Source organism: Gorilla gorilla, chromosome 3 (assembly GCF_029281585.2).
Source record: "Gorilla gorilla gorilla isolate KB3781 chromosome 3, NHGRI_mGorGor1-v2.1_pri, whole genome shotgun sequence".
NCBI classification, from domain to species: Eukaryota; Metazoa; Chordata; class Mammalia; order Primates; family Hominidae; genus Gorilla; species Gorilla gorilla.
The window spans coordinates 200,797,531-200,869,619 of NC_073227.2; the positions used below are offsets into that span (position 1 = coordinate 200,797,531).

General features: G+C 35.4%; 1 long non-coding RNA gene across 1 annotated transcript; it reads right to left on the reverse strand.

Annotated features, from left to right (window-relative positions):
* Positions 1 to 18,616: 18,616 nt before the first annotated feature.
* LOC129532952 (uncharacterized) lies at positions 18,617 to 26,890 on the reverse strand. The gene is made up of 4 exons (XR_008678929.2): positions 26,820 to 26,890; positions 26,328 to 26,447; positions 19,145 to 19,304; positions 18,617 to 18,695 (listed from the first exon to the last, which is right to left on the reverse strand). It is a non-coding gene; the product is annotated as an uncharacterized lncRNA (long non-coding RNA).
* Between the last annotated feature and the right edge of the window lie 45,199 nt (positions 26,891 to 72,089).

Sequence of the window (72,089 nt, forward strand, 5' to 3'; positions counted from 1 at the left end):
TATTAAGCTTGCTTTAAGATCATAAACTGCTTCTTTGACTTTTGAAAATTGTTCAATTTACCTACCTTGAAGTTATTAGTTTCTAGAAAAGGCCTGTTGACATGTAGAATTAGCCATGCCCCCTATCTATGAAAAGAAGTTTATAAAGAAAAGAAATTTTATATTATAAAGTCTGTTGTATGGTAAATTCTTGTCCTAAAGTAAAATGACTGTTTCTTTGTAAAAAAGGGATGTTTAGGACAAGTCAAAAAGTCCAAACATATCACACATGGTCTATGTAAGTCATGAAATAATTTATAAAAAGGAAATTTATGCAACAAATGTTGTACAATTTAAAGGTGATTAGGCCTCCTAAATCCTTCTTAAAATGCCACTGTGACTTTCACTGTACCACTTGACTGCTTTACAGCTAGGGAGGCCTGGAACATGTGAAGTTAGATGCTAGAAAGAGCCAGACCTTATCTGTACTTCTGTCTGGGTCCTAGGCTCCACACCTACTATGTAATTAAAATTGTGACTTACCAAGGTTTTCACCAAAAGTAAGTCACTAAGAGTTAACATTGTAACATGTAATTAAGACTACTGAATAAACAATTTTACATGCAAGGTGTGTAAGGAAAATGTGTTTTTGGCAAAAGATTATAGGAAGGCCTGGGAATCTGGATTTCTTGCCTAAGTTTAGAGGGTTAAAGGATTGTTTTAAGTTCGAATAAAGCTGAAGGTTTAAGCAAGTTGTGGAAGGTTTGTGAAAAATTACTTGTAAAAGATATTCTGTTTGTGAACATATTGGCTAAAGTTAAAGTGGTATTATTCAGTTTTTCTGTAAATTAAGCATTGGAATAAAAGCACAAGTTTTTCTTAGAGCACTGATCTGCTCTTTAACAAAATTTGTAAAGGGTTATAAAAGTTTTATGAAAATCTTAACTTATGGCCAAATTGATTAAAATTAAGTACATTCATCTATAAGGTTTTATTAAGAATTGGGTTTGACATCAATAATGCACTAATGCCACAGTGACATTTGGCTTATTTGTTATAAAAAATCGTAAAAGAAGCATTGTCAAATGTAAAATAGTGTTTGGCTTTCTTTGGGCTATATTTGTATAAATATTTATTGATATGTGTTCCAAAATAATGGGAAACTCCTGTAATTCTGATATGACTCCGTGTATGTTAATTAATGATTATAATTATTGTAAGCCACAAAGGTAACCAAATTTCTTTGTTGATCATGTTTTTGACTGTGGCTGTCCTAAAATTTTACCATCCACAAAAAATTTTTCTTGTTTTCATCCTCTTTAAAATGTGCATTTATAATCAACTATAGATGTTCTTAAATGCAGGTTTTATGATAACTTTGGAAATTTTGATATCAGAATACAGGAAAAAGCTCTCAGTACTCATGGAGAGCTGAAATGTTCATGAATATCAAACAGAACAGGAGTTAACTGCATAAACTAAACTAATGAAGTCTGAGGTATTCCTAACTTTTTGATTGAAATGTTGCTGGTCCTTTGTTTCATTTTTCAGAGTCAAGTTTTAAGCTATTTTTAAGCTATTTCCAGCTTTTGAAAATTGAGTAATGTATACTCCTGTGAACAAACTTTGGAGCATGTGGTTCTCTCTATCTGATTTATCCAGGATTTGGAAACTATTTGTCAGTATTCTTAATTTATGGCAATAAAGTTATTTGCATAAGTGCAGTAAGAATCTGTTTTCTTTTGTAACAGGAAACAATTGGGGAAACTGGTTATTTTACTAAGGCTTTGATTGGAATGATGTGTTTTCCTTTAAGGAATCAAACTTCACTTATAAAGCTAATAAAAGCCTCTTGAGGAACTGGCCTCAGACGTTGTCTACAACAGTCCCTGTACAGGGTTTCTGACCTGTGGTAAGTAAAGAATGTCACTGTCTAACAGGTCCAGGAGCCCCAAGTTATCTTGGGAACCCAAGAGAAGAGGAATTTACTCAATTCATAGGCATTTGAGGGTACAAAGCCATGATAGGGCTCAGCACTAAAAAAGTCTTACCTGAGATTCCTTCTATGGAACAGAGTTCCATCAAAGCCCATTTAAAAAGAGCTTATGTGAAAAGTAATTATTCTTCTTGCACATTATACAAATAATCAGGCCAAATATAATAAAGCAAATCAATTTTACCATGATTTGTCTTTAATAAAAATGAGAAAACTGTAGAAAGAAATTATGTTTCAAGAACTGTGGTACATTTGTTATTAGATTCTAGTCTCATCAGTTGTTTTTAAGTTTGTTTCTGTCATTTAGGCTAACCCTGCTTATTCCTGTGAAGCAACCGTGATCTCTGGCTGCTATTCAAAAGAAACAGGAGTGTTGGGTAATGTAAAAATCTGGATCAATATTCTAATTCTGGGCACATTGGAATCAGCTAGCAACCCTATATCAGCTTGGTTCAAAGAGTTGCCCAGTTCATGGAAAGACTTCTAATTTAATTTACTTGGGATAATTTTACTTATTTTGCTTTACTGTTGTGGAATATATTGCCATTGTACTCTGTGTAGGAATGCCTGAAAAGCTTACTGAATGTTTTTCAAATTGAACACTTATTAATCTGCCAGATATCACCTCTTGTCAGACCTCAAGAGTCATGAATGGCCCTCACCATACTGATGCTTTCTGATTGAACTCCTCTCTACCCTGAATATGAGAGACCTTAATAGTTAGGAAAGAAGATCATTGTCCCTATTCAGCCTCAAGAAGTTACAGAAGATAGGTCTTCATCTCTCTGCAACCTTTAGGATTAACGGTTCTCTTATAAAAGGGAGGGGGAAATATCAGAGGCATGTGAACCAGAGCATGAATAGGAGATTGAACAGGAGCTGGGCAAAATGAGGCTGAGACCTACTGGGCTACATTCACAGATCGTTAAGGCATTCTGAGTTACAGGATGAGATGGGAGGTCAGCACAAGATACAGGTCATAAAGACCTTGCTGATAAAACAGGTTGCAGTAAAGAATCTGGCTAAAACCCACCCAAACCAAGATGGCCACAAGAGTGACCTCTGGCCGTCCTCACTGCTACACTCCTACCAGCACCATGACAGTTCACAAATGCCATGGCAACATCAAGAAGTTACCCTATATGGTCTAAAAAGGGGAGGCATGAATAATCCACCCCTTGTTTAGCATATCATCAAGAAATAACCATAAAAATGGACAACCAGCAGCCCTTGGGGCATCTCTGTCTATGGAGTTGCCATTCCTTTATTCCTTTACTTTTCTAAAAAGCTTGTTTTCAATTTACAGACTTGCCCTGAATTCTTTCTCGTGCAAGATCCAAGAACCCTCTCTTGGGGTCTGGATCAGGACCCCTTTCCTGTAATACAATGATTTTGTTATTAAGAGCAAGATTACAACTATGTACAGGATCAGGCTATGTAGGATGATAGCTAAATAAACTATAATTTTTCAGATTGAATGAGCTAATAAGTGATATTTATATTTTAGTTTTGTTTTTATGCTCTGTATTTTTTGAATATTTTAATGACAATTATAGATTACTTTTTAATCCAGAAATTGTATATGAATAAAATACATGATGAAGACATTAAATTCTAACTGCAACTAAATATGGAAAATTTATTATCATTGAATGTTATCTTCTCCACTATTTAATAGTTACAGAAAATATAGTGCATATAAACCATAAACTTAAATTCAGCACAGTATATAATAAGCATTTAGTAAACATTCATGGAATTAACTAGAATTGTCTACGTTATGAGCTTTTGGTATGTAAATCACTCTGAAACTAAGGATTGTAACTAAGGATTTACAAAATCCTTCCAGACACAGAAAGTGTCACAAGACACTTCAGCAGCCTCTTAGTAAATAATTTTTAAGTAAATGAATAAATGAATCCTAACCAACTTAAAGGGCTGTCGTGAGGAAAAAACAGACAATGCATTTATAGTGCCTGACCCAATACTTGATACATATGGTAAGTATTAACTAAATGGTGTCTCCTTCCCCCACACTCCCCTTTCCACAGCGCCATCTTTCCCTGTCAACTTAAAATCAAGTAAGAAAATTATTTTGGGGAGGTTATGCAGGACAGATTTTGGTCTGCTCCTGGGAAGTAAAGTGTGAACCGTGGAATATTCTGCCCAATGAGCATTATTGTATGCCTGATGCATTGGGCTACCTGGTATCAATTTGATCAGATAGCTTATGCAAAATGTAGTTGATGAAAAACCCTTGTCTTTTCTCTGGGGAGCTGGAGTCTGAGTAGCAGAGGTCATTTCCTTAGGGGCTGCATGTCTATGTGATTCACCTCAATAAAAACGCTAGATACCAAGGCGTATGTGAGCTTCCCTGTTTGACAAAACTTTGAATGCATTCTCACATATTATTTCTAAGAGAATTAAGCATGTCTGCATGGCTTTCTGGGAGATAATACATGGAAATTTGTGCCTAGTTTCTCCCAGATTTTGCCCTGTATACGTTTTCCCCTTGCTAATTTTAATCTGAATCTCTTCATGATAATAAACTGTAACCCAAACTATAACAGCTTTATCTGAGTCCTGTGTGAATCATGGAGCACGATGATAGTCTTAGGTAAACTCACCCCAGGGGCAAAAATTTCGTTCTGGAATTTGTGAAGAATAAATCATATCAAATTACTGGAATTGTATTAGGAAGATTTTAGATCCCATGGTAAAATACCTAGACTTCATCTCAAATGCAAGAGTTTTTGACTAGGGGACGTGCATGAAAATTTTAATTTTCACAAATTTAGGTTGATAGAGATTTGCAGAATGAATTAGGGTACACGAAATCTAATTTCATAATAATGGCATTGGAAAACAATAGGAAAGTAAAATGTTGACCATTACAAAGAACTAGTTTATAATTGATAACTGAGCAGCTCTCTTTCCTCATTTGCATTGTCTGGTCAAACTATTTCAAACAGGCTCTCCTTCTTGTTAAAATAAAAGAGATCTTATGGATGTCACAGATGATATAAATCCCTACAGCTGTCGTCAAATCTCAATGTTCATTCTACGTTACTTCAGCAGCATTGGACATAGTCACTACTCCCTCTTTGAAACCTTTTGTATTAGTCTGCTAGGGCTTCCCTAACAAAGTACCACAGACTGGATGGCTTAAACAATAGAAATTTCTTTTCCCACAGTTCTGGAAACTGGAAGTCCAAGATTGAATTGCCATCAAGATTGGGTTCTGATAAAGACTTTCTTCCTGGTTTGCAGGTGGCAGCTTTCTGGCTGTGTCCTCATATGGCCTTTTGTCTCTCTCCATGTGTGTATGTGGTGTGTGTGTGTGTGTGTGTGTAGAAAGAGAGAGCTCTGGTGACCCCTCCTCATAAGGACATCAGTTCTATCACATTAAAGCTTGATGATGCTTGGTAACCTCTTTTAAACTTACTTACCTCTTTAAAGGTCCTATCTCCAAAGACAAGTCGCTTTGGGACCTAGGCCTTCAACATCTCAATTTTGGGGGTCCATAAGATCTTCATTTCTTTAAGTTTCTGTAAGACACAGTTGCCTTTGATGTCTACTTTCTTTTCCCCCAAACTTAGGGGTGATTTCATGGGTGTGCCACCTGTGCAGTGTTACAGAGCTTCCTACTTAAGAGTCTTGTGCTACATTTAATTCTCTGCTGCTGCCTTCCTAAAGTTCTCAGTAAATAAAAAACTTAATAAATGTTAATTGTTAAAGCCATTTTAGGTTCAGAGCAAAATTAAGCAGAAAGTACAGAAGTTCCCATATATCCCTCCCTGCACCCACCTGCCACTACAGTCTCCCCCATTATCAGTGGGCTCCAGCACAGAGGTACATTTGTTACAATCAGTGAACCTACACTGACACATCATAGTTTACACTGGGGCTCATTCTTGGTGGTTGTACATTCTATGGTTTCTGGACAAATGTAGAATGACATGTAACTACCATTTTAGCATCATATAGAATAGTTTCACAGGCCTAAAAATCCTATGTGTTCCACCTATTCGTCTCTCCCTCCAAGAGCCCCTGGTAACCACCAATCCTTTTCTGTCTCCACACTCTTGCCTTTCCCAGAGTGTCACATAGTTGTACTCATACAGGCATGTAGCCTTTTAGATTGGCTTCTTTTACTTAGCATTATGTATTTAAGATTTCTCTATGTCTTTTCTTGTTGATAGCTCATTTCTTTTCAGTGCTGAAAACTATTTTATTGTCTGGTTGTACAGTAGTTTCTTTATTCACTTACCGACTATAGAATATCTTGTTTGCTCCAAAGTTTTAGCAATTATGAAAAAGCTGCTATAAACACTCATGAAAATTTTTATATGGATGTAAGTTTTCAATTCATTTTCATAAACAACAAGAAATACAATTGCTGGATCATATAGTAACAGTATGTTTGGTTTTATAAGAAAGTGCCAAACTATCTTCCAAGTGGTTGTACCGTTTTGCTACAACCAGGAAAGTTCTGGTTGCTTCACATCCTTGTCAGCATTTGATGTTGTCAGTATTTTGGATTCTAAAAGGTTTGTAGTAGTATTTCATTATTTTTTTACTCTGCAAGTCCCTATTGATATACAATATTGAGCATCTTTTCATAAGCTTGTTCACCATCTGTTTATCTTCTGTAGTGAGGGGTCTATTCAGGTCTTTCGCCCATTTTTAAATTGGATTTTTCATTTTCTTATTGCTTAGTTTTAAGGCTTATTTGTATATTTGGATAATGGTCCATTATTAGACATGTCTTCCACAAACATTTTCACCTTGTCTGTGGCTTGTCTTCTCATCCTCTTGACAGTTTTTTGTTTGTTTGTTTGTTTACAGAAGTGAAGTTTTAAATTTCAATGAAATACAGCTAATTATTTCTTTCATAAATCATCCCTTTGGTGTTGTATCTAAAAAGTTACCACCATACCCAAAGTCAACTAGATTTTTTCCTATGTTAATTTTAAGGAAGTTTATAGTTGTGCATTTTACATTTAGATTGTGATCCATTTTGAGTTAATTTTTGTCAGAGATGTAAAGTCTGGGCCTATATTTGTGTGTTGTCATGTATGTGCTAAATGGTTCCAGAACCATTTGTTAAAAAGATTATCTTTTCTCCTTCGTCTTGCTGTTGCACCTTTCTCAAAGATCAGTTGCTTATATGGATCAGTTTCTGGGCTGTCTATTCTGTTTCATTTATCTATTTGTCTATTCACTTGCCAAAACCACACTGTCTTAATTATTGTAGCTTATAGCAACTCTTGAAGTCAGGTGGCATTAGTTCTTCAACTTTCTTCTTATACTTCAATATTGAGTTGGCTTTTCTGTGACTTTTCATGCACCATATAAACTCTAGAAAGAATTTGATGATATCTGCAAGATAACTGGTTGATATTTTTATTGGGATTGTGTTGAACTTATACATGAAATTGGGAAGAATTGACATCTTTGCAATATGTCATCTTCCTATTGTACGGCATAGAATATTTCTTCATCTATTAAGTTCTTGGATATTTTTCTTCTTATTTTTATAATTATTCTGTACAGGTTTTCTTGTCTATATTTGTTAGATTTATGCCTAAGAATTTTATTTTGGGGGATGCTAATGTAAATAAGTGATGTTTCTAATTTTAAATTCTACTTGTTTATTGCTGGTACAGAGGAAATAAATTGACTTTTGTATATTAACTGTGTATCCTACCACTTAGCTATAATTGCGTTTTCAGTGCCATGATTTTTTGTCAGTTCTTTAAGATTTTCTATACAGTCAGGTCATCTGCAAATGATTACAGTTTTATACATTTTCCCAATATGTATGCTTTTTGTTTCCTTTTGTCATCTTATGCATTTTCTAGAATTTATAGTACAATGTTACCAATGAGGGATGAGAAGGGACATACTTGCCTTGTTCCTGACTTAGCAGGAAAATTCAGAGTTTTTCATCAAGTATGGTATTAGCTATAGGTCTTTAGTAGATGTTCTTTATCAATTTGAGGATGTTCTCTAATCCTAGTTTGAAGAGAGTTTTCATCATAAGTGGTTTTGAATTCTGTCAAGGTATTTTTTCTTATTGATATAATCATGTGATTTTTCTTCATTAGTCTATAGACACGATGGATTACATTAATTGATTTTCATATGTTGAACCAGTCTTGCATACCTGGAATGAATTTCACTTTGACATGATGTATATTCATTTTATACATTTGTTGGTTTCAATTTGCTACTATTTTATTGAAGATTTTTGCATCTAGGTTTATGAGAGATACTGGTCTGTAGTTAGTTTTCTATTCTTGCAATATTTTTGTCTAGTTGTAGTATAAGGTGATGGATGATGTTTGCCTCACAGCATGAGTTAGAAAGTATGCCTTCTCCTTCTATCTTCTGGAGGAAAATGTGGAAAATTGGTGTAGTTTATTCCTTAAATGTTCAGTAGAATTCACCAGTGAATCCAGCAAGGCCTGGTGTTTTCTCTTTTGGAAGTTTACAAGTTATTAATTCAATTTTTTAATAGATACAGGCCTATTCAGATTGTTTATTTCTTGTTGTGTGAGTTTTGGCAGATTGTGTCCTTCAAGGAATTGGTCCATTTTATCTAGGTTATCAAATTTATAGGCAAAGAGTTGTTCATAGTATTCCTTTATTATCCTTTTTATGTCCATGGCATCTGCAGTAATAACTTCTCTTTAATTTCTGATATTAGTAATTGGCATCCTCTAACATTTTTTTCTCAGTCAGCCTTGGCTTATTGATTTTATTGGTCTTTTTAAAGAATGAGGTTTTGATTGTTGATTTTCCCTATTTCCTCTTTTCAATTCCATTGACCTCTGCTCTGATTGTCATTTATGTCTTTTCTCCTGCTTACTTTAAATTAAGTTTGCTCTTCTTTTCCAAATTTTCTAAAGCAGTAGCTTAGATTATTGGGTTTGGATCTTTCTTCTTTTCTAATTAATGCATTCGATGCTATAAATTTCCCATTAAGCACTGCTTTCACTACATATCACAAATTTTGATAAGTTACATTTTCATTTTAATTTAGTTCAAAATATTTTTATATTGATCTTGAGATTTCTTATTTGTCCTATATATCATTTAAAAGTATGTTGTGTAATCTCCAAGTATTTTGGAATCTTTCAAGTGACTTTCTGTTATTGATTTCCAGTTTAATTACATTTTGGTCTGAGAGCAGATGGTATATAATTTCTATTTTACATTTGTTGGGTGTGTTTTATGGTCCTCAATGTGGCATATCTTGGTGAACATTCCACGTGAGCTAGGGAAGAATGTGTACTATTTTATTTGATAATGTAGTCTATAGATATGAATCATATCTAGTTAGCTGATGGTGCTATTAAATATAGCTATGTCCCAGTATATTTTCTTCCTACTGCATCTATTTCTGATAAGAGGTATGCTATGATCTGCAACTATAATAGTGGATTCATGTATGTCTCTTTGCAGTTCTATGCGTTTTTGCTTCACATATTTTGAACCTTTAATGTTAGGTACCTGTATGTTAAGGATTGTTATGTCTTCATGAAAAATTGACCCCTTTATCTTCATGTAGTGCTCCTCTTTATGGCTGATAAATTTTCTTGCTCAGAATCTGTCTGCTCTTTCTGAAATTAATATAGGCACTTCCATTTTTATTGGTATTGGCATGCTATATTCTTTCTTTCTTCATTTACTTCTAATCTATATGTATTCTTATGTTTAAAATGGAGGTTTTGTAGATAATATGTAGTTGAGTCTTGTTTTATGATCCACTCTGACAATGTCTTTTAATCAAAGTTTAAGGTGATTATTGATGAGTTTGGATTAATAGCTACCATATTTATTACTGTTTTCTATTTGTTGCTCTTGTTCTTTGTTCCTGTTTTTGTCTTCCACACATTTTCTGCCTTCTGTGATTTTAACTGAACATTTTATTATTCCATTTTATCTTCTTTCCTATCATATCCACTTTTTTTAAATTTTGTCTTTGCCTATTTATTTTTCACTTTTTTAGCGCTTTCCCTAGAGCTTGGGATATACATTTACAACTAATCCAAGTTCACTTTCCAATAACATTACTCAGCTTTCCTGGTAATACAAGCACTTTATAAGAATAACATATACCCAGTTCCACTCTTCTGTTCCTTGTATCATTGCTGTCAATCATTTCACTTAGACATAAGCATATATATACATATACAGGTAAGCATACATGATAGAGAACATTATTGCTATTATTATCTTGAATAATTTTTTATCTGATTAACTGATAACTTATTTATTAAATAATAAAAAAAGGGTTTCTTTTACGTTCACTCACTCATTTTCTGATGCTCCTTCCTTTTTATATAGAATCAATTTACTGATCTATATTGTTCTTTCTTCATGAAGAACTTCTTTTAAGTCTTCTTGCACAGTGGTTCTATTTGCAACACATTTCCTCGATTTTTGTTTGTCTAAGAAATAATTTATTTCTTCTTCACTTCTGAAAAATAATTTGTACCGTATAGAATTCTAGGTTGGTGTGGTTTCTTTCTCTTAATGCTTTAAACATCTGACTCCACTCTCTTCTTGTTTGCAGGATTTCTGAAGAGAAGTCAGATGTAATACTAATATTTTCCTTTCTATATTTATGGTGTTTTTTCCCCTCTGGCTTCTTTCAAGATTTTTGACTGAGCTTTGATTTTCTGAAATTTGGATATACTACTAAGTGCAATATTGTGGGTTTTTTGGCATTTATATTTTTTGCTTGTTGTTTTTTGAGGTTTCTGGGTCTGTGGTTTGGTGTGTGACATTAATTTGGGGGAAAATGTCAGTAATTATTGCTACAGATATCACTTCTTTTCCTTTCTTTTTTCTCTTTCCAGTATTTTCTTTGTACATGTGTTACACTTTTTGCAGCTGCCCCAGAGTTCTTGGATATTGTGTTCTGTTTTTTATTTTTCTATCTTTTTTCTCTTTTCTTTGCAGTTTTGGAAATTTTCACTGCTCTATCCTCAAGCTCAGATATTTTTTCCTTAGCTGTGTCCAGTTCAGTAAAGCATCCACCAAAAGCATTCTTCATTTCTATTACAGCATTTTTAGCATTTAATTTTTACTTTTTCTTAGAATTTCCATCTCCCTGCTTATAGTATCTGTTTATTCTTGCATGTTGTACACTTTTCTCATTAAAAGCCTTAGCATATTATATAATAGTTTTTTTTAAAATTCTGATCTGAAAATCCCAATATTCCTGACCTGACTCTAGTGCTGATGCTTTTTTTTTTGCTTTTTTTTTTCTTTTCTGAGACGAAGTCTTGCTCCATCACCCAGGCTGGAGTGCAGTGGCCTGATGTCGGCTCACTGCAACCTCCGCCTCCTGGATTCAAGCAATTCTCCTGTCTCAGCCTCCCGAGTAGCTGGGACTACAGGTGGAAGCCACCACGCCCAGCTAATTTTTGTATTTTTATTAGAGATAGGGTTTCACCTTGGTGGTCAGGCTGGTCTCGAACTACCGAGCTCAGGTGATCCACCCATGCCTTTAAACTTTGTTTCTGCCTTTTAATAATTTTTTGTTGAAAGTCAGGCATAATGTCCTGGGTGAAAGAAACTACTAGAATTGGGTATTTCCCTCTCCCTAGATGCACTGGGCTCTAACATACTCCTAGCAGGTTAAGCTCTTGTAAAATATTTTCTCCTGAGAGCAGGTTTTGCTAAAAAGAAGAGAATGCTCTGTTGTATTTCAAAATGTTTACTTTTCCCCTTCCCCAGAAACGTAAGGGGTGACTGTGATACCTGGTAGAGTTCCTGACGGTAAAATTCACAAAGGTAGGAGAACCTCCCTATGACTGGGTTTCTGTGAAGTTTTTGAATCTCCAACTTGTTCACACTAGCCTCTAGCAATTCATCGATTACTTTCAGATTTTCCAACCTGACCCTGGTTCCCAGGAGATTTCCGTTCCTGGGTTTCTACTGTGGTACATTGTGAGTCCCTGTATCCACTTATCTGTCCTCCTAGTTGTGAGCTCACTTCTACGTTGCATCTTAGAAGAGTTGTTGACTTTTTTTAGTTTGCGTGTTTTTACTTATCACGACAGAGTGACGACTTCTAAACTCCTTACATGCTAGATTAGGACCTGGAAGTTATTCAAGTTTCTAGAAATCTGTTTTAAAAGGGGCTGCATTTTTATTTAGTAGTGGGCTCTGCAAATTATATATGCCGGGCTGTTAGTGTTTCCAGGGACTTGATATTCTCTTTCTCGGTCTCAGTCTCACTCTCATATCTCACTAGGTAATCTCATACATGCCAGCAGTTTAAACACCAGTCCTCTGACGACTCCCAGATTTATTATCCCCTACTGCCTATTTTATATCTATAGTTTAATATTTAATAAAAGTCTGAAATACTATATGCCAAAAACAAATGCATATTTTCTCCTTGAAGATTTTTTATCATCATAATAGGATCACCACCTTCCTAATCACACATAGCATTGTTTTTAAATCTGAGAATTATTTATTTGTCCTTGTATTCTCCTCAAACTCCGCAATGAATCCAACAGAAGATCCCTGTCAGCTCTACCACCAAAACCAATCTCAAAACAGAACTCCTCTCACTATCTCTCCTACTATTGTCCTGGTATAAGCTGCCTCCAGCTCTCTGACCAATATTATATAAATCCATGTATATGAAGTGTTCATAAAAAGCAAATTTACAGAGACAGGAGGCAGATTAATGGTTGTCTGAGCTGCTGGTGGTGGGATTCTTTGTAAATAAGTGTGAGGCATCATGGAGGAGTGAGGGAGTATGTTCGAAAACAGATTCATAATGATAGTTAAGCTGCTTGTTAAAGTTGCTAAATATTATTGAAGTATACACTTGCGATGGGTGAATTTTATGGTATTTAAAATATACCTCAAAAACATTCTTAGAAAACGACAAAAACCATAACAAATAAAACTTCTCAACTGGATTCTCACTGTTAAATGTACACCTACAAAATGCATTCTTCATTTAGCACCCACAGTAAAAATCAGATCAATCGCTCTCTCTGAGTCTTCCAACAACTTCTCATCCCAACTAGAATGTGTTCCCGATGCCCTTGCTGACATCTCTGATTTCATATTCTACTATGTCCTCAGCACATTCTACATGTATTTGATTTGTTTTTGTTTCTTGAACTGGACAAGCTTGTTCCTGACTTAGGCTCTCATATTTCTTATTTTCTTTGCTCCTTAGTAGGCTGTTTCTCATTATTCAGCCCTAATATCAGAGCTCAGAGGAGCTTCCCAGATTACCCAGCCAATATAGAGCCCTACTACACACCAAACACCCTCCATCATTTTATCCTTGAATATAGAGCCCTGCCTACATGCCAACACCCTCCATTACTATTATCCTAGCCTTTATAGAGACTACCTACACACCGAACACGCTCAGTCATTTTATCCTTGAATATACAGCCCTACTACACACCGAACACCCTCCATCATTTTATCCTAGCCAATATAGAACCACATCTACACACAGAACAGCCCCAATCGTTTTATCTTTGAATATAGAGCCCTACCTACACACCAAACACCCTCCATCAGTTTATCCTAGCCAATATTACACACTGAACACCCTCCATCAATTTGTCTTAGCGCATTTTCTCCAAACAATTTATTGCTCTCTGAAATTCTTATTTCTCTGCTTATGTCTTTAGTTTTGCTACTTTCAGCAGAATGACATTCCTTAAAAGCAAGAGTTTGGCTTATTTTGTTCACTACCAAATCCTTAGTGTCAGAATAATATCTGGTATATAATAGGGGCTCTGTATATACTTTTTGATTTACTTATTGACATTAGAAATAAACCAAAAGAAGGAATTGAAAATACACCTTTATTGTATAAGCAAAAGAAAAGACACCTAAGAAACAAGAGCACATCTCTTCCTAAATACTGTGCCATCTTTTATAATGTCCATAATACAAATGGCCCCCATGTCAGATTTTTTATTCACATTCTTCATCATTATAATCTTAATAATACTACTTAACACTCTTAGCATGTTCCATCTTCAAACTGCTTTATAAATGATAACTGACATCAATTAATTAGTCATTATCAATTGATTTGTTGAATTAATCTCACTTCTAAAATTTCATTTTTATTGAAGATAATTAAGAAGGTGTCCAAACAGGATCTCAGACCATATCTAATCATATCTCCTGTGCATATACTGTGTCTCATTAAGAAATGGAAAATTCTTTTTTCCTAGTATATTTCTAAATTAGTACTGTTAAAATGACCTTCAGCTAACACCTAATTTATTCATAGTCTCTGACTTTTCTTTCTAGATCTAAAAAATCTTTAAAATGTTCTATGATAATGCATTTTTCTATCATAACCAGAAAGGCTCATAGGTGAGCAGAATAAACTCACTTTCTCTTCCTTTTTGTCTTCAATACACCTTTAATTTTCTATCTCAGTAATAATGTGTGAGTAGCATTATTGTGTTTTATTACACTTTAATTGTCTCAAATTTGTAATATTTATAATTAACTCAAAAATTTGTACCAACTCTAAATTTTATATATTACACTGCATAAAGAATTTCTAAGATGTAAACTTTGCTCTCTAGGTGTTTCCATTATTCAAAACTAGGTTAAATTCATCTCTTCCTCCTTCTGTGAACCCTCAGAAACAAAATATTAACAAAGTAAAGTGATGAAAGCATAGAAAGCACTTTTACTGATATTTATAGAGAATTTAATGCTTTCACATCCTTCCTTAAGAGGGATGAGAGAAGATATTTTAAACACTTTACAACCCAGTTTAAATGTCAGTTTTGTATTATTTAAGTGTGAATTATAGAAAACTAATGACACTCATTGAATAGCACTTTTACAAATTCTCAGTATTTGTGTTTGTTATCTTATCTCTAACTGTCAGTAACAGCAAAATGAATCTTATTTGAACTATTCTATGGGGGTTGCTAGTCAATATAACAAAAATAACAAAATGTCAAAATGACTTGGTTAATCTTACTAAAAAAGCATAAAATAATGTTGTCTTAGTTTTACGTTTTTTAAAAAAGAACACTGGATTTAAATTTGGAGTCTTATTATTTCCATATTTAGGTAACTATATTCACAGTACAATCTTAAGTCTAATTAAAAAAAAATATTTTCTCCTGAATCTGCTTCTGTAATCTAATTCACTCAAATTCTAGCAAAACAAAAACAATTAGAAACTCTAAAAGTTAACAATGTTTTATATGAGCCTATTAAACATTATTTCTTATTGAATGAGTTCATTAAATGCAATTGTGTAATACCTGTCAAAAAAATTAAAACCAACTAATATGAATAATTGACTATATGATTGTCTTTATTTTGCTGTTATGAGCAAAAAACCCCATAATAAAATATAAAAATGCAAATTTGATTTTTCTCTGAATAGGGCACATAATGTATATGAATAAAATCACAATAAAATATGAATACAATTTACAAAAATATTTATGATTATTCTTTTTCTAGTTGATCTCCATTCAAATCAGGTATGTTAAGTTTACACGGTTAATATCAAATTATAGTTTTGAATAAATGATAGTCATTTTAGTTTGAATGTAAATTTATACATTAATAGAGTAACAGGGGGAAATTCTTATCTTCAATTTTCTTATAATAGAAACAGTATGTGTGTGTGTGTGTGTTTTTATAAGCATATAATGTTCCACCAGATAATAATGTTTTAGTCACATATACTATGTGGATCACATATACTATGGTGGTCCCATAAGAGTATAATGGAGCATACATGCAACCTGATATATGGCACTTGATATTGCCACTGCAGATCAAGAAGAAATGATTGATATTCAGCAATGATGTTGAGACATTTGGTTTTTCATATTTTAAAAATCTATATAAATAAAAACACATATACTATCTGGGATTGTGTGAGTACACTCTACGATGTTTGCACAATGACATAATTGTCTAAGAATGCATTTATTAGAGTGTATCCCCATAATTAAGGGGGATACATATTTTAGAATATATCCTGATTATAGTGCATGGCTGTATGTGTGTGTGTGTGTGTGTGTGTGTGTGTGTGTATGATATGGTTTGTCTGTGTTTCCCAGAGGTCTAGGAGCAAAAAGTGGTTTCGTGGGCTGGGCCCAGGATCCCTGTGCTGTGTGCAGCCTAGGGATTTGGTGCCTTGCATCCCAGCTGCTCCAGCTGTGGCTGGAAGGGGTCAACATAGAGCTCAGGCCATGGTGCAAGCTCAGAGGGTGCAAGCCCCAAGCCTTGGCATCTTCCACATGGTGTCAAACCTGCAAGTGCACAGAAGTCAACAATTGGGGTTTGGAAACCTCTGCCTAGATTTCAGAGGATGCATGTAAATGCCCGGATGACCAGGCAGAAGTTTGCTGCAGGGGTGGGGCCCTCCTGGAGAACCTCTGCTAGGGCAGTGTAAAAGGGAAACATAAGGTCAGAACCCCCACACAGAGTCCCTACTCCCTAGTGGAGCTGTGAGAAGAGGGCCACTGTCCTTCAGACCCCAGAATGGTAGATGCACCACAGCTTGCACTGTGCACCTGGAAAAGCCACAGACACTCAAGGACAGCCCGTGAAAGCAGACAGGAGGTAGGCTATACCCAGCAAAGCCATAGGGGAGAGCTGTACAAGGCCATGGGAGCCCACCTCTTGCATCAGTGTGATCTGGATGTGAGACATGGAGTTAAAGGACATCATTCTGGAGCTTTAAGATTTGACTACCCACCAGATTTCAGACTTGCATGGGGTCTGTAGCCCCTTTGTTTGGCCAAATTCTCCCCTTTGCAATGGCTATGTTTACCCATGCCTGTACCCCCATTGTATCTAGGAAGTATAACTAACGTGCTTTTGATTTTACAGGCTTGTAGGCAGAAGGGACTTGCCTTGTCTCAAATGAAACTTTGGACTGTAGACTTTTGAGTTAAGGCTGAAATGAGTTAAGACTTTGAGGGACAGATGGGAACACATGATTGGTTTTGAAATATGAGGACATGAGTTTTGGGAGGTGCCAGAGGTGGAATGATATAGTTTGGCCATGTCCCCACCCAAATGTCATCTTGAATTCCCATCTGCATTGGGAGGAACCCAGTGGGAGGCAACTGAATCACCGGGGCAGGTCTTTCCTGTGCTGTTCTTATGAGAGTGAGTAAATCTCACAAGATCTAATGGTTTTAAAAAGGGGAGTTTTTCTGCTCAAGCTCTCTTCTCTCATCTGCCATGATGCAAGACATGCCTTTCACGAACTTCCACCATGATTGTGAAGCCTCCCCAGCCATGTGGAACTGTAAGTCCAATAAACCTGTTTCTTTTGTAAATTTCTTTTCTTGTGCCTTATCAGCATCTGATAAAGTTTCCTAATGCTATCTTAACAATGTACCATGGTCTGGTGTGCTTAAAACAACAAAAATTTACTTTCTCCGTTCGAAAATCAAGGAAGAGGCAGAGTTGATGCAACTGGAGGCTATGAAGGAGAATGTGTTTTCCTGCCTCTCTCCTAGGTTCTGATAGTTCCCAGCACGTCTTGGTGTTCCTTGGCCTGTAGGCACATAAACCCAATCTCTGCCTCCATCATCATATCTCATTCTCCCTGTGTATCTCCACATCCAAATCTTCCTCTTCTTATAAGAGAAGACACTTCTCATAATTTTAGCAGCACTATTCAACCCAGTATACTATATTTTAGGAAAATTGGGAACCTCAATAACATGAGATATTAACAAACTAACTTGGAGTTTAATTATTAATATATCAACCTAATATTTGGAACTTCATAGATGTAACTTCTTGAATTTGAGAAATAACTGGGAAAAATGGCATAAAATATTTTGGCATCTTCACTTTTAACAACATGAAAAAACTATCATGCTAATTATAAATATTAGACTATTTTACTAACAGAATTTACTACTGAGGTATAGTGATCAAACAGTAAATGTGAATTAAGCTTCAAATTTTAACTGAAGGAATTGAACTGAGCAATAACTTACATTTGGATATCACAAGTATTATTCTACTTACTTCCCACTCCCTCTCTCTAACACACATATGTTTTTATTTAGTCCATTTTAGCACCTAAGGAAATTGCAACTAAGATACATTCAGTTAATTACTTGATTCACGCAGAAACTAGGAGACAGAGATAAGGCTTAAAGGTGTATTTGAGCATGAGTTTTGTTTTACTACATTCTTCTTCAATAACTTTTGGCTCTTTGCTATTTATTTTAGTTATTACATCTTTCTTCTTTTCCTGGAATATAAAGGTTATTTATTATTGAACATGTCTATATTCTTTTCTATCTTGAAAGTGGTCTAGCATAAAGTCTACTGGAGAAAGACAACATGATAATATCAACAGCATTAAAGCGTAATCGACAAAACAGAAATGGAAATCATATAATATCTATATGCTGGTATAAACATGTAGGTCTCTGGACGCTTACAACTATAAATTTTATTTTTAAAGAAATTATTTTAAACAGTTGGTTGGTCATATAATCATTGAGTATTAAAAAAAAGAACCAGGCTTAGGGCAAAGAAGAATGTTCATCAAAATCAAAAGTGAGATTCATGTCATTACTGCTGTTACCCTTGGGGCCATGATACTACTTACTGCAGCGTCTTCTGTCAGTTCTTCACGTGTTCTTGCCAAGCGGGGGTGAGTAAGGGAATGGGCCTAGGGTGGGGGGCTCTGTAGGAGGATAAAAATAGAATTGGTGGGTCCATCTACCAGTCAGAAAATTCCTGGAGCAGTTTAAAATGACTTATGACAATAATTATTACATTAATATTTATAATATCTGTGGGCAATAGCTTGAAATATCCTTATTATTTTTAGATTGGGGAACCTAAGATTAACATATTAAATAACTTGCGCACATGGCAAACACATCCTGAACTGGGAACAAGGTTCCCAGAACAAGATTTAGTACTTCTACTTTCTTAAAGTACAGGAAATCTTTCACCAAAGTCAGAATTCTAGCTCCAGATAGGCCTCTTAAAGTCTCAGAGGCTCCCATTACAAGGCAGTAAAGTGGTAAGCATGCTAGACTTGGCCTGCCCCTCTGGATTAAAATCCAGCCTCTAGCTAGGCTACCTCTTCCCTCCTCCCCAGTGCATGAGTTTCTGCAAGTTGCTTACCTTCTCTGAGCCTCATAGCTGCCCAACACTTCTGCTTCGCTGTGTTGTTCCGACAATCGAATGAGAATGTATGTACATGAAAATGCTAAGCCTAACAGTTTGGCACGTAACAGGCACTCCTGGAAACATTCAAGTCAGTTCATTACATCCACACATGCCTCTGGGAAACAAGATTGCAAGCCACAGTTAGAAGTCTATTCCTACCTTTAATGATGCTCAGATTAAGTCCCCAAAAACCATTCATTTAACAAGTCTGTTGCTCTCAGCCTGGTGTGCTTGAAGTATATTAAAAAGCACCTATTTGCCTCCTGCTGAAAGTCAGGAGTAAAACATGACTAACCCAGTAAGTCAGCCAGTTAGAATATGCCAGTAGTGTCTTCCTCAGAGCGGGCTTTGCCCTCACTCCCACAAAGTGGACAGGCCACACTTGTAAGTCTCAAATGGGGCTACAGTCGACAGCGATGTTAAGCAGAAAGGAAGGTGTAAAATAAATATCAAAGCGTTTCTGTCAGAGGGGTAACACCAACCCAGAAATTATAGCTTAAGAAGTTTTATTCACTTGATTCAACTACCAATTAACAGTACAACTATTAACCTTTTGTGAAATTTCTTTACATAAGATTAGCATAATTTATATACTTAAACATTTTGTTGTAGAAATCTATATTTCATTCCAGTAGTCCTAAGACTCAAATGTAGTTTTAAGGTCATAAATATTTCAAAGAATGTGTTATATTTTATCTATTACATGTATTTTATCTCTAAGTCATATAAACTATGATCTTGATTCAAAATTATAGTAAAATTGAAAGCATCAATCCCTCTCCCACAAATATCATAGTTTATTTTATATAATTGATTACATAAAAAGAAAGATGTATGCTTTTTGAATTTTGGAATATTTGAAGGTACTTTTTAAGATGTTTTCCTACTTACAACATCTGCAAATCTTTCATGTGATATTTCCTTCTTTTTTGTAATGAAAAAAGTCTATAAAATATAACTACTAAGAATCTGACTATTCTGTGATGTTATTTTAAACAACAAAACACCAAAAAATGAAAATAAGAAAGAAAGAAAAAAAAAAACCTTTGTAGTCAACTCCAAAAGGAAACATTTTCAGACAGGGTGGATGGGGAGTATACTATGTAAATTACAGGGAGTTAAAAGGCTTCTCTCGAGACTAGAGATACCTTTATTCACAGAGCACTCACCAAGAGCTGCCTCTTGGCTTCCCGTCAAGCTTCACCTGATCATCTAGGAAAGTATACCACCTCAGAGTTTATTTGTAATCTAAGTGATAGATATATCAATTCAAAAACAATTTCAGAACTGCGATTTGTTGTCCCAGGTAAGTATAGTTTGCAATTAACCCCATTGTTTCTGTGAATCAGAGTTTGTACATTAAAAGAAAAAACATATATTTTTTTATTTTATATATAAAATATATGTATTTATCTATAAAAAATATAAATATATATTTTCTTAGCACTAACAATGAAAACTGCTATAATCAAAGGTTCTGGTGATCTATTGCACAGCATGGTAACTATAGTTAATTATACTGTATTGTGTATCTTAACATGTTTTTATTATTAAAATTTAATTTAATTAATGTTAGCTATTTTAAATAGCTTATATTAATTTTAAATATTCTCAGCACAAAGAAATGATAAGTATTTGCGCTGGTGGATACATTAATTAGCCTGATTTGATCATTCCAATATGTATACATATATCTAAACACCACATTATACTCCATAAATAGGTACAATTATTATTTGTCAATTAAAAAAAAATTTCAACAAAAAAGCTCAAGCCATTTCCAACACATTTATATATCAAATAGATTAAATTTGTCCTAAAATAAGTTTCTTGTCCATCATATTAAATGCAAAAAAAAATAAATGGAAATATTCAATTGCTTTCACAAAGCATCAATGATTACTACGTTGTGTTTTATGAAGTAGGACTTCTGTAAATCACAAATTTTCTATTATTATTCTTCAATTATTTACATGAGTGCTGATGACTTAAAATTTCTGAAGGGCATATGTTGACATAGATAGTGTAGATGTGAACAATATATAACTAAATCCTATGTCACATCTCTTATACACCTATATTATTATTATTATGAAGATATTATTTTTATTATTATATGAAGAAACTGAATGCTAATGTGAAAATAAATAGCTGTTAATAGATGATGACAATATAATAAATTATTTATATATAAATTTATCTAAACCCTTCTAAATCAATTTATGTTTTCACATTTTACCACATTTTAGAATAAACAGGCACCACAGATTTACTAGCTATGTAAATATAGTAAAACCGTGTCTTACAGAAATCAGCTTTCTAGAATGCCTCAAAAACCATGATAAGGCTGAGTGCAGTGGCTCATGCCTGTAATCCCAGCACTCTGGGAGGCTGAGGCAGAAGAATCATTTGAGGTCAGGAGTTTGAGGCTAGCCTGACCAACATAGTGAAACTCTGTCTCTACTAAAAATACAAAAAAAAAAAAAATTACCCGGGCGTGGTGCTGCACCCCTGTAGTCCCAGCTACATGGTAGGCTGAGGCAGGAGAATCACTTGAACCCAGAGGCAGAGGTTGCAGTGAGCTCAGATTGTGCCACTGCACTCCAGCCTGGGCAACAGAGTGAGACTCCGGCTCAAAAAACAAAAACAAAAACCATGATTAAAAACTGCCACTAGTACACCCACACCCCAAAGACATCACAGTGGCTTTGATGTAATTAGAACAGCCTCCAATACACAACATAAACCAGAAGAGAGAGAGAATGAGAGAGAGAGAAGGAAGAGGAAAAGGAAACAGAGGAGAAAAAGAGGAAAGGAAAGGAAGAGAAAAGCAGGATGGGAAAGAAGGAGAGAGAAAGTGAGGGAGGGAGGGAAGGCAAGGGAGGAAGGAAGTCTAATCCAAATTTTAAAGAGTATACCTTATGTCTTGTGGTTTGCTATCACATAAGAGAGGGAAAGTAAGTTTTTATGTATTTGAAGTCAATTTTTTAACAAGTAGGCTTTTTACACAAAAGCTTATAAACCACAATAGAAGACACGGGCAAAAAAAAAAGTCAAAAAAGAAAAACGAAGATATTGCTAGTAGTTTGAACAGAATTAAAGGTTGCAACAACTATAGTAACCATAGACATTGATGGCAGAAATCTTCCAATGAACGAATGACACAGAAAGTGAAGCAAAGTTTCCTTAGGGGTTCTACTGCCCTGGGAGCTTGAGGTGATTCATGTCTATGGGTATGCACTGGGGGTATGTCCACTGTGGGTAAAGAGAACAGACATCTGCACTTCAGGGACCACCAAACTGAGTCTCTTTATAACATCGCAGAAAAAGACTAGGTTGGCTGTTTTTGAATGTGCTGGTTCTACAGGAAACCGGAAAACAAAGCATCTGATAAATGGGAATTTCATCATCCTAGAACATCAATGTTTACTCTACCACAAGGGTTAAGCCAACACAGGGATAGACAAAGTAGCTTTTGTTTGACCAACTGGCTTATCCTGAAAGAAAGATCATTTCAGAACCCTAGGCATGCCTCGGGATGGAAAACGGTCCGTTGCTGGACAGCTGTGGAATTCACCCTGAAGAAGCAGGGTTATTGGTAGGGAACGTATTTGTTGTCCTCTTGCTCTCTGGTTACTCCAGACACTTTGTTGGTACACTTCGTGAATTAGGTTTTAATTTGGAAATTTAAATATTACTTCACAAGATGGTTTTGGGAAAAATCAATCCATTGTCCATGACTTCCACTACTTCACAAGATGGTTTTGGGAAAAATCAATCCATTGTCCATGACTTCCAATCAATAATTTGTCTTAAAATAATGTTTGGAATATAACTTATGATGGCATTCTGTTCACAGAATAATATTTGGAGCCGTTATTCTCACCTGCTGTCACTGCCACACTCTGAGGCCAGCATGCAAGTGATTAACTAAACCTTCTGACTCCTCCCTCCCTGAGATATCTAGAAATTCCTCTTCCTCTTCTGCCTTCAGTGACACATTGAACTACTCTGTGAAGAGGTACACACTTCTCACGGTCTTCATAGTGACTATTTGCTTCTCAGATAAACTCACTAAACGGTGAACTCTTTTAAGCAAACCGCATTATTCATCTTTAATTCCCTTGGTGTAGCTTTACGTATTTTAGTATTTTTGTTTTTCTTTCAAATGGGTTCATGTCATATCAACATGCTTTAATTCATTTTATTCCACATTAAATATGAAAATGGATCAGTTTTTAGAATATAAAAAGTGAATTTATTAAAAATGTTGGGACATAAAATCTGTTTAAATTTTAAAAGAGAAATTTATATTTTATAGTTTTCTAAATATTAGTGAGTTTTCTAAACTTTTTACAAGTTTATTTGACATCTTAAATTTTGAAATTTGAAAAATTTCTTGTTAAGCACAAAGCAAAGATATTGAAAAAAATACTTTTGCTGTTAAAGGCATTTTTGAACTATTTGATCTTTGAAATTTCCTTTCCATTACCCCTTTTGTTAGACATTAATGCAGAAAAAAATGTTTCCTTAATATAATATTTCCCACACTGATGTCAAACTGATCAGCTAGAGGCAAACCACTGATTTTTTTTCTAAATAAAGGGTCTTCGCTACAAGAATCTTATAAATTGCTAGCTTAAACTGAAACAATTATTATTACGATAAGATACAAATCTCAGAAAGTCTAACAAGGTAAATTCAATCTGTACATTCTACAATTTCAAGGAGAGATGCTATAGTCTATCAAATAGCTCTAACATTCCCTAAAACATTGATCTCTATACATTGATACTACCCTCATCTTCCACTAGAATTTAACACAGAACCTCTTAAATTTGTAAAGAACAGCTGCTTAGAGGGGCTTATTTTATATAACATGAAGTCTGTAAACCCAGCACTTTGAGGGGCTGAGGTGGGCAGATCACCTGAGGTCAGGAGTTTCAGACCAGACTGGCCAACACGGTGAAACCCCATGTCTACTAAAAATACAAAACTTAGCCAGGGGTGGTGATGTGCAACTGTAATCTCAGCTACTTGGGAGGCTGAGGCAGGAGAATCGCTTGAACTTGGGAGGCGGAGGTTGCAGTGAGCCAAGATTGCACCACTGCTCCAGCAGGGGCGACAGAGCGAGACTCCATCTCAAAAAAAAGATGTTGAAAAGGGCAATGAAATCTAGGCACAGATGAAGAACTAATGTGGACAACGCCAAAAATGAAGCATTTGAAATGCACCTGGTGTTCATCTTTTTGTAGAAACTTTATATGTAGCAAGTATAAGGCCATTTCCTACTATCACGACATCTCTGCTTATCTAGATGTTGCAAAAATTCAATTAATTTCAATAGTATCTAGGTCTTCAAAGACCATATACAATCTCTAGGCAATATTTTTGCAATGTATTAGCCAGATGTGAAATAAGAGCTATGAATCAGTAATTTTCTGACTCAATATCACAGTATGTATGGTCTGATGTCTCCATCCACGTGGAGGAAAACGAATGCAGACTTCCCTCAATCAATATATGATGTAAAGATGCAGTAATTTAGATCATCTTATGTTAGGTTTGTTTAATTCTGCCCAGCCAACCTTTATGTTTTGCTCCAACGTGTTTTTTCTTCTGAGAAATTAGAAATATATATTGCAAAGTAATCACATTTCTTCCTCAAAATAATTGATTGCATTTCCTTATCTGTTAATAACTTCTCCCTAAAATGCATGACTTTTATTAAGAAATCCAACTGTCTTGCCTGTTACAAAACTCAATTCATATCTCAGCAGAGTTAAAGATGTCATAGAGCATTCACAGTGGATGTATTCATTAGAAAAGAGAAAGTAGGCTGGGCAAGGTGGCTCATGCCTGTAATCGCAGCACTTTGGGAGGCCAGGGTGGGTGGATCATGAGTTCAGGAGTTCGAGACCAGCCTGACCAACATGGTGAAACCCTGTCTCTACTAAAAATACAAAAATTAGCCAGGTGTGGTGGCAGGCACCTGCAATCCCAGGAGCACACCACCTGATGCTGAGGCAGGAGAATCGTTTGAACCCAGGAAGTGGAGGTTGCAGTGAGCTAAGATAGAGCCTTTGCACTCCAGCCTGGGCGACAGAGTGAGACTTCGTCTCAAAAAAAGAAAAAAAAAATAAAGGTAGCTAGAGAAGAGTGTGTGTGTGTGTGTGTGTGTGTGTGTGTGTGTGTTTTAAGGCAGGTGGCATGTGAGTTCAGGTTATATGATGAATGTAATGTAAGAAAGAAGAGAAGTAAATTATTTTATCCAGGCATCCTCCAGTATATTCTTCTTAGCACTTCCATTTTCTTATGCATATTGCTTCTTTCTGTCTTTTTCCTATTGATTTGGACATATCCACAAGTTAAAAAAAAATGAAATTTTTGTCCTCCATCGTTTTAGACACTACAATCAATTCACTTTACTCCAGTCTTGGATTAAATGTTTAAATTCAAATTTAAAAATAAATTCCCAAATCTAAATCTGGCAATAGTTAAAGATACAGGAAATTATCACATATATTTCATAAAGATTATTAAGCAAAAGGAATTTTGAATTTTAAAATATAGGTAGCATCCACCTAATTTACCCAGAGATGGTGGTGATTTTCTTTCTATTTAGTGGTTTAATGGTGTTAGTGTTTAACGCAAGCTGTTTTTGCTGCTAGTGGTCATTAAATTTTTTTTTGTTTATGTATTTTTTACTTCTAAAAAACTTCAGTTAGATTAAGAATGCTATCTTTCTCATTTGTCTCTGGTTTCTGTTTGTTTTTTTTTAATAATTCGATAGGAAGAAAAGTTCATGTAATGCAAATTCTTCATGAACAGTAAAGATTTTGAATGCAGGACAGTGTAGTGAGTATGGTAAGACCTTGGCAAGGAATATGTGATTTCTATTTAGCTCTTCCTAAAGATAAAGTGGCCAAAGAAATCCTTCAATGAACATGACATTATTCTGGAGGAAGTAGGAACGACTGAAAGGAAATCTGTGAAGGGCAACTTGAGAAAGTGAACTGAAACTAGAATTTTCCAAGTTAACTGCACCTTCAAACCTTGCACGTTACAAGGTGCTTCTTCTCAAACGAATATTCTACTTTATATTCAAATTAAATCTAAAGTCATTAGCAGCACTTACATTAGAGCCTCTTCCTGTGATGCCACTGTTCGCCTGAGAGAAAATTGAGTTAGGAAAAAGAAGTTTGGTTTGATGAAGTACAGTTGCAAAATTACGTCAGTGTCTGTGCCAGTTTATGACCTGGAAAATAAATAAGAAGCAGCAGTTTCATTATCGTATTTTCATTCAAGATTTTTATATTGGAAATGATCATTTATAAACGCTAAAGCCAAAAAATTATTACAAATCTTGATTTCAGTTCATGTTCCCTTAAAATAGAAGAGTCTTCCAGTGTGCCTATTTCTGACTCAAAATGTGGAAAAACAGAGTGTCATTTCTCAAAGGTAACAACCCCACCACTGCTCTGCCCGAGGACTTTATTAGATTTAATACTGAGAGCTCACAGTCAGCTACCGCCATGAATCCCTTGAAAGCTAGAAACTTGGATTATCTTTTATCTACATTTCTATTACAGAGACTGTTGTTAACCTTCCATTCCCAACTTGAACCTACTTAATGGCGTTGCCAACCAGCAGCAGCACCTCTGAGAGCCTCCAGCAAAATAAAAGCTAACCTAAGTAACATCTTAGGTGTTAATGTAGGTTTCCAAGAAGAAAGGTAATCTGATCTTTTAACATTCTGTTTGTACTTGCAAAGTGTAGCATTATGACATAGCTTCTGGGAGATCAGCATGTGGATCATTTTGCAACTTTCAGAGGTGATTGAAATGTTTCAAATTAGAGTCCTGAAATAAAAGAGCTCATGGCCAGGGGGATTGTCACTTCACAGAGTGGAAAATGAGGTTTACTAGTTACTAAATTAGCAGAAATAATAGAATTGGTAGGAATAACTTAGCTATGTGTTATTGGATCTTTTTTTTCTTTTATTTACTTGGAGATAATTTAAAAGATGACAAGTATGGTGAAAGTTTAACTCTTCATTACATAACTTCAATTTTTCTGGATATTTATACACTGCGAACAGGAATACACACCAGAATGCTTCAGGTTTATGTAAGCATGCTCATAATTACTCACTTTTCCTCATGGATTTAAACTAGAAGACACATATTTTTAAATTTTTCCTTTTAGACACGTGTAAATTATGGAAAGAGTAGTTTTTCTCAATATAACAGAAAATGGGAATTTTATCTATGGATAAAAGTGACACAAGTCATTTGACAGAACAGTTCTTTATTGTGTATCCCCAGGGCAGCATGCTTTTATTAAATATATAAATCATTACTTTATTATTGATAAAACTGATTAGTTAACAGAAAAGATTAATGTAGGTGAGAATTTTGTTGCATATAGTTCAATATTCGTATTCTACATTTAGAAATAATACTTGAGGAAGTATTCTACTGAAGATGTATATTTAATTTGAAGGAAAAATTATGCAAATAGGCAAAAATAAAAATATTAAATTTACTCTTTATTTCTGATCTTTTTTACAATGACATCCAATGTTACAACTAACTTTCCAACAAATAAGAGAACCCTTTTCTTTCGTGTTAGATTATCCCAAACTGAAATGCAGGAAAGATTGCACACCACTCTCAATGAAACTGACCTGTCATTCATGGTCTTGAAGAGAGACGCAGAAGAAAACTCAATATGAACTTCCAGACTTAGCAATCAGAAGACAAAATTCATAGCATGATGATGATGATTGATGCTTTACAAAATATAGAAATGTTAATCCTTCTTTATAATCATGCTCATACCATAAATGACTAAAGTAAGCATTTTACCCTAAGAGGAAAATATAATGATTTTTGTAGGAAACTAATATTACACATAGACACGTTCCTGTGGCTATATGATGACTGAAAAATGATTTCTCTCACCATGACATATATAATAAATCTTAAAACCATGGAGAGGAAAAAAATATCAAAGTTTAAAGCTATAAGGAACTAAAATCAGTTAGTCAGACTTTGATACTTTATGCAAAAAGAGGCTGACGACGTGGGAGGTCAAGTGACTTGCAAAGGTAATAAAAAGCCATAGCTGACTGTCAGTCTTCTAATTCACATTCTGATTTTGTTCTGCTATGTGATTTTAAATATAAATTTACTATATTGGATATTATCTTAAGATATCTAAAACTTACTAGAAGTAGTGAGCTTTGCCATTACACAACCAAGCCCATATTAGAAATGTTTATTCCATCATATATCTGCTGTGTGGGGTCACTGCCAAAGAGAGAGTGTAGAGTTATCTTACATCCAGTCAGCTTGTTATCTTTGTTATTGTTGTTAACAAACCTTAATCATTACTGTAACTGGTTAACCTTGTGAATCTTCTAGCACGAGCAATTGGCTTGAAGTCTTTAATATTAACCAATAAAAATTGCCGACAGAATTTTTCTCTTAATTGTTTTCTGTTAAGTCTTAAAGTGGTATGTGGGGTTATCACTAAGTGACTGTGTCAATAAACTTTCTAAATGATTCGTCAAATATTTACTGAGTAGTAGTTATGTTTGAGAAATTCTATAATTTGTTATTCAAGGTTGAGAAAGTACAACTTTTTTCCACAATAAAATGATGAATTCTGTAAATATATAGAGTACACACTATGGCAGAATATTTGATTTGTCATAAGAGAAGGAAAATACAGTACTATGTGGTTTCAAATTTTGAGTCAATTACATTTGTTTGAGAAACATAAGGAAAGCCTTAAGAGATGGAATATTTGTCTCTGTTCCTAAGTAAAATTTTAATTGTAAAAATGATGTTTTAAATTCCTTAACAAAAGAATACATGTTCATTATATGAGAAACAATAAGCAAAAACCAGAAAATTAAAACATATAAAATTCCATCATTCATAGAAATGGATACCAAAGTCACTTAGTGCATATTATTCAATGTATGTACACGCATAGTATATATTTTTATATTTAAAATGAGATATCCCCAGGTAAATCAAATTTCATTCATGTTAATCATGGTGATACATACTTTACTTAAGAGAATATGTTTCTTTTGACACAGTTTCATTTCCAGGAATGAGAGGTAGAGAGAGAAGATTCTCCATAGAGAGGGGAGCAAGGCATTTTGCATCTGCCACACCAAGGTCAGTGCAGAGTCAGGAGGACTTCTTCTTACAGGGAACAGCTGAGCTGGAGGTCACTTGCCCAGCAGTCCCCACTCCTGCCAAAACTGTCAGTAATCTCTGCTACAGGAGATTTCCCCAAGTCCTCACAGGCCCTGAATCTTGTTTGGAGAGTTAGTCAGAAATCTGTGCAGCTTCGTACCCTCAGAGTAGGAGCCCACCTTGAGCACCCCTACTCCTGCAACCTAAGTTGCCACAGCTTGGCACCATCTTGAAACCAGACCAACCACCAGAGTTATCCTGCCCTGGGGATCAGTAGCAATGGATTCTTTCCATTCCTGAGGTGCCACAGTCATTCCATTATGTTTGTAAGAATTCCCATAACACCATGACCCTGGCTGCCTGCAGTCTAGGCAGATGGAATGATGAAGACCACAGCATCTGAACCCACACAGACCACAACCCCCACAGGGAACAGGGGGACTGGCACAGTGGAAGAGCCACTGAAGTGCCAGCCTGCCTCCTCATCCACACCTGTCTGCTCTGCACAGCTGGCAGGCTTGCCAACACCACACATGCCTGCACCCAGCCAACAGCTAGTTCTCTGATAGTCCTGCCCTCTGACAGACCACCACAAAGTTGCCCAACCCCACCACACCCGAATGTGCCCACATCCAGCACAACACCAAGTCTCACAGCAGCCCCATCTATCCTGAGAGACCACCTCATGGCTGCTGTGTATAGTATTTTTATATGACCAAATTAAGTTAATATCAGATTAAGTAGTTTATTATGGCTTTTCAAGATAGCCCCATGGTAACTACAAAGAAGGAAATTACAGCAGATAAACAAATAAGAAAGGGAAAGGAAATAAAACTTAGTACAACAACAACAAAATCCCAGAAAACCAGAGAGGTGAAAAAAAAAAAGAGGAAGAAAAGAACAACGGATCTACAAACTAACCAGGAAACAATTAATACAGTGTTAACAAAATGACAGGAGCAAGTCCTTCTCTATCAAGAATAACTTCAAATGTAAATGGATTAAATTATCTAATTGAAAAACATAACTTGGCTGAATGGACAAAAAGATAAGACCCAAAACCATATGTTTCCTACAAAAGACTCACCTCATGATTAAAGATAAACATAGATGTAAGAGAAGAGCTTGATAAACATATTTTATGCAATCAGAAACCAAATGTCAGTAGAAATGGCCATAGGTAGATCAGTTAAAACAGATTTTAAGCCAAAAACTGTAAGAAGAGAAAAAGAATGCCATTATATAATGATAAAGGAATCAATTTAACAAGTAGATATAACAATTATAAATATATAAGCAGCTAACATTGGAACACCCAGATATTTAAAGTAAATATTGTTATACCTAAATCAAGAGACAGTCTGCAATTAAATAATAGTAGGGGACTCCAGTACTTCACTTTCACCAATGGACTGATCATCAAGACAAAATATCAACAAAGAAACCCTGGAGTAACAAGATCACAATAATATAAAATTAGAAATAAAGAAATAAATAAGAAAGGCCAGGAGCGGTGGCTCACGCCTGTAATCCCAGCACTTTGGGAGGCCGAGGCAGGTGGATCACGAGGTAGGAGATTGAGACCATCCTGGATAACACGGTGAAACCTATCTCTACTAAAAATACAAAAAATTAGCCGGGCATGGGGGCAGGTGCCCGTAGTCCCAGTTACTCGGGAGGCTGACGCAGGAAGGAGAATGGTGTGAACCCGGGAGGTGGAGTTTGCAGTGAGTCGAGGTCGCGCCACTGCACTCCAGCCTGGGTGACAGAGTGAGACTCTGTCTCAAAAAACAAAAAAGAAAACAACAACAAAAAAAGAAATAAGAAATAAATAGGAAAAACTTCAGAAACTTAAAAAATACGTAGATATTAAATAATATGCTCCTGAAAAACCAATAGGTCAATGAAGGAATTAGAAAGAAAGTGAAGAATTTTCTTGAGACAAATGAGAATGAAAACACATCCTACCCAAATCTATGGGAAACAGTATAAGCAGATCTAAGAGGGAGGCTTATTGTAATAAACATGTACATCAAAAAAGAAGAAAGATTTCTAATAAAAACCTAAAACTGCACCTTAAGGAACTAGAAAAAACAAGGACAAATGAAACTGAAAATTGATGGAAGGAAGGAAATAATAAAGCTTAGAGAAGATATAAGCAAAATAGAGAACTGTTAAAAAAAAACTCAGATTAACAAAAGGAAGAGTTGTTTTTTGAAAAGATAAACAAAATTGACAAACCTTAGCTAGACTGAGAAAATAAGAGAGAAGACTCAAATAAGCAAATCAGAGATGAAAAGGCAGGCACTACAACTGATACCACAGGGCGGTGGAAAGATAATATACTATTATGAACAAATATATGCCAACAAATTTGATAGCTTAGAAGAAATTAATAAGTTCCCAGACATTTACAACCTACTTTAAATTCTAAGGAGATTTCTAAAAATCTGGGTAGGTCAATAACAAGTGAGGAAATTGAACTGGTAATGAAAAGTCATCCATCAGATAGAAACTCAGGACTTGTTGGCATCATGGCTAGATTTTACCAAACCTTTAAAGAACTAACATCAATTGGCCAGGCGCGGTGGCTCACGCCTGTGATCCCACAAGTTTCGGCAGCCGAGGCAGGTGTATCACGAGGTCAGGAGATCAAGACCATCCTGGTTAACACGGTGAAACCCCGACTCTACTAAAAAAAAAAAAAAAAAAAAAAAAAAAAGAAATTAGCCAGGCGTGGTGGCACACGCCTGAAGTCCCAGCTACTCGGGAGGCTGAGACAGGAGAATCACTTGAACCTAGGAGGCGGAGGTTGCAGTGAGTCCAGCTTGTGCCACTGCACTCTAGCCTAGGCGACAGAGCAAGACTCTGTCAAAAAATAAAAAATAAACAACAACAACAAAAAAAACCATCAATTTTCCTCAAACTATTCTGGAAAATTAAAGACGAAGGAATTCTTCCAAGCCCATTATACAAGGCTAGCATTTCCCTGATTCCAAAATCAGACAACAACACAAGAAAAACAGAGAATGATAGGTCAATAATCCTGATGATCATTAAGTGCCAAAATTCTCAATAAGATACTACTGAATTCAACAGCACACTACGAAGATTATCTACAGTGATCAAGTTGGATTCATTCCAGGGATGCAAGGCTGGTTTAATATATACAAATCAATAAATGTCATATACCACATTAACAGAAAGAAAGAAGAAATCATATGATTATTTCAAGAGACAGCCCTTGACACAATTTAACATCCCTCTATCATACACACTCTCAACAAATTAACTACAGAAGTTATGAATCTCAACAACATAAAAGCCATATATGACAAACCCACAACTAACATCATACTGAGTGAGGAAAAGCTGAAAGAAAAGGGATAAGATGAGAATTCCTACTTTCACCACATTTATTCATTGTGATACTGCAAGTGCCAAGTTGTAGCCAGAGCAATTAGGATAGAGAAAGAAATAAAAGGCATCCAAAATAGAAAGGAGGACGTTATATTGTCCATGTTTGCAGATGATATAATCTTATATATAGAAAAACTTAAAGACTTCAAGAAAAAAATCTATATTAGAATTAATAAATAAAATTTAGTAAAGTTGAAGAATACAAAATTAACATACAAAAAGCAGCAGCATTTCTATATGCTAATATTGAACTATCTGGGAAAAAATAAAGACAAGACTAAAGAAAAATAAGAAAATAAGCTATTTTATTTAAAATATCCACAAAAAATAAAACGATATCTAGGACTAAACCAAGGGAATGAAAGATCTCTACACTAAAAAACTATAAAACTTTGATTAAAGAAATTGAAGAGGACACAAATAAATAGAAAAGTATCCCATATTCATTGATCAGAAGCATTAAGATTGTTAAAGTAATCATAGCACTCAAAGAAATTTATAGATTTAATACAATATCTGTCAAAATAACAATGATATATTTCACAGAATAAAACAAAAAGAAAAAAAAGATTTCTAACAACCTAAAACTTTGCCTTGAGACACTAGAAAAACAAGAAAAAATGAAACTGAAAATTGGTGGAAGGTATTATATTAAGTGAGCACAAAGAATAAACTTGAGACATCACACTACCTAACTTCAAAATATACTAAAAAGTTGTAGTATGCAAACAGAATGGTACTGACACAAATACAGACATATATACCCATGGAACAGCATAGAAAGCCCAAAAATTAATCCACACCTACAGCCAAATGATTTTTGACAAAGTGCCATGAAGACACACTGGGGAAAGACAATCTCTTCAATAAATGTTACTAGCAAAATTATAGATCCACATGCGGAAGAATGAGACAGACCCAACCCTTACATCTTATTATATACAAAAATCAACTCAAAATTGTTTAAAGATTTAAATATGAATCATGAAACTATGAAAAGACTCGAAGAAAACAGAAGAAAAACTTCACAACATTAGGCTAAGCAAGTATATTTTTTAAAAAACCTCTAAAGCACAGGCACCAAAATAAACAGATGGGATAAGATCAAAATAAAAAAGCCTTTTCACAGCAAAGGAAACTATTAACAGAGTCAAAAGAAAACTTACATAATGGGAGAAAATATTTGGAAACTACACATCTGACAAAGGGCTAATATCCAAAATATAAGGAAGTTAAAACCTTGACAGAAAAAATAAATAACCCAAATTAAAAATGGGCAAAAGACCTTAATAGGCATATCTTAAAAGGAGACATATAAATGGCCAACAAATACATTTTTTAAATGCTCAACTTCTCTAATCATCAAAAAAATGCAAATCAAAATCACAAGAAGATATTACCTCACTCCAGTTAACTTGTTATTATGAAAAAGACAAAAGAAAAAAAATATTGGTGAGGATGTAAGCACAAGGAAACACTTACCGTCGGTGGGATTGTAAATTAATATAGCCACTATGGAAAATAGTATGAAGCCCCCTAAAAAAATTAAAAAGGACTATCCTATGATCCAACAGTCATGCTATGGGATATATATCCAAAGGAAATGAAATCAGTACGTAGAAAAGATATCTACGTTCCCATGTTTATTGCAGCACTGTTTACAATAGCCAAGATACGGTAACAACCTAAGGGTCTAACAACAAATGAATGGATAAAGAAAATATAGTAAATATACCCAAGATACTACTACTCTAACCTGAGGAAGAATGAAATCCTATCATTTGCAGCAATATGGCAACATAGATGGAATTGGAGGTCACTTTATTAAGTGATATATGCCAGTCACAGAAAAACAATACCGATACTGCATGATCTCACTTGTATATCAAAATTGTTTTTTACTGACTTTGATATCATAGAAGCAGAGAGTATTACCACAGACACTGCGGAGGGGCGACACGGTATGAGGGAAGGACAAGGAGAAGTTGGTCAGCAGGTACAAAGTTACAAATAAATAGGATGAATCAACTCTAGTATTTTATTGCCTAGTAGAGTAGCTATGGTTAACAGTGAAACATCATATATAACAAAGTAGCCAGATGATAGACTTTCAAATGCTCTCACCACAAAGAAATAATACATGAATGAGGTGAGGAATACACTAACAACCCTGGCTGGATAATTATACAATGTACATACGTATTAAAACATTGTATTATACCACATAAATATGTAAGTTACAATGTGTCAATGAAAAAATAATTAATTAATTTAAAAGTAAATTTAAACAAAGTTAAAAAAAAAAAAACTCCAAGAGATCAGCATGTGGCTGTGAAGCCAAGAATGTTAGATTCTTATTTGTGAAACAGAAAATAGGTATTTTTGCCTATAGCAGAGATTATTCTAAATTAATTAAGGAGTAGGAAGCTAATAAATGCCAGAACACTGTTTAATTTACTATACAAAAATGTAGTGAGTATTAAACTGCATTTTTGGAGTTATATACCTCCATACAACTAAAACACCCAAACATCTTTTAGTTAATAGTATCATAGGTATGTAAAGATAATTTGTTTCATTTTTTCATATTACAGTGAGTACATTGTGATTTTTCTGTTACTAATATTTAGGGTCTAATGTCTTGTTACTAATATTTTATTTCCATATCACTTGGGGATTTTTAGTCTATTTTTTGTAATGTTAATATGATTGTGTTCTGCATTAGCAGATAACAAAATGTATTGTATAGGCTATCTATTCATTCCAGTAAACCCAAAACACTTTATCACATTTTCACTGTTCCTCTTTCGGTGAACTATTAAGTATAAGTAAAAATGATAAAGAGCTAAAATATATAAGTACTAATTTCTCCAAAGAAAATTTCCAATAATATGAAGGCTCACAGATCTCCAAATGTATTCAGTCAAGCCACTAATGATGAGAGTTCAAATGCACTGATCCCTGCTGTGTGTTATGAACTATGTTACTCTGTTTCAGAAACTCTTAAAATTCACAACTGCATAAACTAGATAATATTATTCCCATTTAATAGTCGAACTGGCTGCAGCACAGAGATGATAAAATAAATAATATACACAAATTACACAGCTGGTAGAGGTGTGTGCTGAGAGAGTTAGTCAAGTCACTAACTACTATGCAGTACTATTATACCTCTCATGATGAAATGTTGCTACATGTGTTCTTTCAACAGAGGACAATTTTCAGCAGAAATTTTTTGTTCTTCTTGGTTGAAAATTTTTAACATAAATCCATAGATTCCACAAAGGAGACGTTCTATATTTATGGTTGCATAGCTTTTAGTGAAATTTAGGTCAGCACTTTTAGAAATATGTTCTTCATAACACAAGGTCTATGAAATGTTAAAATATATTCCTTGAGGAAAGCTATCTGCAATAAATTAATTTGAAAAATTTTGGATTAAACAAAATTAAACAGCTTCCTACTGTGGCCATCTTAGACTTTAACATGCTAATTTACAATATGATTCTTCAAGAGGAACGGTATATACACCTTGCCATATGAAAACTTTTTGATTAACAAGTACTACCGTATTTGTTTAAATATTTAGGCGACTTTATCCCTTCTGTAAAATATGTTATATGATAGTGGGCATTGGGTAAGTCTTGTAATTCTACTACTGTTCTATTTGGTGAGGAATTTGGGAGAATAGTTTTGATAATTCAATATTTATTTGTACTGAATTGGAACGATATATCACTGTTTTGAATTTAGAGATATTTAAAAAGTCTTATAATTGTAACCTTATAATTTGTAAACTTATTTCATGTTGAAGTGAAAGAATTTAGGAAAATCTTCAATACTACTTTGCCCAAGTCTACTTTTATAAAAATTTGCCCCTGCTATTTTATAATTTTTTTAAAATCTGAAGTTTAGTGAGGTGCATTTCATTTAGTAAAACGTGTTGAAACAAATTCCAAACATCTTTTTGAAAATATTGTAATTTTTTTCATTCATTAGCAGTGAGGAATTCTGCATTATTTATAATTTTTTTTCTATTAGAAGTGCATTTACTTGATTTGTTTGTTTTGCTTTGTTTTTCTACCTTTATTTTAGGTTCAGGGGGTGCATGTACAGGTTGCTACATGGGTAAATTGCATGTTGCTGAAGCTTGGTGTACAAATAATCTTATTACCCAGGAAGTGAGCATAGTACCCAATAAGTAGCCTTCCAATCCATGTTTCCTTACCACCATCCCCTGTCAAGCAGTCCCCAGGGTCTATTGTTCCCATCTTGGTGTCCATGTGTATTCAATGTTTAGCTCCCACGTATAAGGGAGAATATGCAGGATTTCGTTTTCTGTTACTGCCTTAGTTTGCTTAGGGTAATGGCCTCCTGCTGCATCCATGTCGCTGCAAAGGACATGATTTTGTTCTTTTTTATGATTGTGTAGCATTTCATGGTGTATGTGTACTACATTTTCTTTATCCAGTCGACTGTTGATGAGCATCTTGGTTGAGTCCACGTCTTCACTCTTGTAAATAGTGCAGCAGTGAACATAAGAGTGTACGTGCCTCTGATAGAACAATTTATTTTCTTTGGGTGTATACCTAGTAGTGGCATTGCTGATTCAAATCGTAGTTCTGTTTTAAGTTCTTTTAAAAACCTTTATTTAAAAAAATTTGTTTAAAACAGTAATCGTCAAACTTTAAAGCACATTGGAATCATCTGCAGGGCTTGTTAAGCAGATTGCTTATCAGTAGATCTGGGTTGGGGCAGAGAAATTAGCATTTCTATTAAGTTTCCAGGTGATAATGATGCTATTTCTCAGGAGCATACCTTCAGAACCACTGGAAAGCTGAACTCAGAGGAGAGTAGATAAGGCAATGTATTACTCAGCGTTCTCCAGAAAAACAGACCAATAGGATAGATGAGATATAGACATAGAAAAAGAGATTTATTACGAGAGATAGTTGATCTCATAGTTCCCTAACTGTGAGAGATAGTTAGGGAAACTGAAAAGTCCCACCATTTGCCATCTGCAAGCTGGAGGTTGAGGAAAGCTATGGGCATAGTTCCAGTGCAAATCTGAAAGCTCAAGGGCCAGAGGCACTGATGTCCAACGACAGGAGAATATGGATGTCCCAGCTCAAACAGAAAGAGCAAATTCACCTTTCATCCACCTTTTGGTTCTTTCATGCACTCAACAGATTGGGTAACACTCTCTCACTTTTGTAAGACGGACTCTTCTATATTCAGTTTTCCCATTCAAATGCTAAACTTTTCTGAAAACGCTCTCATAAACATAGCCAGAAACAATGTTTTACCAGCAATCTGGGCATCCCTTAGCCCAGTAAACATGACACTTAAATTTAGCCATCACAGGCAATAAGTATTTGTGATCCTAACGTCATTTTTAAGGATTATAATTCAAAATGGGATATTCTGATTTCCATTTTTCTGATTAAATAAAAAACATTAGTTATTCCATTGAATACTGGCAAATTTAAAATGCAACATTTTAAAAAAGAAAATAAGATGAAACATTTTTTATCTTTTCACTCTCCCTAGTACTTTTCAGACTAATGATTGAATCATATTTAAATATCCAGAAAATATTACATGTAAAATTAATACTTTTTAAAATGCTGACTACATTTTAATAAACCATGTTATTTATGATGAATATGATACCAGAATTCATCAGTAAAATATCATAAGCACGAGAATATGAAACATGATTTCAGTTGCACTTGGAGCCATTAGTGATGATAGAATACACAGAATTTTCACCAGATGTCTGGGCCTACTCAACTCTCCACCACCATGTGTGTTATGGAAAAAAAATAAAATGACAAGGTATTAATCATATAGACATTCTTCTAGAAATAAGACAGTATGTCTAGGTATATGGTCAGGAAGAGCAGATTATAGTGGACAGGATTAGAAGTACTGAGTTCTGCTCCTCCTTGTTTCATTATTATGTCTGGGGATAAATCAAGCAGACTCTATCTAATTTGCACATTTGTGAAATGAAAGGATTTTGTGGAAGGAGCTCTGAAGCCTCTTATATTTTTGAAAAAAAAAATGGCATACTGATTGTTTTTTCTGCTTTCAATATTTCTCAAGTGTGTTGCCCAGAACACGGCGATATTTTGATACTGGCCATACTCAGTTTTACTTATTTAGTAAAATAAATTAATTAGGTGCTCTCTAATTGTGACAGCCATAAGAAAAATCAATTGGAAGTCATTAACAGATCATAATTACCTTTAAGTAGGTTCTACTATAATCCAAAATTCATGTTAGGTAAATAAGAACTTTTAATAAACTCTCTCCCATTAATTTTTGGAAGATTTCACAATTACAATTATAATAGTTGTATCTACATATATGTCACAAGAATATACAAAAGTAGCAAAGATAATGAATAAGTAGACAAGAGTAGAAAAAATAAATCTGGATAAGTTCACTATATTCATATATACATCATATACACATATAAAATTTTAGGTTGCAAAACGTAACACACAGATGAAGCAATCATAGAAAGAAAATTGTCCTCCCAAATGTCAGTTAATGTTTGATCAAGTGTAAAGCTGATCTATATGTGAGTAAGAGTCATTAGGGACCCAGAAAGAAGCCAAATCATAAGCATATTCAGGTGACTGACCATGTAAGATGTTTTAGATTAGGGTCAGAACCTCAAGTCTAAATTAAACACTTAGCTTAAAGAAAATCTCATCAATTTAAAGTTAGCATGAGTATGACCCGTAATACAGAAAAAAAAGCAGCTTGCTGATATGTGTGTGGATCATAAGTCTAAAAATGACATTTACTAAAAGAGCAAAACGACAGCACAGATAAAAGAAATTACAAAAGAGCAAAAAGATGGGATTTTTTTTTTAACTCAAGCTATGCTATTTAGAGCAATAGTTTCAAAACCCACAACAAAAAACAATGTATCAAAGAGAAAGGCCTAAAAGCAGCATTTTGATTTTGTGGTATGTTGTGTTTTTAAAGTTGGAATGAGGTGGCTGGAAGAATATAATTATTGTTTTATTTACATAAATGTATGGGACACAAGTGTAATTTTGTTACATGCATAGATTACTTAATGTATTGATATAGTCTTCTAGCCATTTGCTTTTGAGATATTATGAGAATATAATATTAATTTTTTACCTTTAGGCTTTGGTAGTATATCGTTGTTGTCCTGCAACTGACATTGCAATTTACCTGGTTCTGTTGAGACCACTGACTCTTTTTAATCATTTAATAAACTCAACACAAGCAATAGATTTAAAATCTAGTTACAATTATAAACCTGCAAATTTGGTTAAAATTATATCTGATTGCATAAGGTGGGGTATCTCCAGTGTTTTATCCACATGGAAAGAAATAGCAGGCAGTTTAAAAACTTTAAAATGGGTAAGACCAGGGAGGGAAATATGACCAGCATAACTTATTCCAAAGAAAAGTCTCATTCAGAACTATGTATAACATATAAAATATATGTGATAAATGCACACAATGTGATGTTTAAATGATTAAAGCAGATAAGCAATGAAAATACATACAATTTTAAAATAAGAAGAAGACGACAGAGACTTTCATACACCAGACATAGCCTTGTTGATGGAGAACTTTTAGAATTGACATAGATAATGAAAACAAACTGCACAGGAATTAAAATCAATATAATCTGTGAAGCAAATATGAAGACACTAGAATCTGGAGATAAATGACTAAAGAAAGGAAAAACAGTGACCTTATAATGCTTCCCAATTCTGCAATGGGGCAACTCAAGCACATGCATGATATATATATATAAAATATATATACCATTTATATATATACCATTTATATATTTATAAATATAAATATATAAATATACACATTTATAAATATAAATATATAAATATACACATTTATAAGTGTAAATATATAAATATACACATTTATAAGTGTAAATATATAAGTATACACATTTATAAGTGTAAATATATAAGTATACACATTTATGAATGTAAATATATAAGTATACACATTTATGAATGTAAATATATAAGTATACACATTTATGAATGTAAATATATAAGTATACACATTTATGAATGTAAATATATAAGTATACACATTTATGAATATAAATATATAAGTATACACATTTATGAATATAAATATATAAGTATACACATTTATGAATATAAATATATAAGTATACACATTTATGAATATAAATATATAAGTATACACATTTATGAATATAAATATATAAGTATACACATTTATGAATATAAATATATAAGTATACACATTTATGAATATAAATATATAAGTATACACATTTACGAATATAAATATATAAGTATACACATTTACGAATATAAATATATAAATATACACATTTACGAATATAAATATATAAATATGCATATTTATATATATACCATTTATATGTATCATTTATATATACACACACACACACACACACACACACACACACAGAAACATATAAATGATCCATAGTAAAGAGCAAATAAATGCAGGTACTGGGAACTCAAAGAAACAAACATCTAGAATGTAAAATCTAGCCAGGAAATACATAGAGTTATGGAATAAAGAAATCATTCTTCAATCTAGTCATGACAGGGGCAATGATATATCTTAGAGAATATTAATGTGAGCTTTTTTCATTAGAAATTTTGCAATATGATCACAGCCAATCATTTTCAGTGTCATTAACCAATGTGAAAATGTGTCACATGTAACAGGCGGGACTGCTGAGTTCTTAGAACTTAGAGAAACGCAAAAATTGAGATCAGCTTTTTTATATGGAGAAATGATTTCAAAAAGATTTTCTGGAGGGCACTGTTGTTCAACTGTTGCTATACGGTATCCATAAATAAGTTACATTTATTTTTCTGCTCTAAATTAAAATAATTGTTCAATGGACCTTGAATCATAGAGAGCTTTTGAGGCTTTATAAATAAATTTAATTTTTTAAATAAACACAATAAAATTTCCACACATAGCAGTGAACAAGTAGTATGGTAGTTGCCTAGTGCAAAATGACCTCTGCCCCTGGTCTCTAATAACCAGCATCTCATAGGCCGAGTTTATCCTAGGGGGCACTGATAGCCTAGTTAAGGCTGTAGTTTTTTATGCAGTATGTTTATACGGATGACATCGTTCTGCATACAGACTATTGTAATGCTTCAACGTAGAAGCAACTATAACCCTAAATATGCTTAACAAGGCCAAATCATATAAGCTATTTCTATATACGAACAACGACCATTGGGGGTATCAGTTTTTCAAAACCTTTACAATAACATCAACAAATACTTAGAAATAGGATTTGATATATTGTGCACAAGACTTGTTCATAGAAAAGTATAAAATACCACTGAGGCAAATTAAAGAAGACTTAAAGAAATTGAGATTTATACCACATTCATAGATAATAGAACTATTGTTAATACGGAAAATTTGACCAAAATGTATCTATATATTTAATGTAATCCCAATCAAAATCCCATCAGATTTTTTTTCTTTGAAAGAACTGCCTAGCTTGCTCTAAAATGTATATTAAAAAGCAAAATACTTTTAACAGTAAAACATTTCTTTTAAAAGAAGAAGGTTGGAGGCTTACACTATCTGATGTCAACTTACTGCCGACCTAGTAATCAAAAGAGTGGGGTAGAAAGACAGACATATTCTTCAATGGAAGAGAATAGAGAAACAAGAAATAGTATGCAGTTGAGCCTTGAACAACGTGGGGGTTGGGGTTCTAACCCCTCCGTGCAGCCAAAAATCTACTCACAACTTTTGACTCCCCACAACTTAACTACTAACAGCCTACTATTGACCTGAAGCTTTACTGATGACATAAACAGTCGATTAACATATATTTTGTATTTTAAATGTATTATAGACCTGTATTCTTACAATAAAGTAAGCTAGAGAAAAGAAAATGTTATTAAAATCATAGGGAAGAGAAAACATATTTACTATTCATTAAGTAGAACTGGATCATGAAAAAGGGCTTTTCCACCTTGTCTTAACGTTGAGAAGACTGAGGAGGAGGAGGAATAGGAGGGGTTTGTTTCGCTGTCTCCACGGGTGGCAGAGGCAGAAGAGGTTAAGGAGGTGAAAGGGAAAGCGAGAGAGGCAGGCACGCTCGCTGCAACTTTGCAGAAATACATCATAATTTCTGTCAGACATTTTTGCTTTTTCGTTTCTCTAAAAATATTTGTGTATGGTATCAATCCTCCTTCTACCGTTTGCATTAGTTTCAGTGCCTGCATCACAAAATAGTCCATGTCATAAAAGGAATCAAAAGCAGTCTTGAACAATCAGAGCCCTTTTACCAGATTGTCTAACGTCAATATGTTTTCTGGCCCTGCTTCTTCTGTCTTCTTCCTCATCATTTGCCATTGGTTCAGAAGCACTCATTTCCATCAGATTATCTTCTGTTAGTTCCTCTGGTGTGGTGTCTACATGCTTTTGAATTGCTTCATGATCTATATCTTGAATCCCTTACCACCACCCATCACACACAGCCTTTTTTTATTATTATTATATATAGCCACAATCTCTTTCATGATTTTCTTGATTGACTGTGTAGTAAATGCTGGGAAGTCATGCACAACACCTGGACACAGTTTTCTCCAGCAGGAGTTTATTTTGCAGGCTTGATGGCTTTCACGGCTTTTTCCATAATAACAATGGCATCTTTGTTGGTGTAATCCTCCCAGACTTTCTCAGCGTTCTCTTCCATAGCATTGACAATCCTTTCCATAAAGTGCCATGTGTAATGTGCCTAAATACTCCCTATGACCCCCTGATCTCAAGGCTGAATTAGAGACCTCATGTTTGAGGCAAGCAGACCACTTCAGTGATTTCAGTGTTGAATTCATGGGGTTCTGGGTGGTCAGGCGCATGTCCAATATCAAAAGAATGTATAAAGGCAGTCCCTGACTGGCAAGGTACTTCCTAATTTCAAGGACAAAGCATCGATGGAACCAATCAAGAAAAAGAGTTATCCTTTCCAAGCTTTCTTGTTGTACAACCAAAAGACTGTCAACAGGTGTTTATCTTTTTTTTTTTCTAGGCTTGGGGATCAATAGCTTCATAGATAAGGGCAGTTATGCATAATAAACTCGACTGCATTTGCAAAAATAGAAAAACAGTAGAGTTAGCCTATCCCTTCCTGCCTTAAATCATGGTGCTTGCTTCTCTTCTTTACTAACAAAAGGCATTTTCCACCTACCCCCAGAATAGGGTATGTTTAGCTGCACTAAAAGTTTGTTCAGGTAGGTAAACTTTTCTCTCCAATGATTTTCTTTTTATTATTATTATTATTATACTTTAAATTCTGGGATACATGTGCAGAACGTGCAGGTTTGTTACATAGGTATACACGTGCCATGGTGGTTTGCTGCACTCATCAGCCCGTCGTCTACATTAGGTATTTCTCTCCAGTGATTTTCTTAATGGCATCTGGGAAGTTATCTGCTGCCTCTTGGTCAGCAAAAGCTGCTTCTCTTGTTTTCTTGATATGTTTTAAGCCGAACCACTTTCTGAAAATATCAAACCATCCTTTGCTGGCATTAACTTCTTCAGGTCTAGATCCTTCACCTTCCTTTTAAGTAGTCGTATAATGACTTTGCTTTTTCTTGAGTCATAATAGAGTCTATAGGTGTGTCTTTCTTATAGCAAATTTGTACTGATAGACAAGCTACCTTTTCAATATGAGATAAAAAGGTATCCTCCAAAGAGTACAAAATTTTTTTCAGCTGCCTGCATAGCTGCAAGGACAACATCACTGATTTCTTTTTCTTTTTTTTACAGGGGTCCTTACACTGGATTAATTTATCCTGAAATGGCCAGTAGCTATAGGTTTAGGTCTTATTCTATAGTACATATAAAACTATTCAAATTTTTCTTGTGATGTCATAACTTTTCTCTGCTTCTTGGGAGCACTTCCGGCATTAATAGTGGCATTTTGTATAGTGTTATTTAAGGTCACAGTATTGCCCTAAACATGGTGAAAATATGTGAGAATCATGAGAGATCACATTTACTGAGATAGGCAGTTTACTGGAGAGATGAACTGCTCATTCAGAGATGATTAGCATTACATGGTGTTTTAAGTGGATATTGGAAACACTTGAGCTTATCATAATAGCAACAAGAAGTGGCTACAAACTTATTACAACAGTACAGTATCCACTATAGTTAATTATATGCATAGAGATGCTAGTGAGCTCCTCAAAGTTGAATTTAGAACAGTTCATCCAGTTATATAAGAAATAGTTATCAGAGTTCAGACTCAGTTTTTGTTTTGTTTTGTTTTGTTTTCCATTTTAAAAATGGAACTTTGAAATTCCCTGGAAACAGAGTTTATTAATATTCACTTACTTAAAAAGACCTGTCAAGCCTTCTTCCTCCAGATGTGGTTTCCAGATGGTCCATGAATTGCCCAATGAGAATCAAAAGGGTACATTTAGTCGTAATAAACAGCCAGCACCTTTTTTCCCTTAAAAACCACTAGTCTTGAATCAGCTAGATATGCACTTAGGGGAAAAGTAATCACTGTATGTTTTTACAACAATACATCTACTTTTAGCCATGGACACTTAGATGATCCAGTCCCTACATAATTTAGATAATTGTATACCAATGTCAGACGCATGAATACATTAAGACAAAGACACGCAACAAACTCACAATTATCTCATGTCATTGTGGATTTGATTTCTTTTGAGATGAAAATCCAGGAAATTGCAAAGATAAAATGTGAGTTTCTTCTCTTACCAAAACTCAAGAGAGTCTATTAGATTTTGAAATTTACTAATTTTTCTCCTACATTCTTTTCCTTTCTTGAATTTGTATAAAGAAGTTGTAAATATCCAAGGAAACAACCATTCCTTTAATTATCTCAAAAGGATTTGTAGTTACATGAAAATTTCAGGGAATCTGAGAGATTGATTCTTTGTTATCAAAATTTCCTCTTGGCTGAGTAAGATTTCTTATAAATGAAGAAATGTAACTTTTTACAAACATTTACATAAACTTTTGTTTATATTTTTATACAAGAAAGGCTGTAATTCAGAATAAAGATTTGTTATGATAAATTCTGCTTTGCCTTTTATTTAAATATTTTCATATTTCAAAGACCATATAATCCTACTAGTATCTGTATTATTTCCAGCGCAATTAAGCAACTTGGAAATTCACGTTCAGAGCTACTCAAATTAGCACCCATGAACTAAAATAAGAGGAAAAACATTATGAAAACTAAAGCTAGTAAAATTTATTTTAATATGTATTATGCTTTCTTCAAATTATGGTTAGTCTAATAAACTTGGGAAAAAATTTTTGAACAGAGGCATATGTTAACAAGTGACAAATGACAATCATTGTGAATAACAGAGAATGCCTGATTTTAGGAAAAGTAATCACACTCATTTTAAAACTATACATCTCCATTCAACATGTATTCACTAAAGGTCTATTACATATAATGAAATGTGCTCATCACTACAGGGAATACAAATAAGGATAAAATAGAGCCACTACACCAGTCTAACTTTCTCTTATTCAATGAAAACAATAAAATGTATGCAAACAGCAAACACAGAACCTGACAAATAATCTGCCAAAAATTAGATGAGTGCAGTAATATCACGTTTTTAACTATTTTAACACATGGGGATCATAGAATGGTGATGGTGACATTAAAGTCATAAAGATACAAAACAAATATTAAAGAATGTGTGTGAAATAAAATATGTGGGTAAATTAAGTTCTGGAGCAGTGAAATTAGTAAAGCAAAAGCTACTTTTTATCTGTTTACAATTGATTTTTAGAAAATCCTGAAAGGAGCAAACCTAAATCTCAGTGGGTTTCCAGTGGAACAAATAGCTACTAAAAATAGTCTTTTAATTGACATAGAAAACATATATGCCAAAGCTGTTGGCTCAGATGGAAGCCAAGTTAAAACTCCTCAGACTAAACAAAGAATTTCTGCATGCAAAATATCTTTCTGGAAAATAATGTTAGTTCTTCCATTTTAAGAAATTTGGTTATATCTCAGTAGCCAGATTCCCTAGATTTAAATATTTGTATTTGGGTCTTCTGGTATGAATGATACTGCTAGTTGATATTAAGTCTCTATCAGTTTCAAATGATATATAAAAGGGTCAAGATTGCTTAAAAGTCTATGTTTTACCCATAAATATCATTAAAATCAAATACATAATAATACATTTTAAGTTAATTAAGCTTAGTGCTTTATCTGTTAACAAAGTTTAAGAATGGCATAGGCAACTACTTCTTCTGTTGGTAACATTTACTGCTTAAAATTCCTTGCTGTAAAATTATTCATGCATTTTTGGCCCATGTGGTAAGTAGACTTTAAGATGACTCTACAATTCATGCTGCCTTGTATTCACACTCTTGTGCAATTCTCTCCCCTTAAGTGTGGAATGGACTGACTTGGTTGGTAAACTGTAGAATAAGTTTTCCAAAGCTTTAGTGAGTGTAGTGCATTTCAAGTACTTTCACAAGAGATCACCGCAAACCTAGCACCTAAAACAATGCAAACTTATTATCTCGCATTTTCCATGGGCCAAGAGTCCAGGCATGGGTTAGTAGTGCATCTGCTCAGGGTCTCACCAAGCTGCCATCAAGGTGCTACCCAGGGCTGTACTTCTCACTTGGTGCTCATTCAGGGGGTTGGCAGAATTTAGTTTCCTGCAGATCATGTCTGCGGTCCCTGTTTTCTTGATAATACTTGTCTAAGGACTGACATCAGCTCTTAAAGGATGCCCCTGTCCAGTGGCAGTTTAATATCATGGTTTTTTTTTTCTATTACACTTCCCAGTCTATCAGAAGAACACTCTATTAAAGAGCTCATTTGAAGAAATCAGTCCTATCCAGAGTAATCCTTTTTTTGATTAACTAAAAGTTAACTAATATAGAGATTTGATTATATCTGAAAAACCTCTTCTACCATATAAGGTGACAATATTATAAGAATAATGTATTTATGGGTTCTGTCAAAATTCAAGTAGAGGGAATGATACAAGGCTGAAGGTCACTGGTGGGACATGAGACTCATTTTTGGATTCTACCCATTACAGAGAGAATAAAATCCTTTGGTGGGTTACCAGGTAAGATCATCCTAGATTCCCCCCACACAGGTCCTCGGGACATTCCTTTCGCCCTGGCAGTGAGAAATAAGTTTATGAGTGGAGCCCTAACATCACTGAAGAATCCCGCAGTAGATTTGTTCTGTAGATTAGAGATTACAGTGGTAGCTGCTACTCTCAAACTGGGGATCCTAAACCCAATAAGGATGATGGGATCTGGGTTGACAGAGGTCAAGTGGTAGCACTTCACAGCCAAAGACAAAGTATGGTTACCGTAATAATTAGCAGAGCCAATGCAGTAATCAGACTCACCTGACCAGCAGAGATTATGGACATTGGCTAGTTGTTTCCAGTGTCCCTAGAACTGAAATAGTGAATGGACAACCTATTGAAGTCTTGTTTCATCTATATTAGCAGAAAAAAAATAGATTTAGTGAATAGCAATCTGCTTTGAAGCACCAAAACAGAATCAAAGGCCCTCAATCCATTCCTAGGTTTCAGCCAGGTCCCAGGTACAGATTTCCTTCCATGTGGAAGCTGAGAAATCGTGCAGAAAGGCCCTGCTACACTGTCAAATGTTCATAATGTTATCCTTCCTTCCAGCCTTTTCTTTTAAAGGAACCTGTAACAACTTACTAGAATGACCACATTGGAGAAGGGGAAAAAATTAGACATTTCAGGAATGACTGGACACTGGCTCTGAACTGACACCAGATTTTGGTACCCCATACATTATGGCTGTCTGCCAGTCAGATTAGGGACATTGTGAAATTAAAGGATGATTGGAGTTTTGCTTTATGACCATCTCATAGTGAACCCTGTTGTTCCCTGAATCTGCCTTGTTGCTATGTCCTTGGTTTGGAATGCATATTAGGATATACTCATACTCATACTTCGAAACTGATAGAATTGCGATATTAGTTTCCTAATCTGTAAGAGTGAAAATTATAATATGACAAGTGGAATTCGCTCGAATTGCTTACCTATAAAAATAGTAAATTAAAGACAATACCACATTCCTAGAAGGATTGCAGAGATCAGTGCCATCATTGAGGATAGGAAAAATGCAACGGTGACATTTCCCATTATATCCCTCTTTTAACTTGTATCTTTGGCCTATGAAGAAGACAGATGAATTTTGGAGAATGGCAGTAGATTATAAAATTTATCATGCAGTGACTTCAATTGCAACTGCTGAACCAGATGTGGATTTGTTGCTTGAGCAAATCAACACATCTCTTGGCAACTGGCAATCAGTGATCTGATGAGTGTTCTTAATTTCTTCCTGTTAATTAACCAGACCACAAGAATCAGTTTGGTTCTGGCAATACATCTCTACTTTTTTTTTTTTTTTTTTTTTTTTTTTTTGCTTCAGGGACAATCAACACTCTAGCTCTATGTTATGTCTTAGTCTGCAGGGAGGTTTGCTGACTTTCCCTTCCAAAATATAGCCCAGTGGTCCACTACCTGTATGACATTATGCTGATTGGACCTGATGAGCAGGAACTAGCAACTAATCCCAACACACTGGTAAGACACCTGCTTGCCCAAGAGTGGGAAATAAAGTCGACAAAGATTCTCAGGTGTACTACTTCAGTGACATGTGCAGAGCTCCAGTGGTCTGCAGGATGCTGATAGTCCTTCCAAGGTGAAGAGTGAGTTGTTGTATCTGGGACTTCTTGCTAGCACACTTAAATATGGTATATGGTGCCACCAAAATCCAAAGAAGCTCACTAAGCATCTTGTCTCTCATTTAAATGTGCTATTCTTTATTTCTGCTCCCCCCGACAACCCGCCCCACCAACCCCGAATTTTTGAGACAGTCTCACTCTGTCGCCCAGGCTAGAGTGCAGTGGCACTAACTTGGCTTACGGCAGCCTCTACCTTCTAGATTCAAGGGATTCTCTTGCCTCAGCCTCCCAGGTAGCTGGAATTACAGGCACACACCACCATGCTCAGTTAATTTTTTGTATTTTTCGTAGAAATGGGGTTTCACCATGTTGGCCAGACTGGTCTCGAATTCCTGACCTCTGGTGATCCACCCACTTCGGCCTCCCAAAGTGCTGGGATTACAGGTGCAAGTCACCACACCTGGCCTGAATGTGCTATTCTTACCTACTTACTGAGTGACCCAAAAACCTTCCATTTTTGAGTAGGTTTCAAAACAAGAGGAGGCCCTGTGACAGATTTAGGTTGCCATGCAAGGTGCTTTGCCCCTTGGACCATATGACCCAGCAGATTTGGTTGTATTTAAAATGTCTGTGGGGGATAGGGACCCTGTTGGAGCTTTTGGTAAATCATAGCTCAGACTGAGCATTTGGAGCAAAGCCATGCTATCCCTATGGATAAGTATCCTCCTTTTGAGATACTGTATTTGGCTTCCTACTGAGCTTTAAGAGACTATATGCTTATCCCTGGGATACTACATTACTTGAGCAAGTGATCATGAAGTGAGCATTTAAATAAGTAAATGTTTTGTGGTAAACACAATTAGGCATGCAGAGCAGCCCTATGTCATCAAATGGAAGTGGTATACAGGAGTTCAGGCTTGAGTAGGTCCTGATGGCACAAATAAGCTAGTGAAGAGAAATCCTATAGTCTCTGCTGCTGCTACGTTCCCTTTTCTTTCTTAGCCCACACTTAAGTTGGTTTACAGATGGTTCTGCAAGGTACTGCCCAAAAGTAGACAGCCCCCGCACTGCAGCCCCACTCCAGATTGCCCCAAACAACAATGGTGAAGGGAAATCCTCCCAGTGGCAAGAACTTCAAACAGTGTACCTGTTTGTTCATTTTGCTTGTAAAAAGAGATGCCCAGAGGCATGGGTCTACAAAATTTTATAGACCATGGCCAATATTTTGGCTGAATTATCAGGAACTAGGCAGAAAAATAATTTAAAAATTGGTTATAAAGGGGTCTAGGGAAGAGTTATGGATTGATTTCTCTGAATGCACAGAGTGTAAAGATTTGGGGGAACCATATAAAATGTTTCCTAAAAGATAACTTCAGCAAATAAATTTTAATAATTAAGTGGATACAGTGACCCATTCTGTCGCTGTAAGTTAGCATTTTTTCCCAGGTACTCCTACCATTCTGTAAAGAGCTCATGAGAAAAGCAGCCTTGCCAGCTTGGGTTATGCATGGACTCAACAGCATGGACTGCCACTCAATATGGCACTTCTCAATATAACCACTGATATCTGCCCATCCTGTCAACAGTAGGGTCTAATTGTGAGCTCCCAGTATGGCACCATTCCATGGAGAGATTGCCAACAGCCTAGTGGCCAACTGATTCTATTGGACCATTCTATTGTGGAAGAGGCTGTCCTTTTTTCTTACTGAGATAAGACACTAACTATGAATATGGAATTTAGCACCCTGCTCCAATGTGCTACATCTTTACATTTTCTTTTCTTTTTTTTTTTTTTTTTTTAGATGGAATTTTGTGCTTTTTGCCCAGGCTGGAGTGCAATGGAGTGATCTTGGCTCACCACAACGTCCACCTCACAGGTTCAAGCAATTCTCCTGCTTCAGCCTGCAGAGTAGCTGGGATTACAGGCATGCACCACCGTGCCCAGCTAATTTTGTATTTTTAGTAGAGACGGGGTTTCTCCATGTTGGTCAGGCTGGTCTCCAACTCCCAGCCTCAGGTGATCCACCTGCCTCGGCCTCCCAAAGTGCTGGGATTACAGGCATAACCCACCTGACCCAGCCATCTTTACATTTTCTAATGTCTTATCCATCCCCACGGTATTCCACACAGCATGACTTCTGAATAAGAAACTCATTTTATCACAAATGAAGTAGGACAATGGGTTTAACTTAAGGTCATAGAATTCAGTGATCTTTTAATATTCTCCAAAATTTGGGAGCAGCAAGCTTAAAAGAGTGGAGGAATGGTCCACTGAAGACCAGATAAGTCATCATGCAGAGTACAACAACTCACACAGCTCTGGTAATGTCCTCCAGAATGTAGAAGATATTCTAAATCCAGTAACTAAATTTTTTCCATAGCTAGGATCGATGGTTCTGTCAATCAAAGGTGGAAATTGGAATTATTTATCTTACTATTATTTCTAATTAACCACTAACAAAGTGTATGGTTCCGCAGCCCATTATTTTAGAGTCTTATGTCCTAGGGATTCTTTGTTCCAAAGAGATGCTTCACAAGTGGACACAAACTATTTCACTGAACTGGAATTTGAGACTGCCACCTGGTCCCTTTAGACTCCCCAGGACAGTGAATCAATAGGAAAATAAAGGTTGCTATACTGGCAAAGAGGATTGAGCCTGAGTATCAAGGAATATTAGTTTTCTAATGCATAATATGAACTAAGAATGGAAATGTCTAGATTTCAAGAAATGCACTACATTTCATCTGGTATTTCCATGCTCTGTGATGAAAGTAAATGGAAAACTATACAACCCAGTACAATCTGTACCACTAATGGCCAGGATCCTCCAGAATACAGACTTGGATTACGCTTCCAGGCAAGATGCAACTGAATGTTTGTTGAGAGCAAAGAGCATATGGAATGGGTAGTTGAAGCAGATAGTTGTAAATACTAGCTATGACTACATGTCCAGTTGCAAAAACAAGGATGGTAAGAATTACAAGTATCTCTTTCTTATTTTATATGATTATGTTGTATATATTATAAACAACTGCTTTTCTTATCCTACTTTTACTCTTTCATCTGCTTATCATTTAAAATAAGATGTGTTAATAACCTGTAGCTGTATCTCAGTTGTGAATTTAAAGGATATCAAAAAGGAGAACACTTCAACTAGGAGAAGAATAAACATCTCTCAAAGACTAACAGGGGACTTTAACATATTCTGGGGAAGGATTGGCATTTTTTCAATTGTAGGATAATTGTTTCATGTTAGGCATAAGTGTGATTTGGTTATTACTATCTTTAAAGTTTAGGTGTGGTTGAAGGAGATATGTGTGGTTTCCAGGCTGATAAGGGGTAGACCGTGATGACATGCGTCAACCTGGCTAAGCTGAACTATACTTTCCAGAATCTTGTTTCTTGCGTGTTTCTGGGAGGTCACAAGAGAGATTCTCCTGAAGACTTGGAGGATGGAAATAGAGCAGCAACCATGTAGCTGTTCACACACTGTTGCTGACTTACCTACTTGTCAGCAGTCAGGCCTGAAACTGCTCCATCTTCTCCTGGATTCTCCTTTTTTCATGAGGCAGCTATGCATATTTACCTCCATGATAAAGGGCCCAGATTCTTCAGGTGCTTACACCACAGAGGTCAACGAGAACAAATACTAACACTGGCTTCGGACCATCCTTAAAGTCTGCAGCTTGTACGTGTGGTTTCTAGCTTGTTCTTGGTCCCCAACACCTTCCATCTTTTCTTACCAATTGCCTACTCTTCCAGCTCCAGCATCAGATGAGAAGACAACAGCCTTCCAGAGACTGGACAAACAGCTGCTAAAATTGCATAAGAAAACATCCTGTAAAACACATATATGAGGATTTTCAATGTGATTGAGCCCCAACTGATATACACTAACTCCGAAACATCACGCTAGAAACGTTTAGATTACTAATCTCATTCATTTTACTACCTTTGAATATCCACCACACAAATGTCCGATCATCATGTGTCAAAAGTCATTTGTCTCACAGATGTGAAGCTCAGTTTTGACAATGACTCCTTTCTTGAACAGAGTCTCCTTGACCAACTCTAGTCAGGCTCCTCGGCATCCTCTTCTCAACTAGACCTCAACTGTGACCTGTGAGACTGCAAACTCTCAGCACAAATGATTTTCACCCACCCTTGCCTGCCCCTCTCAGATATGCCACGTTGAGACTTGAACTAACACTAGCATACTTTCTAGAAGCTCAAGGCTACATCCCTAAGTTGATGACTCCAACTCTCTTAATTTCCAGCCTGAGAAAGCTCACAGTCCCCAGGAGAATTTACTGTTTGTTCCCGACAAAACCTTCAAGGAGAAAATTCTCTCTCTCACACTCTGTCTCTCTGTCAGTCCTTGTGGGAGGATAAGAAACTAACGTCAATAGGTTCCATGCTCCAATTTCCACCACTGCCTCCTGTCAAAAGATAGGAAAAATTTGTCTCTCCTCCACTTCAGTACCAATTACCAAGCCCAGATGACCAAGTCATGTGGACCCACCTCCTGCAGTCCTTCCCCTGAGCACACCACAGTCTGTGAAAAGTCCCAGTCTTTTGTTTTGGTGAAGCTGTTTGGATCACATTGGATCCTATTCCCCACTGTGGTAGTTATTGCTGAGTAAAATCTGCCCTTCCTGCTTTACCTGGTGTCCATCTTTGTTTATCTTTCACAGTTAATTCTTTTGTGGGCCTGCATAACGAGCTACCATCCAGACCAGTGTGTATCCGGGAAATACCATGGCCCAATTGTAGACAAGGGAGTAAGCATCAATTGTAAATATGTCTCCCTTTAAAGGTGAACAGGAAAACCTAGTTGGTTTCAAAGTCTTTCAGATATTTTCATAAACTAGAGAAAATTAAACCTATAATTCCTAGGTTATATCTAAGTAATTTAAAATAAATCTGAGAAGAAACAGGAACAAGACTAGGAGCAGATAGCTAAAACACAACTACTATTATTATTATTTCAGCAATCACTATATCCTTCAAACCTGACTAAGCCTTACCAGAGGACCATTGGAATTCTGAAGTGATTCATTACCTAAACTCAAGAACATTTTCCAGAATATTAGGAATAATACGACTCTACAATTTCATATTTCTAAGTGTGGCCATTGTCTTATTTACACATAAAATATAAATACATTAAATATTTCAAAGGAAAGTAGACAGCAAGGGCCTTTGGTTTTGCTACATATAATCTTTAATTTTCAAAAATAAAAAAATTTAATGTAAATTGTTTTACAATGCATTGAGGATAGCTAATTTTCTTTTTTATTTCCCTTCTGTGGATTGATAGAAAGGTTTTATTTAGGTGAGAGTAACTACTTCTTGCTGTCCCCAGTAATAGACATACTTCTATAGATCTGTGGTTTACTACAATGAAGCTAAGGAAATATATTTAAATTTGGTTTACTTCAGTGAAATTACAGATACATATTTAAATTTGGTATAAATGAATGTGAGGTTGCACTATATCCCCTGGTCAAATTCTTATCCTATAAATTAAACTATTCTGACTTACAGCAAGTGTCCTTGTAGGCTTGCCTGGCTCACTAGAATGTCAAATGTTAGATAGGTAAATCTGACTAAAAAGCAGACACACTGACTCTTTGGCTAATGACTTCTTAAAAGTCCCTTTTGGATTTGATGCAATCAACATTAGTGGTCTTGTCACTTTTTTTTCCTATTGATTTTCTGAATATCATTTTCTTTAACTTAAAAGGTCAGTGAGAAACAGAGTTTGTAGATAATGTAGAATGAATTTGTGTGTGTGTGTGTGTGTGTGTGTGTGTGTGTTTTGGTCAGATAAGGTTTACTTTTAAAACAAATTGATGAATAGTGTTTTCTTAATTTTAATTTACAATTCAGTCTAAAATAAAATAATTCTCCTGGTCTTTTATTTAGTATTCATTTCATCATAAGACTTTTCAACTCATGTTTAGTAACATGAAGGACCATAACAAGACCTGCATACATTTCTACAAATTAGTGGAGAAGAAAACAGAGTTGGACTTAGTTAGACAATAACTAGAATAGCTTATGTCACTGATTGGATGTTTCTATAAATAAAAAAATAATAATCTGCTGTAGCGTAGGCCAGTTCTATACTTACCACACGTGAAAGTACTTTGGTTTTTAGAGAGAACATTATCTCCAGTTCTAAAATTTAATATTTGTAACCCCAATCTTAGATGTTAATTTTTTTTAGTTATTATATAACTTATTTTTATTTTGAGCACCTATTCTGCAAAAGTACAATGTTAGTCATTTCCGGATAAATGAAATCATTTAAGTGAACTGGTTCAGGATAAAAGCTTCCTTTATTCCTTCTTTCCAAAATGACATCTAAGTTCTAGAGATAATTAAACTTGCAGTCACATTTGTAAAACCTTGGAGATACAGAATGGGTAGGGGGAGGAACTGAGAATTAACTCTCTAGAGCTGGCAGTTGTTGTCATATGACAAAAATGTTCCCCAGCCATTTGTATGGGTCCCCAAAGGGAAAGCGTATGTTAGAGGATATTTCGGGCTGTGGCCTTGCCAGACAGGGGCAAACATATTCTGTGACCCGAAGTTGTAAGTAGTCTGCCCAGGCGAGGGTCTGCCCAGACTTGGACTAGGCAGTAGCCTTCAGCCCCTGCTTATCTGACTCTTATTCTCGTATTCCATGAGAAGCTAAGGGATTCATTTTATTGATGAGATTAGAAAGTGGAGGTTAGTGCAGACGCAGCCTAATCATTTTGGCTCTCTTTTGTGCAATGTGCCTTTTTACAGTTTGTGTGGTTTTTCTGTTAACTCTATTTCCATTATGAAGTAAGACAAGAAAAGAAGATGCTCTGTGCTAGAATTCTGGTTTTTTTTTTTCAGTTGTCTTGAACATGGTTTGTGGGAAATTCAAATGAAGACGTAAGGAGATGAAAGTTTGGCTCTTGGACAAAGCCTCATTTCACAATCCCACTTGTGGCTTGACCCTTCTTCCACTCCCCCTTGGTTCAAAATAAAAGCAAGAGGAAAAAATGATTTTCAGTCTTAAGATATCGACATTTTGTAATTCATCAGTTTAACAATTCATTCATTGATTCACTGAACAAATGATTATGCACCACCTGCTATGTGTTAGGATTTGGGTTAGATTTTTGGAGAAAAAATAACAAACAAAAATCAATAAGATTCCTAATCTCATGATGTCCACTGTTTAGTGGAGAGAATAGATATTAGTGGAGAGAACAGATATTAAAATAACACATGTTAAGTTTCAAACTGAGATAAACACACTGAAAGCACATTACCAAGGAAATTGAGTCTGCTTGATTTTTTAAAGGGAAAGAAGAGGGACTGCAAGGAAGACGTCCTTATAAAAATGATCCCTGAGATGAGATTTGCAGGATGACTAGTTAACTAGAAAAGAGACTGGAGAAAGAGGATTTCTGTTGAAGGGTTAGCAGTAGCTACATCCCATAATCAGGTTCATGTTACCAGAATCATGATGAGCCAGTTGACATGGCGAGGTGCTGACACTCTTGTGCAAAGATTTTAGGCAGTTTATGAGTATTGGGGGCCTTGAAAAAATCTTTTTTATTATTAATAGGGCCCAAATCTATGTTCTGTGATCCTAATTATGGTGGAAAAAAACATAGAACTCTCAAGGAACAGGCAGCCGGTTAGTGTGGCGCACAAGCAGAGACTGAGCAGGAAAGTGGGAGCCGGCAGTGCAGGTGGAAAGAACACAGAAGAGAAATTTCTTGATGAGGATTTTGGGTTTTATTATATCAACAATGGGTGGCAATTGAAGAATTTTATGATCAGATATGTGTTTTGAAAATTCACTCTGGTGCAACGTGGACAAAGATTTGGGAAATTTGGAGCAGTGGTAGAATAGATACTAAGAGATGAGAGTATTTCCATTATCCAGATGAAAAATGATAATAGCTTAACCTAAGGTAGTAGCACATATTTTTAAGGGATATTTAGAACCTAAAACCAGTTCAGTGTATCAGAGAAACAGCTATAGCACACTTGATAGCTATATCTTCAGCAACTTAACTCATAGTGGTACTGTTGTAGATTAGGAATCTTGGATATAGTTATGGTTAGAGGAAAAATGAACACAGTTTTGTATATGTTTAAATTCACTTGTATCATATGTGTGCAAGTTATGTAGATCTGATACTGATAGGAGAACCTAGAGCTCCCTATATAAAACAGAAAGTCATCTTGTAATAATGGAAATGAATATGAATGTAACTATGAGGTTTCTTATGGAAATAGCCTTGATTAAGTCAAAAACTGAGTACTTCCAGAATTTATCATCCAGGTAGAAGATGAAAAGTATCAAGAGAAAGAGAAGGACCAAGCAGAAACATGTGGGAAGAAAATCAAGGGCATGTAGATAGATAGTGCTTCAAAAAGGATGTTGCAGTTAACGTATTTGGATGATTCTAAAATTTCAAGTAACTGGAATTACTTGAATATTTTCAGTATTTTTGAATACTGAAATATTGAAAAATATTTACTAGAAGTAATGACATGAAAGTCATAAGTAGCCTTAGCAAAAATCATTTTTGGAAAATGTCTGTGGAGACTGGAATACTGGCATCCATTAAAAAGTAAGAAATGAATGGAAGATAGGCACTTATATATAGTGAGTAGGGACAACTCTATCAAAAAGATTGTCTAAAAATAAGAGGAGAGAGTGTAATAGCTGGAGGGGAAGATGAAGTAGAGTCGGTGTAGTTGATTTTATTATTTCTGAAGATATGTGGTTCAATTTTTCAAAAGAGAGTACAACAAATTTGATTAAATGTTGAAGGGAAAGACTGATTTTAAGGGGTGTGCTTGTCTACTGAGGTGAAGAGGGGAGATACAATTTAAATACACAGATTGACAGATGAGTCTATGTAAATTATTTTCTCAAATATTTAGTAAGTGCCTATGTAACGGACATAGCTGAGAAAGGGAACTACCAAGTATTGGGAACATTCCTATTGGTCCTGGGCTCGACTGGGACCATAGCAAAGTAAGATGTTATCAGGGAACAAACTTTGCAACCTTTTCACATTCAACTCTTAGAGATATCATGTTTGTTATTCAAAAGCAATTTACTAAAGTTAATTCATTTTTTCATTTGTAATCAGATTCACTTAAAACGTAAACCCTATGTGATATGTGCTTCTTCAGAAAGGCACATGAGCTAAATGTATAAACAGACACCTAATTGAACTGTGAAATTTTACTATTGCTATTGTGCTGAATTTACTTTGCTGAATTTTAATGTGAGAAGACTAACAAAGCATAGCTACAGGAAAATGCCCTGCATTGTAAATGTATATACAGAATTCCATGAATGTTAATTATTGTATTCATACCAAATTCTCAAAATATTTCACAGAAACATTGAAATTTTCTGTGTTCATAACGGTTTTGCATAAAAATGTGTTAAAGAATTACAGATATTTACTCTGAGCCTAAATTTGAAAACAACTTTTTTGCTATCCTACGAAAGGAATGGAATAGCACTGTTGCTCAATTTGTTTACAGAACAAAAATGTAGGTAACAATAAAGGCTAATTTTTTTTAATTTCAAGGGCACTTCAACTTATCTGTGAATAGAAAGTCTAGTCTACAGTCACGGAGCTGTCATCTATATATTACAAGGCATGAGAAAAGAGTTTTGCTTTTCACAAGTGCAAAGGGGAAAATTAAAATGCCACAAAATGTATGGAACTTGAAGAATATGCATTCCAGCTTCATTTGACAAGAGAAATTTGTCAAACTCTCCGTTGTACTTATTAACCACATGGCTTCACAGTACCATGTTTTATCTCTCATTTCAAGTTTTATTATAAACTTAGCTTTCTATTTAACAAAATATCCTGACATAATAAAATTACGTTTTTCATTTACTAGTTAAGATTAACTTGCAGCACTTAACTTTATTTATATTATCCTTATTATGTTTATGCATTCAAAACAAGCATGATTCCTAAGTTTACAGCTGGGTGCTATCTCCACACTCAGTTCTGAACAGCGCACCGTAACTGGGAAGCTTGGAAATGCTAATAGAAACAGGTGGTATTTTCAAATAGAAAATAGCCACTACTGAGTTCATTTATATTAGGTAATTACACTTCTCATTACCTTTTCCTGTTGATGCCAGATTGGTTGTTACTCCATAGGGAATACATAGGTAAGAACTGCATTTTCACAATTAACTAACATTTATTTGATGGCAAAAACTGAATTCAGAATATGAAAATTTGCAGGTTGCGATCAGACATGATTTTCTTGCAGCTAAAATTGCACATGATGATAAAAACGTTCTTACTCAACACATTATCAAGACATACTCTTTTTTCTCCTTTCTATCAGCAGGGCCTTAAGCAATTTCTTAGGTAGTAAGAAATAGCAAATTCTAAAGAAACAAGCACACTCCTAATGTGAACAATTTCTTGTTAAAATTAAGCACTGAGTAACACAAGCAAATTCTGTTTTAAATAGATAGGAAATCAACCTCCACTAGCCAGTGGTTCTGAAACTTACTCTTAATTAACAATTAAATACGGTTTTTGTTTTTGTATTTGTTTTGCAAGAACAAAGTGTGAAGATTTGTTTCTCTGAGGCAGGTAGATAGAGCTATCTTCAGAGTGGAGAATGAGGAGGAAATTTGCTTTATCTTAGAGACATGCAGATTCCTTCATCATGATCAACTTAAAAGCTATTGGCCTAAAGTTTATTGTTATTCTTAAATTTTCATTCTAATATCTTGATTATGCACTTGATTTTTATGAAAAAAGCTGGTATATTTATCTTGTAATATTATGGGAAAATAAAGAAGAGAGAAGATAAATAATGCAAAGAAATATCTATACTGGCAGAAATGTTTATTCGGTTCCCTCCTCTTCCACGGGAACACCAACTCTTCCCCCCTTTCTGACTTTCAATTCCAAAGACTCTGCTAGATTAGCCCAGAAGTTAGTAACTCAATTACAAGGACCTTCACTTTTTCTCCATTAATTTTGTTTTTGTAACCAAGAGAGGTGTCTATACTTTAGATATGTTTGCATTTCTCTGTGCCAGACATCTTACAGAATGAATGCTTTCAGTTTTCAAGGAATTCTTCTTGTCACCATGTCTCACAGCCTTGACTACTTCATGATCAGGGCAGCGGTCTGCATTCTGGAAAGCATCATTTTGCCAGGCGTTCTGCTCTTCCCTCACAATAACGTGTGTTTTGTGTTTTAACTTAATTAAACCTGTTTTGTTTACCTTTCACACAAATTTGTAAAAAGGTGATTTTCCATTGTATGATTTTCCTACTCTTCGTAAGAAACTATTTCTCAAACGTTCTGCCCCACAGGCACTTTTCTTCATTTCTCTTCCTTTCTTGCTCAAGACACCTGTCAGTACATTTAATATTTTGTATTATCTCTTAAACAGAAGGGGCCTCAGGCTGTAGCTTGACAAAGACACCCAAGGGTATTGACATCTCAAGTAGATCCAGCTGTCACTGCCTCCCCAGTCCTCTTGTTCAAAACAGAGAATGATTGAAGTGTTTGGTCCAATGATGTTTTAACATTTATTTTGGGCTCATTTTGTGTCAGGTCTTTAACATGTAAAAGATACAGGTCCACCCTCCAAGGAGCTTCCATTCCAAGATATTCAAAGAAGACAGACATGCAGAGGAGCTCTTTGTGAAATGTATTTTCCCCAAGTGCAAGAAAACACACATAGGAAAGAAATCTGAAAACATTAAAGGGGAATTTATGACAGAGGCAAAGGAAACCATGGTCTCTCTCCCTCTTGCCATTTTAATTCTAGAGCCAGACAGTCTTAAACAATGAAAATAATTTATGTTAAAGCATCACACTGGTTAAAATAAAACTGTATTGTCATTTTATATTCTTCATATTTTATTTATTTATTTATTTATTTATTTATTTATTTATTTATTTATTTTTGAGATGGAGTCTCGCTCTTTCTCCCAGGCTGGAGTGCAATGGTACGATCTCCACTCACTGCAACATCCACCTCCTGGGTTCAAACAATTCTCCTGCCTCAGCATCCCAAGTAGTTGGGATTACAGGTGCACACCACCACGCCCAGCTAATTTTTATATTTTTAGTAGAGATGGGGTTTCACCATGCTGGTCAGGCTGGTCTTGAACTCCTGACCTCAGGTGATCTGCCCACCTCGGCCTCCCAAAGTGCTGGGATTACAGACGTGAGCCACTGTGCCTGGCCATATTCTTCATATTTTTAAAAGGCTTCATGTGTATATCGATTTGGAGATGGCAACCTAAGATGACTCATTTCAGGACAACTCTACACGGAAAAAAATTGTTCTTTGTGGAAGTGGAAATATTTCTGTGATGTTTCATGTGGGATTGAATCTTAAAAAAATTAGATAATTATTGGAATCTCTGGTGGCTTTGAAGTCTGGGAAACAGAAGAAGGGCAGATTTTAACTCTTTCTTAAATTGTAATCTTACTATAGGAGAAAAGGCAACCTGAAAGGCACTGCGAAGCACACAGCAATGAAGGGCGGTGCTGGCACTTTCAGTTCTGGATTTATGATAATGAGCAGTAGGGAACATACAGGAATTTCTCCCTATATCAAGGAAGAAGAATACGTTGTTAGGACATTTGGCCTTTTGTAAGAAAGGTCGAAAAGAAGATTTGAATTGTAGGGGGAAGAAAAAAAACCTGGATTAAACCATAAAAAGAGATACCATGAAAAACAACATGTTATCACAGAAAAATGCAATTATCAGAGTGAAAAATATATGGGGAAAATGAAAATCATTTCTATAACCCATAATATCAGTATGTCCATAAGCAATCTAAAAGCAGAATTTTTAGGGGGGGGAAACACATAAAATGAGGTATTCTGGAACAAGGATGTGTAATTTCTTCCTCTCTGGCTCCAGATAGTAAATGTTTAGGCTTTGCAAACCATACAGGTCTTTAGCAAATATTCAGTTCTGCTTACATAGCGTGAGGTAGTCATAAACAAGACATAAAGGCATGAGAGGAGCTATGTACCGATAAAACCTTATTTCCAAAAACAGGTGGCTTGACAGATTTGGTTCATGGTTTGCCAATCTCTCTTCTAGAACCATTGAAGTTATTTGTAAAATGACTCCAGGTTGATGTTTTTGATCCTTCATTTCTATGGTTTCACTCTACAGTATTTTAATTTTGATTTTAAGGGGCAGCTTTACAAAGAATAAATAATATCAAAAAATATGTTTTGTGTAAGACAATATCTTTTCAGCTAAAACTAGAGACTGTGTAAATTAAAAATAATTAGACCATATGGTTTTTTATTTGAACAATTGATAAGTTTCAGGCCACCTCATCTACATCAATAAAATAGAATGCAGTTAAATATCAACAGTGATTTAGGTCACATATAAGCACATACAATGACTGTAAGATCTTCTTAGTGTCATCTCACGTTTTTTTCTCACACTGTGCTCTCTGTGAACATCATTCCCATTGTACCTCCTGTCTTTTAGGCTAGACCGGTGGCACCTATTATTCTCACAGGCAATTCCTTACTATGCCATTGAATATCAGCCATGTTCTGACTGGGCTCTGCACCCTGCTGAGTGCTAATCATACAAGTGTGACCACAGGAGGATGGTCAGTGGACCCTGAATTAAGCTGAGCTTCTCAGGTCACAGTAGGCCTATAGCAAAGAATCATCTAATAATCCTATAACATAGCTGGTATTCTTTCAACAATAGCTGTCAGATGTGTATCTATTCATGCTACAGCCACACTCACCCTCCCACAAAAACCTCTTAACTGAGATAAATTTGACATTTAGAAATGATTAAGAAATGGCAACTTCTGAAGAGTCAGCTCTGCATCAACCTCAACTAATTTCTTGACCTGTTTTATCCCCTACTGTGAAAAGCAACTGTCAGGACATGCAGGCTAATACGTGTGATTGCCTTGGTCTGGTCTCCCAAAGCCATGGGATCAAGCGCTTAAACAAAAAAGCATGCACACTTACCAATAACAATGTATTTTGAGCATATTGTACCTTAAATTCGGATTTAAGACATGGGAATAAATCTCCAACATTTCAGAAACATAGTTCTGTTAGTAAACCTAAGTTGAGTTAATGAATTATGGTTAATGATGACATCACACTTTCTCCCAAGAACAATAAGGCTACTGGTTTTATATTCGTGTAAATAAGGGACTCCAATTAGTGATTTTCCCAAATATAAGGAAATCTGTCAAAGATACATTGAACTTCTACCTCTAGACATGTAAAACCGTAGTGACATTGAAATACAGACAGTCTAGCTTTATAAAGACCAAGACTCAGTATTTACCAGGCACCCAGTTCCAATACAATTAGATATGCCAGTTATTGACAGCAAATACCCTGCTGTAATCTCTGAGGAGAAACTGAAAGCTTTCGAGGGAAGTGAGTGTCAAAGTATCTGGAAACAATCATTGTCGTAATCCCTTTCAAAGATGAAAATGCATTACAGGAGAACAAATGGAACTAACAGTTTAAATATCTATTCAAACAAAATAACATAGTTTACCCTTGCTGTTTCTTCTGCTTGGAATTTTCTTCCCCTATGAAATCTTTGTGGTTCACTCTCGCTTTCTCTAGGTCTTCGCTTCAATGACCTCTCAGTGAGACCTTCTCTAGGCACCTCTATCAGAGACTGAATCCTGCTTCCCTCCACACTCCATCCCTCTATCTTATTCTATTTTTCTCATGAGCACTCATCATCATCCTGTTTCATTCAACCCATTCATTAAATGATTTCCTCCAAAACCCTGGGCTTGAAAGAGTGCTGTAAGAAGGCAAAGACTTTCACCTTGTACACCGTAGGCGTTCAGTAATTATTCGGTAAATAAATAAATGATTGAATTAATGAATATGTGAATAAATAATTCTTTTTCACCAAGAACCTCCGCCATTCCAATTTCTCTTCACCAACATTTAATATCAAGTTAGGATTTGAGGAGACTTATATGCAATTAAAAATATACACTTCTACTTCAAGTCTGTCAGTTGTCAACAGTTTTATTCTCTTTGCTAAGTTAGATTTTTATCATGCTGGCTTCAGCATTTGATGCTTGATAATGATACAGCAGACAAACACTCAAATACTGTGTTATTACATCAGAGGCCACATAATTCATGTAAAAATTTACTTTGTCTACTGATATGGAGAGAAAGAAGAAGAAACATGATTAATTAGTAAAAGTCATTCTGCCCACATTTGCCTTAGCTGGTATAAGTGCCTGAGAGGCCTGTAGTGTAACCATCTCATCTTAAAGCACAGAGTGTTTTTCAAGGACGTATCTACCTTCTTATTTATAATACATAATATAGAGTTTAATCCCCAAACACAAGCTTAAACACGTGCTACATGTGCAAAAATTATTTCAGTAACAAAGTTAAAAATATAAAATACTTCAAAATAAATTTATAGAGAAAGACAAAGAACCATTTGAAGAAAGGTATAAAAACATATTGAAAGTCACAAAATATCTGAGCAACGGAAACTATTTTATGTGTTCCTGTTGGAAAAACTTAAAAACCGTCAGTTTTCACATAGTTAATATAGAAGTAGAATCCAAAATTAATTAGAATACCAATAGATTTTTAATTGGATAGAATAATCTGTAAATTTGTATGGAAAAACAAATACCTAAAAGTGACCATTGAATAAATGGCAATGAGGGGGGACTCCATTTGCCTAATTTTGGGGCACATTATATAACCAAATACATTAAACCAAATATTATAAAATCATATTGATATGATATGATTATAAGAAAACCAGACAAATCATGAGAACAATATGTATATATATACACACATATATATTTATTTATATGGATAGATAGAATAATTAAATACATGATCAGTGTGTCATTTATTAATATGTATTCTTAAAAGTAAAATGCTAGCAAAACTGACATTTGGAAGAAAATGTTAATTCATTTAGAAGAAAATAAAACTACACTCCTATCTTTCACCATATTCAAATAAGAAATACAATACAGATTAAGAACTTAAATTTTGTAAAACCTTAAAATCTTTAAAAATGTCTAGGACACTCTATATGTAATTTAGCAATAAAAACATGTGTGATTGGCTATATAAAACTGAAAATATTTGTTTCAGAAAGAGTACTGTGAACCAATAAATACATCTACTGAAGTGTAGGAAAATCTTCTTAAACAGATGTCACCAATAGTTAAAAGTATATAATATAAAGTAGCTAAGCCATACTGATGGGAAACACTGGCAAACACACCAACGGAAAAAGAGTCAGAAGACTCGAATAGGTTTATCACTGAGAAGCAAATGCTCATGGATAATAAACCATATCATAAGTGACTCAAATGCATTGTTTGCTTGAGAATTGCTAATTAGAGTTGCCAGAAATCTCAAAATATACCCATAAACCTGACAGAAACTAAAAAGAATCATCACATCTACGACTGTTGGGATGGGAAGAAAAGATGCCTTCATATGTTACTAGTGAAAATATGCAATGCTATAGCCTTTCTGAAAAGAGAACAGGCCATATCAAGTACAATTGAAAACACATAGACTCTGATTCAGCTATACTATCCTGGAATCAAACTCATACACACAAAAGCCTCCGTACATAGAGCATGTGTACAAGGATGATTATTATAGGACTATTCAAAGGAAAAATTAACTAAAATTTTGCTAGTATCCATGGATAAGGAAATGGCTGGGGAAATTATGGTAAATTCAAACTATGAAGTATCTTGAAGAGACTACATGTAATGAGTTCATCCTATGTCTGTTGATTTGGAGAGATTCATATTAGGAATAACTCAGTGAAGAAAGTGATATGCAGAAAAATGTGTTTATATGACAAAGTATATATGTATGTAAACAAACATAAGTATATATGCACATACTATATGGGTATATATACATACATGAGTATATGAACAGGTGACATGTATACGATATAAGTATATGAACAGTTGACAAATATGGAAAGATACATGCTAGTGGGTAAAATTGGAATACCTGATCTAGGCAGGTTGGGCAGGCATGAGTGTTGGGGAAAAGAGAGAGAAATGGCAGAGTCATGTGAAAAGCAAAAAGACAAAGATGGCACTAAAAATAAGATATACATATATATATATAAAAAATATGATGACAGCTATGCATCTATTTAAAATTATGCACAGACGCATTAGCCATCAGGAAAATGCATATCAAAACCACAAGGATCCCATTTCATACCCACTGGGATGGTCATGCTCAGGAAGACTGACAACAGGTGTCAGAAAAGATATGGAGAAACTAGAAACCTCATACACAGCTGATGTGAATGTAAAGTAATGCCACTTTATTTTATTTGTTTTTTTATTATTCTTATTCTTATTTTGAGATGTTTTGCTCTTGTTGCTGAAGTGCAGTGGCGTGATCTTGGCTCACTGCAACCTCCACCTCCTGGATTCAAGCGATTCTCCTGCCTCAGCCTCCCTAGTAGCTAGGATTACACTACCACACCCGGCTGATTTTTGTATTTTTAGTAGAAACGGGGTTTCATCATGTTGGCCAGGCTGGTCTCGAACTCCTGACCTCAGGTGATCAACCTGCCTCAGTCTCCCAAAGTGCTGGGATTACAGACATGAGCCACTGCACCTGGCTGGCAATGGCTTTAGAAAATGCTCTGGCAGTTCCTCAAACAGTTTAACATAGACTTACCATATGACCCAGAAATTCTACTCCCAAATATATACCCAAAAGAAATACAAAAATGCCCACACAAAAATGTCCACAAAAGTTAATGGAGAATTATTTATAATGGCTAAACGTGGAAACAAAACAAGTGTCCATCAAATGATGCATACACAGGTAACATGTGGTAATAGCTACACCAAGGAATATTATTCAGCCATGAAAATGAATGAAATACCAAATTCTGCAACATGAATGAACCTGGAAAACATTATGCTGAGTGAAATAAGCTGGACAGAAAAGGTCACATATGATATAATTTCATGTGTATGAAATGTCCAGAACAGGCAAGTGTCTAGAGATAGAAAGTGGACTAGTGATTGCCTAAGGCTGGAGTGGATGGATGGATTAGGGGGTGATAGTTAAATAGAACAGTGTTTCTTTTGGGGATAGTGAAAATATTCTAAGTCTGATTGTGGTAAAGGATGCACAACTCTGTCAATATGCTAAATGTCATTGAATTGTATACTATGAATGGATGAACTGTATGATACGTCAATTATATGGTTTTTTTGGTTTTTTGTTTTTGTTTTTGTTTGTTTGTTTTCAGAGGGAATCTTGCTCTGTCACCCAGGCTGGAGTGTAATGGGGTGATCTTGACTCACTGCAAGCTCCACCTCCCAGGTTCAAGCAATCCTCCTGCCTCAGCCTCCGGAGTAGCTGGGATTACAGGCACCTGCCACCATGCCCGGCTAATCTTTGTGTTTTAGTAGAGACAGGGTTTCACCATGTTGGCTAGGCTGGTCTTGAACTCCTGATGTCAGGTGATCTGCCTGCCTCAGCCTCCCAAAGAGCTGGGATTACAGGCATGAGCCACTGCCCCTGGCAATGAATTATATCTTGATAAAGCTGTTCAATTATATACACACATACATGTATGAACCCATCTTTGTTAGACAAACAGTACCCATAGATTATGTTAAACTACCAACTAAATGTAGAACTTTTTTTTTTTGCTTGACCTGTAAAATTGGCAAAATCGAATACATGTTCAACATCCTGGTTTGCTCATTGGGGCAATCGCTTGTTGGAAATGAAATATAACTGCGTTTGAATTCATTTACAGTTCAATTCAATACTGAATTGCTGCCCCATTACTGCAGACAGTGTTGCACTAATGTTGGCACCTTCTGGCTCCTGATATCCAATCGTGTGCCCTTCTTCCCAAATCTATATTCAGTAACATTGCATTGACAGCTTCAAATAGACCATGGTGGTGTATTTATACCACAAACCCCCACAAATACTATAAGTTTGTCCCCATGCCCACCTCACCCCACCACACACTGATTTATCAGCACACACTGGTTACAGGTAAAGAGCCCCAAGGCTGAGGGAAAAAAGGCATGAAGGACCACAACATCTAAAGAAACCTTCCAGCTTGCCACTAGTAGTTAGATTTGGAACCTCCCAGAAAAGCTGGCTGACTGACTCTTTCTCACCAACTCTCACTACACCCCTGCCTTCCTAGTGGCAGCAGGCCATTTCACCTTTTCCCTTGGGATAAGGGAGAAGGCTCACTTCTCCCTGAAGCCAGTTGAAAGGGAGTCCTAAGAGAATCCCCATAAAGTCTGATGTGCACATCCTGGAACAGTAGACTTCAATCATCCTCCAGCGGGGTGCTTGCCGAGCTGCTGGATGTCCATGCTCAACCTGGTGCCACCGCTAGAGCAAAGTGTGCTCAGTGAGATCCTGGAAAGATGGCCCAGGGGACACAGAGTATGGTGCAGCTCATTTTTTCAGACCATCTCTGAATATGAGAACAATATGGGAAGTTTTCCTATGAGCCTACTGAGTTTTGGGTGAATACTTGAATATAAAGATGGACACCCATTTTCGCAGAGCTTTCTGAATTCTGGAAGTCCTGTATTATAATAAGTGCCAGCATTTCTTTCAGCCCCTGGGACTTAGTGTGCCTGGAAAGAAATAGGGGTAATCCCTATACCACGTCCATTCTCTGTAGCCCTCTAAGTGTGTAGAAGAAGACCTCAGAGTTGTTGTAGCTTGATGGGCTAGAATAATGGGGCTTTCCAGGTGGCCGCTATCTATTGAAGAGTGGCCAACACAAGAAAGGGTGGAGGGCCTATCTTTGACAAGGCAAGGGAGTCATGGCTGGTCCTCTACAGAACTCTTCGATAGCAATGGAGATGGCTAAAGCCAATTACACTTCCAAGATGATGTGGATACAACCGAAATGGAGGCCACCACGTAAGCGTGGTTCACCAGCATCAAATAGAAGGGTTCATGAACCAGCCTGAGGTAAGGGATGGCTTCCTACCAGCAATATGGCTGTCATGTAAGGGAACATTCTCCTCTGCTAGCACCCCCACTTTTTTGCTCCTAACAACAGCAGAGCTAAAAGAAGGGGAGGAAGAAGTCACCTCACTGTGATATCCTGCCCCCATACCACCTCTATGCACTAGCCAGCCCCACAAACAAAGCTTGCATGGAGATTAGGAAGAGGCCAACATAGGCCATGTTTGTAATTAAAGTTTTGCAAATAAACAGGAATGAGACTTAAGAGTCATTGAAAGTGTCAGGAGATTTATGGAATCTGAGGAAGCTATCTCTAAGGGACATACAACTCAGTGAGAAATCTAGATTCTACATAGTCTAGTCAAAAGCTGTGTCTGGGCAAAATAAAATTATTTAATGTTTATGTCCCAATGAGCTCTTCAATAAACTGGCTACAGTTTAATTATTACTCTGCTTCCCAGCTAGATCACTTCCATCAGCTTTTAAAGATGCCCCCACCTTTTTTTCACAACAAACCAGAATTTTCTTTTTCTCTTCAAAGCTGACAATTTAATTGAAAGTTTATATTTGCCATTTTTAATTTACCTTATTTTCATTTTTCATCAGACTTTCATCACTCCACCAAAAATATCTGTACCACTCAGGTGTTAAATCCAGAGGACATATTTCAACCATCACCTAATTTAGACTCAAGGCAGTACATAATACAGTTAGCATGCTCTTAATTTATGTTATATTATAATATTCTAAAATATTTTAAAGTAAATCACCTACACCAATATATTCCATACCTAAATAGTTCAGAATATTTTTTCACACATCCACATAAATTCATACATAACTAATGCAATATTATAACACTCTGAATAATTGGTAATCATTCCTTAAGATTATCTAATACTTAGTCTATAATCAAGATTCTATAATTGGCCCTTATAATTGGCCCTAAAATATTCCGCATAATTAAGCCTTTCTTCTCAAAATACTCTTTTCTCTAAGCTTTTATTGCTCAACTATCTCTTGATATTTCTACTATCCATCAGCCTAGTTCTCCCCTGAGTCCTTTCAAGCCATTGAATATTTAGTTCCCTCAAATTCACTGCCCTGGAGATTTCTTCTCACTCTGGTCTGTGATCTCACCCATGTCTATGACTTTCATTACCACGTTATATGATACGGTTTGGCTGTGTCGCCACCCAAATCTCACCTTGAATTGTAGCTCCCATAATTCCCACATGTTGTGAGGAACACCATGGGAGAGAATTGAATCATGGGGATGGTTTCCTCCATACTATTCTCATGGTAGTGAATTAGTCTCATGAGATCTGATGGTTTTATAAGGGGTTTTGCCTTTCACTTGGTTCTCATTATCTCTTGCCTGCCACCAAGTAAGACATGCCTTGTGTCTTCCACCATAATTGTGAGGCCTTCCCAACCACGTGGAACTGTGAGTCCATTAAGCCTCTTTTTCTTTATAAATTTCCCAGTCTCAGGTATGTTTTTAGCATTGGCGTGAGAATGGACTAATACATTATATTAATATTGTAACACTCCAATTTTTATTCTCAATATCCAATTCATTGAAGATACTATCTTTACAGCTTTTACTTATTCACTTTTCTTGTCTCTCTGCCCACTACCTTAGGATAAGTTATTTAACTCCTTGACCTCTGCTACTGAGGCCTTCTCATTGACACACTACCTATGGTTTTCCTTATTTTATTTATTTAGTCTTATATTTGACATTTCTAAATAATTTTATTATTAGATATTTTATTATTTCTGAATAATATTATTTGATATTCTTAAATTTGATGTTTCTAAATAATGTTATTATTTGTATATACAGAATGTTTGCATTTTTCATCCAAACACAGGAGTAGCTTGTAGTTGAGAAAATATTTTGTAGTAAAAGAAATTAAAATATTTGACCATTTTCTTACTTAAGAACTTTAAGCAGCTTTCTATTTCGCTTAGGATAAAGTTCAAAATCCTTAACGTGGACAACAACAACAAAGATCTTGTGTGATCTAACTTGTAAGTACCGCTGCAGTCTTATTTAAAAATATTTTCCTTCAAGTTTTCTTCTTTCTGTTTAGAGAGATCTCTTTTTTCAGTTCCTACAGCCCACGGTATTTTTTTATTGTTACCTGTATCCCGAATGTTCACCAGTCCCCACCACTTTCTTCTCCCACAGATATTACATGTCAGCTCAAATATCTTGTTCTCAAGGAAGTCTCGGCAGATTTCTCTGTCACATTCTCTTAGGAAAGCATTATAGCAGTTGATAAATATGACTCCTTTGTGTGATTATGGACTGAGGGCCCTCTCATCCATTAGTTTGTGAAGAATAAGAAGTCCAGGAAAGTGTCAGATTAAACCTATGATTTTACCCTTAACTCTAGCACACAGCTCTGGTGTCATAGGGGATAC